The sequence below is a fragment of the Scyliorhinus canicula genome, chromosome 6, assembly GCF_902713615.1.
Source record: "Scyliorhinus canicula chromosome 6, sScyCan1.1, whole genome shotgun sequence".
Taxonomy (NCBI): domain Eukaryota; kingdom Metazoa; phylum Chordata; class Chondrichthyes; order Carcharhiniformes; family Scyliorhinidae; genus Scyliorhinus; species Scyliorhinus canicula.
Window position 1 is genome coordinate 139,382,083 of NC_052151.1, and position 62,455 is coordinate 139,444,537.

Genomic DNA, 62,455 nt, shown 5'->3' on the forward strand with positions numbered 1-62,455 from the left:
CGAGGAGGTCAGAGCCATGACCAGGGACTGCCAGATCTGTGCGGAGTGTAAACCGCACTTCTATCGACCAGATAAGGCCCACCTGGTAAAGGCATCCTGGCCCTTTGAGCGCCTCAGTATCGCCCTGGAGGCGGGGTTAACTCAGCCTCTCGACCAATCAGGGAGCCGTCACATGACTGGTCTCAACCAATCGGTCGAGAGGCACATGACCGACCAGGGCCAACGGTAAGCCGGTGTTCTACACCAATGGCAGGCAGCTATGTTAATCATACCACCACATTCACCCCTTGCGGAGAAAGAAGACAGGGGGGGTATCAACGAGAGCTGGGGGGCCACGGGTCTGCCCGCTTGGTTCAGGGTGGCCGCCAGAGCTACTTCTGATGCGTCGCTCCCAACCTGGAAGGGGAGGGACTCGTCGATGGCGCGCATCGTGGCCTTTGCGATGTCCGCTTTGATGCGGCTAAAGGCCTGGCAGGCCTCTGACCACGGCGGGAAGGTCGTGGTTTGAATGAGGGGACGGGCCTTGTCGGCGTAATTGGGAACCCATTGGGCGTAGTAAGCGAAGAAACCCAGGCAGCGTTTGAGGGATTTGAGGGTATTGGGGAGAGGGAGTTCCATCAGGGGGCGCATGCGTTCAGGGTCGGGGCCTATCACTCTGTTACGCACTACGTAGCCAAGGATGGCTAGACGGTCGGTGCTAAACACGCACTTATCCTTATTGTAAGTGAGGTTAAGGGGTTTTGCGGTTTGGATAAATTTTCGGAGGTTGGTGTCATGGTCCTGCTGGTCGTGGCCGCAGATGGTGACATTATCGAGGTACGGGAAGGTAGCCCGTAATCCGTACTTGTCGACCATTCGGTCCATCTCCCGTTGGAAGACCGAGACCCCATTTGTGACTCCGAATGGAACCCTGAAGAAGTGGTAGAGACGCCCATCAGCCTCGAACGTGGTGTACTTGCGGTCACTCGCGCGGATGGGGAGCTGGTGATAGGCGGACTTGAGGTCCACGGTGGAGAAGACTTTGTATTTCGCGATCTCGTTTACCATGGCGGAAATACGGGGGAGAGGATACGCGTCCAGTTGCGCAAACCGGTTGATGGTCTGGCTATAGTCGATGACCATCCGGTTTTTCTCCCCAGTCCGGACCACCAGCACTTGGGCTCGCCAGGGACTGTTGCTGGCCTCGATGACCCCTTCCTTCAGCAACCTCTGGACCTCGGACCTGATGAAGGTCCGGTCCTGGGCGCTGTACCGTCTGCTCCGTGTCGCGACGGGTTTGCAATCGGGGGTGAGAATAGCAAACAAGGAGGGGGTTCCACTTTGAGGGACGCGAGGCTGCAGACAGTGAGGGGGGTATAGGGCCGCCGAATTGGAAGGTCAAGCTCTGCAGGTTGCACTGGAAGTCCAGTCCTAGGAGTGCCGGTGCGCAAAGGTCAGGGAGGACAAGGAGTTTATAATTTTTAAAAACCTTCCCTTGGACCGTGAGGTCCGCGATGCATCAGCCGGTGATGCGGACGGAGTGCGAACCTGAGGCTAACCCGATTTTGTGTTTTACAGGATGGACAGGGAGCGCGCAGCGTCTTACCGTGGCAGGGTGAACGAAGCTTTCCGTGCTCCCGGAGTCCAGCAGGCTGCCCATCTCGTGGCAGTTGAGGTGGATCAGCGTTGTTGTTTTGGCAAGCGTGCGTGGCCGTGACTGGTCGAGTTGAATGGCCGCGAGCCGTGGAGAAGATCCATCGTCGTAGTAGTCGTCGGCCGAGTAGGTGCTGGCAGGACCTTGTGTGCCAGTCCAGGATGGTGGTGCCCAGGATCCGCACGTGGAGTCGGGGCCCCAAGATGGCGGGGCCCAGGACCCGCATGTGGCGTCCGGGGCCCAAGAAGGCGCCGCCCGAGGGGCCCTCGTGGTTGCTGGGGGTGGGGTTAGCAGTACCGGCGGGCCGATCGGAGCGGGGGCAGAGAGGCGCGCAGGCCGGGCGCAGGGTCCCGGGGGCGGGGGGGGGGGGGGGGGGGGGGGGGAGAGATTTGCGCGGTGCGCTGGAAGGTCCCGGAAAGGCCCGGAGGGGGAGATCCCCGGACGCTGCGCGGTACAGCAGCGACCGATTTGGCCTGGCAGACCGAAGAAAAGTGGCCCTCCTTCCCGCAGGTCTTACAGAGGGCGGAGCGGGCCGGGCAGCGCGGGCGAGGGTGTTTTGCGAACCCACAAAAATAGCAGCGGGGCCCCGCGGACTTGTCGGGGCATCCCGCGGCGCAGGCCTGAGGGGGGTCGGGAGCGGCGGATGGTGGTGGAGAAGCGTGCCAGGAGGCCCAGGGTGCTGCAGCGCAGCTGGGGACATAGGCGCGGGCGTTTAAATTGGAGAGAGTCCGTGCCTCAGTTAAGCTGAGGTCTTCTTTATCCAGCATCTGCTGGCGGATAGCGGCAGACTGCATTCCAGCCACGTAAGCATCTCTAATCAAACGTTCCATGTGCTCCGTGGCTGAAACTTGGAGGCAGGTGCAATTCCTCCCCAGGACAGCGAGGGCCTGGTAAAAATCGTCTAATGACTCACCAGGGAGCTGTTGTCTGGTGGCCAGCAGATGTCGGGCGAATACTCTGTTTACCGGTTTAAGAAACTGTCCTTTCAGCTTATCCATGGCCGCGTCGTAATCTTTTTCCTCCCCTATCATCGCGTAGGCCGCCATGCCCATGCTGGAGTGGATTATATGAAGCTTCTGTGCCATGATGGGGGGGGGCTGCTTGCGGACGCCAGGTATCCCTCGAGACATGCCAGCCAATGTTTGAAGATTTCTGGAGCGTTATGAGTTTGCGGGCTGATGCGGAGGCATTCGTGCTTGATCCGGAGCTCCACCTTCAAAATTCTAGCTTATTAAATTGATATACCATCAATTGATCGCGAGACGAGTTGCTGTACAAAAGAAAGGTTTTAATAAGCTAGATGTTAGCCCTGCGGTCGACTACAGTAAATGGATGACCGCCGGGCGTACTGGGTATTTATACCCCGCCCTGGAGGTGGGGTTAACTCAGCCTTTCGACCAATCGGGGAGCCGTCACATGACTGGTCTCAACCAATCGGTCGAGAGGCACATGACCGACCAGGGCCAATGGTAAGCCGGTGTTCTGCACCAATGGCAGGCAGCTATGTTAATCATACCACCACAGTGTCTTCACCCTGTTTGGTTTTCCCAATTATGTCCACAGTGACGGGGGCTCATCGTTCATGAGCGACGAACTGCATCAGTACCTGCTCAGTAAGGGCATTGCCTCGAGCAGGACTACCAGTTATATCCCCAGGGGTAACTGGCAGGTGGAGAGGGACAACGCGACGGTCTGGAAGACCGTCCTATTCACCCTGCGATCCAGGAATCTCCCAGTTTCCCACTGGCAGGAGGTCCTCCCCGATGCGCTCCACTCTATTAGGTCCCTACTTTGCACGGCCACAAACGAGACACCTCATGACCGCCTATTTGTTTTCCCTAGAAGATTCACCTCAGAGGCCTCACTTCCATCCTGGCTGAAGACACCGGGGCCAGTCCAACTCAGAAGGCACATCAGGAGCCATAAGTCCGATCCTTTAGTAGAGAGGGTCCAGCTCCTACACTCCAACCCCCAGTATGCTTGTATTGAACACCCCGATGGCCGACAGGATACGGTCTCCCACCGGGTCCTGCTGCCCGCCGGTTCCACCACCACCACCACCGCCCAACCTACCATGACCATCGCCCCAGCCCCATATGGCTCCCGCGCTCCCTCCTTCCCGCCATACCCCCTTCACCGATCCACAGGAATGAAGCTCCAAAAGAGACGCTCCCGGAGTCCATGTCTGTACCCGCACCGGCGCCCTCACTACCGATGCCAGCACGGACGAGTTCGACACCCGGGCCTGCAACAACGGCAGAGCTTCGGCGTTCACAGCGCACAATCCGTGCACCGGACCGGCTGAATGTATGAACCCGTCACCTCCGACGGACTTCATTTTTTAAACAGTGGGTGAATGTGGTGAATGTATTATACCAATAATCCACCAGTGTATTTGTATCTGTGCTGTTGCCCTTGTATTTGTATCTGTGCTATGCTGTTGCCCTTGTGGGCTTTTCCTATGGGCCATTGTATGGCATTATCCATAGGGGAACATGTTGGGGCATGTATGGGCTCCGCCCATGGCTCCTCCCCTTGAAGGGAGGTAGCAGTTGACCTGTAGGCGGTTCTCAGTAGTGGATCAGTTGCAGGCAGGCACTGTTCTAAGTTGATTAAAGCCATGATTTACTTCTACTCTTGCTCAAGTGAATTGATGGTTGCATCAGTAACTTTGTGAGATATATCCAGCAAATAATTACCACAACCAGGTTAAGGTGGCCTCATCTGGGAAATAGTCTTCAGGTCCAGCAGAGGCAGAAAATGGTATTTCGTTCACGAGACTATGGGCTGGATTCTCCCCTACCCGGCGTGACGGAGGGTGCCGGCGTAGGGGAGTGGCGCCAACCACTCAGGGGTCGCGCCTCCCCAAAAGTGTGGAATTCTCCCCACCTTTGGGGGCCAGCCCCGCGCCGGAGCAGTTTGCACCAGAAGACTGGCGCAAACACCCGGCGCAGTCGGAAGCGGGGCTGGCCGAAAGGCTTTCGGCGGTCGGCGCATGCGCCGGCAGTGACGTCAGCGGCAGCTGGCCGCTGACGTCACTGCCGGCGCATGCGCGATGCGGGGTTCTCCTCCGCGTCCGCCATGGCGGAGGCCGTGGCGGCGCGGAAGGAGAAAGAGTGCCCCCACGGCACTGCCCCGCGGAGTGAGCGGGGGGCCCTGATCGCGGGCCAGGCCTCCGTGGGGGCACCCCCCCGGGTCCGATCGCCCCCCGCCCCCCCAGGACCCCGGGGGCCTGCTCGCGCCGCTGAGCCCGCCGTTCCAGAGGTGGTTTAAACCTCGGCGGCGGGAGAAGGCCTCCCAGTGGCGGGACTTCGGCCCATCCGGGCCGGAGATTTGAGGTAAGTTTAAAAAAAATGAAATCCCGCCGGCGCCAGCTGTTTTCACAGGCTGCCGGCGGGATTTGCACAACGCCGGTTTATGACCGGCGGGAGAATTCGAAAACCTGCGGGAGCGGAAATAACGCCGCTTCCCGCCAATTCTCCGACCCTGCGTGGGGTCGGAGAATTTCGCCCTATATCTGCAACTCCTGCAGTTCTGATGTTAGTTCTCTCTCTTTCTTTCTCTCTCTCCCTCACACCCTTCTCCTTAGTTAATGCTTACAGTTATACCATTTCTTTCCCTTTGATGTTATTTACCCTGGTGGAGTCAGCTTTGTCCATTTCCTTATCTCTGAACTTTGAATTTACCACCAATATAGCCACATTTTCCGGCTTCACCTGCCTGATGACTGGATAATCCTGCCCGCGGTCAATGGACTTCTCCATTGCTCTGGGTTTCACCCGTGGCATTCTTGCGGCGGGGGTGGGGGGGGGGGGGGGGGCAGGGGGGCTGGAAGAATCCAACCCTCTGTTTTACTTTGTTTTTTAATTTTAGCAGTAACAGAAGAAGATTCAATAATTGGTCAAATCTTCTGGTCTCTGAATCGTCAGAGGTCAGACATACAACAAAAGATGTGCATCGAGAACCCAGGGAGGTCCTGACGTGCCTACCTATATGGGAATTGCCCAAGATGCTTACACTTCTGAAGTTCAATTTCCTTACTCCCCTGGACCTCCTGCAAATGCCTTTTTAAAAACAAAATCTTTATTGTCAAAAGTAGGCTTACATTAACACTGAAATGAAGTTACTGTGAAAAGCCCCTAGTCGCCACATTCCGTCACCTGTTCAGGTACACAGAGGGGGAATTCAGAATGTCCAACGTACCTAACAGCACGTCTTTCGGGACATGTGGGAAGAAATTGGAGCACCCGAAGGAAACCCACGCAGACACAGGGAGAATGTGCAGACTCCGCAGACAGTGACCCAAGCCGTGAATCGAACCTGGGACCTTGGCGCTATGAAGCAACAGTGCTACCCACTGTGCTAGTGTGCCACCCTATTGACTCTGAGCTAGAGTTGGAGACTTTGGACAGTTCCTGGAACTGACCTGCGTAGTTACCCAGGAAATACTAAACAACTTAAAACATGGTCTAATACCTGGGTAACTACACAACTGAGATTCCCCCCCCCCCCCCCCCCCCCCACCAACACAAATCCTGATCTTCCCCCACCTACCGGACAACCCCCCCTAATCAGGCCTGACTACCCTTACACTCGACAACCCCCACCCCCCCCCCCGACCAACTGACAACCACTCTGACCCGACTACTCCAACCCAACTACGTCCTCACCTGACCTGATTACCTCCCTGACCTGACTACTTCCGACAACCCTAACAGCTTCCCTACTTCCCCAACCAGACCTGACTACCTCCCTGACCTGACTACCCATATCGACCACCCGACTGCACCCTGACCACCGGACATCCCCCCTTCTGACCGAACCTGACTACACCTCCCCACCAACCAACTATCTCCACAAACAGTAGCCTATCCTCCCAACCATAGGGGCTGTTTAGCACAGGGCTAAATCGCTAGCTTTGAAAGCAGATCAAGCAGGCCAGCAGCACGGTTCGATTCCCATAACAGCCTCCCCGAACAGGCGCCGGAATGTGGCGACTAGGGGCTTTTCACAGTAACTTCATTTGAAGCCTACTTGTGACAATAAGCGATTTTCATTTCATTTCATTTTCATTTCAACCAGACCCAACTAACCTTTCAATCACCTGACTAACCCTTGACCCGATCTGACCTAACTATCCCTCTGACCCACCTCGACTCCCTCCCTGACCTGACCTGACTATCCACTCGCCAATCTTGCCGACTTACAACTGCATACACCTGAGACCTCATCTGCCTACTCACCCTACCCACCTTACCCACATACCTATGAACTCACCTTCTCCTAGGCCAGGAGTTTGCGCTGTAGTTGGCCGTGAATGGTGACGGGAGTTCAAAATCTTACACACCTACATACTTAACTATCTACCCACCCTACCCACCTACCCATTAATTCACCCATTTATGAACATTCAAATACTCAGATCTCAGTCTTAAATATGCCCAACAGTGGAGGATCCACAATTCTCTAGAATAGACAATTCCAAAGATTCACAATGCACTCAGTGAAAAAATTCATTTTTCTTACTTTTTTTGTCTTACGATGTGAATGTGTTTGTCTCAAAGTTTCATCATCGCCACATTTAAGTCTGCGGGCAGAATTTTCTGTTTGTAATGCAATGTGTGTAGTGGGTTGGGAAAGTTGAGGAGGTACTGGCGCAGCTCATCGCTCATGAATGAGGATCCCCGGTCGCTGTGGAGGTAGGCAGGGAAACTGAACAGAACGAAGATGGTGTTGAGGGCTTTTCGTCAGCTGCTGTAGGAGGCCACACATCTCAGTGTAATAAGTTGATGCACTCTTAATTACGCAAAGGCGAGAGTAGGATGTAATTGAGGCTTTATTACACTGAGATATGTGGCCTCCTACAGCAGTTGACGAAATGGCTGCTGTACGGGGAGCACACATATTTATACTCCGCCTACTGGGTGGAGCCAGCGGGCTGGGATCTGCCCCCGTACCTGTAGTACAGAGGCCTTACCGTAAAGCATCTATAACAACATCCTCTATATACAATATATACATCAGTGGTGACTACCACAATGTATATTTAGTCTTGTTAATTTAACCTACAGTTTAGTTATTGAAAAGAGAATAAACTCATGGTTAAATTGTTATTGTTACTCAATAAACAGTTTTATTTAAAGACTTTGAGTGTTACTGAACATCACGCAGATGACCATTCTGGCAGAAAGCAAATGAGTAACAAGATATTGCACAACGTAATATAACAGACTCCAGATTGGAAGTGGACCGGTGATACTCCGAGCCCCTGACCCTAGAGCTCCTGGAAGAGAGGAAAAAGCTACAGATGGCATTTGACCTGCTCTCCAAGAGAAAAGCAGTGCACCAACTCTGCCAGGAATAGGGGACCCTGTACGAACACGCAGACAAGCCCAGCCGCCTTCTGGCTCACCAGCTAAGAAAGCAGACAGCCAAGAGGGAAATCGCCCAGATTAGGGATAACAAAGACTAACAAACTAGTGGCTAAGCTGAAAAAGATCAACAAAGCATTCAAGACCTTTTACCCAGGGCTGTAAACCTCCGAGCCCTCAGCAGGGGACTTGAGGATGAAGCAGTTCCTCAATGGACTGGACATGCCAGTCATGGTGAAGGATAGGAGATGGGGTTTGGAAGCACCGCTAGAACTGGGAGAAGTCATGGAGAGTATTAGCTCCATGGAGGCGGGAAAGCACCGGGGCCAGCCAGTTTTCCAGCGGACTTCTACAAAACATTTGCGACGGCACTGATCCCGCACCTGTGGGAAATGTTCACAGTCCCGCTGGTGAGAAATGCAATGCCGTCTATGCCAGTACAAGCCACAATCTCGCTTACACCCAAGAAAGACAAAGATCCAACAGAATGCGGGTCTTACAGACCCATCTCGCTGCTAAACATAGATGCAAACATACTGGCCAAGATCTTAGCCAAGATGTTGGAGGACTGCATACCAGAGGTGGTAGCAGAAGGCCAAACGGTCTTTGTCAAAGGTAAATAGGTAACATTGAACATCAGGCGCCTGCTGAACACGATCAGGAACCAACTCGGGAAGAGAATTCCTGAGGTGATCCTCTCCCTGGATGCAGAAATGGCCTTTGACTGCACAGAGCACTGCATAGAGGTACTGGAGTGGTTCAGGCTTGGAGCAGGGTTCACCGCTTGGGTGAAACTCCTGTGCAATGCTCCCTCAGCGAGCATACGGACAAATACCACCAGTTCCAAATACTTCCAGCTGTACAAGGCAGGGATGCTCGTTGTCCCTGCTGCTGTTGGCCCTATGATCGAACCACTGGCGATCGCGCTTAGGGGGCAAAGAATTGGGATGTGGAGAGGAGATGGAGAGCATAGAATCTTGCTCTATGTGGATGACCTGCTTCTCTACATCTTGGATGCGTAAAGCAGCATGGAAGGAATCATGGCATCTTGATAGAGTTTGGAGCCTTCTTGGGCTACAAACTCAATCTGGGCAAAAGTAAAATCTTCTTGGTAAACCTGCAAGGTGGAGGAGCAGAGGTGAAGGGAATGCCATTTAAACTTGCCCGGCACAAATTCCGCTGCCTGGGGATCTAAATCGCTCATGACTGGACAGAGATCCACATGGATGGAGGAAGTAAAAAAGGACCTGCAGAGATGGAACACACTTCCACTCTCCCTGGCAGGGGGATTGCAGTTGATCAAAATGAACATGCTGCCCAGGTTCCTCTTTCTGTTCAGATCCATTCTGATCTACATGCCCAAGGCCTTTTTCAACTCACTGGGCAAACTGATTGTGGCGTTTGTGTATGGGGAGGGCAGGGTGGGGGTGAAAGAATGCAAGGATCCCAAAGAGAGTATTGCAGAGAGCGAGAACCATGGGGGGCCTCGCCCTCCCAAGCCTACAATATTACCACCATGCGGCAACCGTGGAGAGAGTAAAGGGGTGGATAAAAGAGTCAGAAGCCGAGTGGGTGTTTATGGAGGAGGGCTCCTGCAGAGGGACCTTCATCTGGTCCCTAGCCACGGCGGCACCAAATAAATACTCGATGAGCCCAATGGTGATAGCAACACTCCGGTCGTGGAACCAACTGCGACAGGATTTTGGGCTAACTGCAATGTCCGATAAGATCCACATCTGCAACAACCACAGGTCATGCCCGTGACAATGGATGCCACCTTCAAAAAGTGGAGACAGGACTGCGGGAAAGCTGACAGTTCGGGACTACTTCACTGACAACAGACTGACAACACTCAAGGAACTGACAGAAAGATTCCAACTGATGAGGGGGCAGGGTCGGTGGGGAACAAACTAACGTACATGCAGGTGAAACATTTCTTATGCAGGGAAACAAGAACACACCCATGACCGCCACAACAATTGCTGTTAGAGGAACTACTGGTCGCGGACATCCTAGGGAAGGGGAATTGTGGTGACATATATGGGTGATTACTAAGAAGGGGAAACACCCAACTGGATGAGACAATCAGTAAGGACAGGCAACAACACCTCCTCCACGATCATGCTCAACACCGGTGCCCCACAAGGCTGTGTCCTCAGCCCCATAATATACTCCTTATACACCTATGACTGTGTGGCCAAATTCCCCTCCAACTCGATTTTAAAATTTGCTGATGACAACACCGTAGTGGGTCGGATTTCAAACAATGATGAGACAGAGTACAGGAGTGAGACAGAGAATCTGCTGAACTGGTGCGACGACAATAATCTCTCCCTCAATGTCAACAAAACGAAGGAGATTGTCATCGACTTCAGGAAGTGTAGACAACATGCCACTGTCTACATCAATGGGAACGAAGTAGAAAGGGTTGTGAGCTTCAAGTTTTTAGGTGTCCAGATCACCAACAACCTGTCCTGGTCCCCCCATGCTGACATTATAGTTAAGAAAGCCCACCAATGACTCTACTTTCTCAGAAGACTAAGGAAATTTGGCATGTCAGCTACGACTCTCACCAACTTATATAGATGCACCATAGAAAGCATTCTTTCTGGTTGTATCACAGCTTGGTATGGATCCTGCTCTGCTCAAGACCTCAGGAAACTACAAAAGGTCGTGAATGTAGCCCAATCCATCACTAAACCAGTCTCCCATTCATTGATTCTGCCTACAATTCCCCCTGCCTCAGAAAGTTAGCCAGCATAATTAAGGACCCCACGCATGCCGGACACTCTCTTTCACCTTCTTCCATCAGGAAAAAGATACCAAGGTTTGAGGACACGTACCATTCGACTCAAGTACAGCTTCATCCCTGCTGCCATCAGACCTTTGAATGCACCTACCTCATATTAAGTTTATCTTTTCTCTACACCTTGCTATAACTGTAACATTATATTCTGCAGTCTCTCCTTCCTTCCCTATGTATGGTATGCATTGTCTGTACAGCATGCAAGAAACAATAGTTTTCACTGTATACTAATACATGTGACAAAATAAATCATATCAAATAAATCAAATCAAACAAGGGAGAAGTGGGAGGAGGACTTAGGGTTTTGAAATAGGGTTGGGATTCTGGAGTGAAGCACTGCACAGGGTCAACACCTCCACATGCGCAACGCTAAGCCTAATGCAGTTAAAAGTGGTACACAGAGGTGGAGGAAAAATGCAAATAGTGTCAAGGAGGCCTAGCCAACCATGCCTACACGTTTTGGTCTTGCCCCAGACTTGCTGGGTTTTGGACAGCCTTCTTTGAGGCTATGTCAAAGATGGCGGGGATGAGGGTGGAGCCATGCACAAGAGTGGCAGTCTTCGGGGTCTCAGAACAGCCAGATCGCTACATGGGAGGAGGGTCAACGCCTTGCCTTTGCCTCTCTAATCACCCACTGGCTAATCCTGCTTGGCTGGCGGTCAGCAGCGCCACCCAAAGCTGCAGACTTGCTGTGCGATCTATCTGAATTTCTTCAAATAGAGAAAATGAAATTTGCCATCCGGAGGTCGGAAAATGGCTTCCACAAAACATGGGAGCCATTCACCCAGTTGTTCCAAGACCTGTTTGTAGCCAACAGCCAATAAGCCTAAGTAAAGGAGGGGGTAGTCACGATACAGCAAGGAAGCGGTGGGGGGGAGGGGGGGAAACAAAGAGGTATGGAACTATGCCCAGCAAATAGTTGGCACCTCCTGAATGCAACTGGAGCAGGCCACAAGAGCAGACAAGAGAAGAAAGCGTGCTTGACAGTCTGTTGGGGGGGGGGGGGGAGGAGTGATCAAGAAGAAAAGGGGAACGGGGGGCAGGGGACCCAGCCAGAATCAAAAGCCTACTGGAAAATGAAACACAGGAAACTATAACTATTGTAAATAACGTAAGATGACTGATGTAAATAACAGAGGCAGACCGATGTGTAAATATTTCTGTTTATTGTTTCTTTTGTCTTCAAAAGAATGTCCACACTTATCCTTGCACTGTATATTACAAAAGCCTCATGCGCGGGGATGACGTCAGCAGCCGTTGATGCTCCCGCGCATGCGCGGTCCCGCGCCGGCCGGCAGAGTCCCTATGGCCCCGGTTGGCGCAGCGCCAAAGGCCTTCCACTCCGGCCGGCGGGGCGCAATCCACTCCAGCTCAGACCTAGCCCCTGAAGGTGCGGAGGATTCCGCACCTTTGGGGTGGTCCGATGCCGGAGTGGTTCCCGCCACTCCACTGCACTGTTTCTGCCCGTCCCGCCGATTCCCGGTGAATTCCGCCTATTGACTCTTTAAATCTCCAAGGTCCACCAGAACAGATAGAAAGAACTAAGCTCTGGAGAATGGAACACATGCTCAATACTGCACTGGGGCCTGGATTATGAGTTTTGACTTTGAAAGAAATTCCAAGGACCAAAGGCAAAAAGGCTACCAATCGAAAAAAATAACAACACGTCATTAACTTCTAATCATATCTGAAATATTTTCTGGATGATATACCAAACTTATGCCTGCACTCTTCATTGGAGGAAGAAAGATTTGTAAGCATGGTTCACTTTTTTAGGTAACATTTTAATTAGCCCTTCATATCATTTTAATAATCTAAAAAGCTAGGATCATTTGCAGAGTACAGTAAAACACTAAACGGCTATTTTAGTATTAGAAGCATGATTGTTTGACTCTTGCCCGCTTAACATACTGCCAGTACTGCATTTTTAGACCACAGAAACTTTTATTGGCATGGCACAAGAATGCTGTAAAGATAATTTTGCTGGACAAAGTCCAGTGAATTGGGAAACTGAATTTAAATGCATCTGCACAACACAGCACAGTTGAGCTATTTGGCTCTACTATTTCAACCATGAACTCCTCTGGATTGTTTTCCCTCTGCTTAACATTATTGATGACATACTGTAACACTTTGGTGGTAAGATATACATATTATTTGCAAATTAAAGATATATTTGTTATTCTTTCACCATTTCATCAAATGTCTTCCTTCCTTTTCTAGATCAGAGAGACCCCTTCAGGAAATGGTATATGTTCAGATTGTTTGCTTTTTATTTTATCCTGCCGTACACTTCAAATCTCTTCCACTACTTTTCATTTGCAATAGTTAAACTGTTAATGTCTTGGTTTTTTTTTTTCTCTCAACTAGTTTATGATGTAGATCCTGGGGATTTTCGTGATGACATTCCAAAAATAAATTTAGGTAGGTTTAAAATTTAAGCCAAAAAGCACATTTGCATCATCTTTCAAACTTAATAAATATATCCTGTTAAAAACCTTTATCATATTGCAACTTTTATCTTGCTACTTCGTGTAACCTCTTTGACCAGTAAGGAGAGTAATTTATGTTTCTGTACGTTTCTCATTACCCTTTTGTTAGAATCCCAAAGGTTTCTGTTTCAAGGCGACATTGCAGAAAATGTAAGTGTGACATACATTAAGTTGATTTATAAGAAAGAAAGCCATTTTTAACACCATTCTTCCACCTATGAAATGTATTATTGATTTCCTTGTTTGTTACAGAGGGAACGGAATGCTCTTAAAGACCCAACATCGAGATGGAAATTCCCTATTCCGTACATCCTGACTGACTCCCTTGGTAACTCTTTATATATAACCCTGTCAATAATTAGAAGATATTCAAGCACTATTGATTCACATCCTGGTTTGTGTATCGACTGTTGAAATTGTAACATAATTACCTTGATATTACTTATATCTGAGGTATAATATACTTCTACATATTTAATCATTCCTGTAATATCCCACAGAGTACTTATGGGATGGGAACGATTCTCTCCCCCATGGTTCTCGTGGAGTACTAGCTCCCCCGTTGAGGGGTGGGGGTACTCAATTTAGCATTGTATAAAAGGTCGGCCAGTGATGCACCGACCAAAAAGAGACCCTGTAGGGATCTACCAGGAAGTGTATATATTGTATTGTAAATAAATCAGAGTTCATTTTAGTCGGTGTGGACTCCCTGTGTCCTTATTAAAATGAATATCTATTTATATACTGACTATATTAGTGATTTATTTATCATAAGCTACCAGAATTCAATGGTAAAATCATGTTAATTAAAATAAGAATCAACCATTTTATTTTAGATGCCATTGATACGATTATATATTGCTATGTTTCAATTTAAACACAAAAATATTAGCAGTAGAATAATTCTCTGCACAGCAGTCTGAAGTTGTTCTGAGATGTGTTGGAGCACAGATCTAAGTCTAATCGGCAATAATTTAGGACGCTCCCATTACCTGATCGTGTGCAATGTTTTCCTGAGGAATTGGTATTAGAACCACTATTGATTCAGTTGAAGTATCTTGGCTCCAAATAATTAAAAAAATAACAGGCCTGTTACAATATGCCTATTTGTAACACAAAATCCCACAGTGTATACTCTGGAGATTATTAGGAGTCATTTTTGATTAGTGTATATTTCTCGGTGCATATTTACACAGGCTTTAATCTTTTTAAAATAACCAAAACTTCATTAATTGGATAACAAGACTCATGGAGGTTTATTTTATAGCATTAATCAAACAAATAGTTCAATTGTTAATGCTTCGATTTTCAGATTTAAATGCCAAAGGTGTTATCTTGAATTCATTTGAACAGTATCGCTTGAAATCATGCATTGATTTCAAACCATACGAAGGAGAGGAAACATTCTTAAGTTTTCAAAAATTAGATGGGTATGTACAAAATCACACAACTGTATTAAGATATAAAGGCAGAAATCTTGCACAAAATCTTGATGTCCTCTGATTAAATTGATCTGTGTGCTATTTTATGGCAATAGGAATTTTGTAGACCATGCACAAGCATTGACAGAGTAATTCATTATTTCACCCCTACAGTAACTGTGCAAAGCTATAAATAATGTGACAGAACAAAACTGTATCATGTTTTGTACTAAGTCCCCGCAATCTATTAAATCTGTTCTCGCTGGCCTCCTTTGCTCCCCATTCTCCAGCACATTTGTTTTAAACTCCAAACATTATTTGCAAGTTTCCACATGTCTGCATTCCAGCCTGCCTCTGCAATGTTCTCTAACTGGATTTTGTAACCTTCTGAGTTTAAACTACTGTGTGTTTGATTGCCTCTTGATGATCAAACTTTCACTACTATAGCCAGTCAGTCTGGAATTCTCTTCTCAACCCCTCTGCCTTGCTCCAGTGCAACCCAGCTTCTGAAACTTCCTAAAAATCTACATATTTAAATTTACCTCTATACCCCCTTCTCTGACTCTTCTGTTAATTCTTGGTCAGTGACGTCTGGTGGCAGCATGTAAGTGAAGGTCACACGTCAGGTGGCTCCTGCTAGAGTCTCAAGTTGTTGGACTTTTATGCTCCGTTTCAGGGGTAGTTTGTGGATGAGTTGGTGTGGGATGTCATAAGGAGGATGGGAAATGTTGAAGCCCGAGAAGAAAGGTGCTGGAAGGGGGTGAGCGAAAGTCCAAGGCGAATGCGGCTGCAAGTCTGCGGGAAGAAAAATGTCGGGGTTTGGGTCATCGGGTGGGGCTGCTCCCCTCATGGTGGGAACTCTGACCGAGGTGATATCAGTGGAGTTTGAAAAGCTGTTTGCCAACCATATTGAGGTGCTTTGGAGGGAGATAATGGCTTCACTAAATGTATGGGTGGAGGAGGCAATTGCCGCAGTAAAGGTGGCAGTGATGAAGATGGGAGTGAGGAGAGAAGTTAAAGGGGGGTGAAGGAGGCATTGTTGCAGCACAGCGAACTTGATGAGTGAGGAACTGTGGAGGATGGCGGAGGTCAACAAAGGGCTTAGAGCAAAGGTGGGGGATGTTAGTGGCCGTGTTTGAGGAGCTGTTCATTGCAAGGGGGGTGAGGGGAGGGGAGAGGGGGAGGTGAAAATGGGGAAAACTGTACAGACTGTATAGTTGATTGTTGGGAAGCATGTTTTCTGTGGCGTTTATTCACTGTAATCTGTTTTGATACATGTTTGTAATAAAATATATTTTTTAAAAAACAACAAAAGGGCTCAGAGCTAAGGTGGAGGACCTGGAGAACAGGTTGAGGAAGCAAAACGAGAATCATGGGGCTGCCCGAGGGTGTTGAGGGCCCGAGGCCGACCAAGTAATTTTCAAAGATGTTTGCTGAGTTGATGGGAGAGGGGAAAGAACCCTCCTGCTACGGGTTGGACAGGGCACATCGGTCACTCAGGCCAAAGCAAGTTAATGAGCTACCAAGGATGGTTATAGTGTGCTTTCACAGCTACCACGTGAAGGAGAAGGTTTCAAACTGGGCAAAGCAGAGACAAGATGAATAGTGGGAAAACGTTGGTATACGAATATACCAAGGCCTAATGGCGAAGCTGCGAGAAGGTCTTTGAACAGGCGAAGGTGGCATTGTACAGCAGCGGAATGAAAGCAGTGTCTATATCATATAAGTAGAGAGTTTTGACCCAAAAGGTGAAGGAAACTTTAATCCAAATGAGAATGAAACAGAAGTACAGATAAAACATTGATTAGACAACAACTAGAATATTGTGTACAGTTCTGGAATCCACATTATCGGAGGATATGATAGCACTGAAAAGTGTGCAGAGGAGAATTACCAGAATGTTGACTGGGCTGGAGAGTTTTAGCTATGAAGAGAGATTGGATAGACTGGGTTGTTTTCCTTGGAGCAGAGGAGACTGAGGGAGGACGTGATTGTGATGTACAAAATTATGAGGGAGATAGATAGTATAGACAGGAAGAAGCTTTTCCCCTTGGTGGAGGGATCAATGACCAGGGTGCATAGATTTAAGTTAAAGGCAGGATGTTTAGAGGGAATGTGAGGAAACCTTTTTCGCCCAGAGTGTGGTGGGAGTCTGGAACTCACTGCCTGAAAGTATAGTGGAGACAGAGACCCTCATAACATTGAAGAAGTATTTAGGTGGGCACTAGCTATGCCAAGGCATGCAAGGCTATGGTCCAAGTGCTGGAAAATGGGATTAGGATACTTAGATGGGGGCAGCACGGTGGCACAATGGTTAGCACTGATGCCTCACAGCGCCAAGGTTCCAGGTTCGATCCCGGCTCTGAGTCACTGTCCATGTGGAGTTTGCACATTCTCCCCGTGTTTGCGTGGGTTTCCCCCCACAACCCAAAGATGTGCAGGATAGGGGGATTGGCCACGCTAAATTGCCCCTTAATTGGAAAACAAATTAATTGGGTACTCTAAATTAATATAAAAAACAGAATACAGATGGTTGTTTTTGACTGACGCAGATGTGATGGACCGAAGGCCTTTTCTCTGCTGTAGATTTCTATGACAATTGCCATTAAGAACAGGTGGAATAAAGAAGGATAACTGTAATCAGAACAAAAAAAATATGAACAGAGATGTAAACAAGTAAATAAATAATCAAACTTAATTGACAATTTTTAGCAAATATGAGTACGGCGCTAACATTCAATATACATTTCTAAACCTGACCAGGTTATGCTATTACTTAAGGAAAATTTAGTCTTCCACAATAGCTATCACAATTCAGAAATATTTGATTGGCTGTAAAGTACTTTAGAACATCTTCAGGTTAAAGTTGTCGTGTAAACGGAAGTCTCTGTTATTTTCCTTATGTATAAATACTATGCGTCATCTTCATTGAACAGGTGCTGGTCTTTTGTTGGTGACGGTCATACTGGCCAGAATGTGTCCATTGGTGAACGATGTGACTCAAAAGCTATTGTTGAGCATGAACTCCTACATGCTTTAGGATTCTATCATGAACAATCGAGGACCGACCGGGATGACTATGTTAACATCTGGTGGGATGAAATTATTCCTGGTATGATTTCAAAATGTCATTATTTTCATTTATTTCATAGCTAAATTACATGGTTGCACAATGTCTTATGCCAACATTTTAAAAGATGCAACAACCTAGAAATTGCTTGACCCTCCCTTAGTCTGAGTATGACGCAATTGGTCGCCTCAAGCTACCCCATTGAAACTGCTGGACAAAGCTCCAAGCAAGTGGACCAAAGTGTTGATTAGCAGGGACTGGTTGAAGGACTGAGGACAAATCCCACCATGGCAGTTTGAGAACTGCAAGTCAATTAAATAAAAAGTAAAATAAAATAAAACAAAATAATAGAAAATAAAACCAGGTATCAGTGAACATAACAGTGAAGTTTTTAGTTTGTCAAACTATTAATCTGGTTGACTCAAAGGAAAATTTGGCCATACACAGTCTTACCAAAAATGAATTTAGTCCAACACTGACTCTCAGCTACCTTCTGAAATAGCCTAACAGGTAACTTAGCTGTATCAAGCCAGTAACAGTATGAAGAAGGCGATTACTGTCACCTTTTCAAGGAAACTAAGGGCGGGATATATATATTTCAGTATTATCCACAACCCAAGAATGAATTTTTAAAAACCTTTCTAATTCTGAGCTGATATGATTGAAATTGCTCACTACATGTTACTAAACTCCAGAAATTCAGAAGTTGCTGTTGGCGATTTCCTGCTTTCCCATGAGTTACATAGTTAATATACACCCCCCTCCCCCATATTGCAATTAATTAGAATCACTGGTCTGCTGAGAATTTACTGTTTTATGCTAATAATAGCTCAGTGGGCTAGACAGCTGGTTTGTGATGCAGAAGGCCAGCAGTGTTTCCGAACAGCTGCTGGAATGTAGCGCCTAGGGGCTTTTCACAGTAACTTCATTGCAGTGTTGATGTAAGTCGACTTGTGACAATAAAGATTATTTATGTTTATGTTATCTCACTTTAAGAACATCTGAAAAAGGTGTTGAATGAGGATTGCTAAACTCATGGGCCGGGATTCTCCAGTCCCGCGGCCAAGTTCTGATGCCGGTGTCAAAACCGGTGCGAGCAAATCCAGCGTCAACGGGCCTCCAGGCCAGCCATTCACACCTTCATAGGGGACTAGTACGGTGCCGGAGTGCTGTCCACTGCTCTGGTGCTCGAAAGCTGACACGCCACGGCCGACACGGGTCTGCGCATGCACGCCACGGCCGGTGCGGGTCCGTGCATGCGTGTGGATTGGCGTCTCCGCGCCGGCCCCTGGGCAATATGGCGGAGCCCTAAGGGGTCCAGCGCAGAGGAACATAGGACCCCCGCCGGAAGTAGCCCGCCCGCATATCGGTAGGCCCCGATCGTGGGCCTGGCCGCCGTGGAGGCCCCCCCGGAGTCAGATCCCCCCGCCTCCCCACCAGGACAGCCCCCGCAGCCAGAACTCTGAGGTCCCGCCAGATAGAACCAGGTGTAACCCACGCCGGCAGGATTCGGCTGAACTCAGCGGGCACTCAGCCCCTCGAGGCGCGGAGAATCGCCGGGTGTGGGGGCGCTTTCAATGGGCCTCGACCGGCGTGGCGGTGACTCCGGGGTTGCGATTGGTGCCGATTCTCCGGTTACCAGAGGATCGGCATCCAGGTGTCGGAGCAGCGTGGCGTGATTTTCGCGCCCCCTCCGGCGATTCTCCGACCCAGCGCAGGATCGGAGAATCCCGGCCATGATTTTGCTGAAAAGCATTCCTGGCCCTGAAAAACAAATTTTATACTTCCACTTATTTAAAAATTCAAATTTTTTGTGCTACTTCAGCTTCTATTCCCATTTGTACATTCTAATAATGTATTTCCCTCTTGGGAACATTGAATTTAAAGTGAAGGAAAATTGGTCTGTGAGAATCCTTTGAACTAATTGGCTGCTTACCCTGCTTGATGATACCAGTGCTGCTGACATCCGAAGGTCCCTTTGAGATCCCTCGTCATGTCTGATAAAGCAGAAATCCACACCAAATAAATTTCTAGATCTTTGTTGGCAGCTTTGTTTGAGGTCAGTAGAATATTTTTTTAAATTTTTATAATCTTTACTGTCACAAGTAGGCATACATTAACTCTGCAATGAAATTACTGTGAAAATCCCCTAGTCGCCACACTCCAGCACCTGTTCAGGTACACAGAGGGAGAATTCAGAATGTCCAATTCACCTAACAGCACGCCTTTCGGGACTTGTGGGAGGAAACCAGAGCACCCGGAGGAAACCCACGCAGACACGGGGAGAATGTGCAGACTCCACACAGACAGTGAATCAACCCGGGAATTGAACCTGGGACCCTGGAGCTGTGAAGCAACAGTGCTACCCACTGTGCTACTGTGCTGCCCCCTTTTCACCACTGACTGTGAAATATCAGCATTTTAACTATCTGGTGCACGCAAGAAATAGCTAAATAACTTCTGAAACATGTTTGTGTTTTAAATTTTAAAAAAATATATTGTTCACATATCTTCACATCTGTAAAGAAGATAATTCCCTATTTTACATTGCCAGGACCCATCACAATACTTTACAGTCAATGAATCACTGTTGGTCACTGTTATTTTTTTTGCAAATCCATGGCTGTGAATTTGCATCCAACAAGATACCAAACAAGGAATATGAAGGACAACTAATAAATCTACTTTGGTGGTATTGGCTGAGAAATGGTGGGAGAGCTACTCTACTCTCTGAATGGTGCAATGGAATATTTTTCCATCCATTCAAAGTGTTTAATATCTAATCTGAGAGATAGCAGCATCTTTAGCAATGCAGCAATGACTCAATTCTGAACTGGAATTGTAGACTAAATTATAAACTCAAAGGCCTGCGTTCATAGGTCGGCGCAACATCGAGGGCCGAAGGGCCTGTACTGCGCCGTAATATTCTATGTTCTGTGTTCTGTGTTTTGAACACTATCACCTTCAGGTTGAAAGGTGAGAGTCCACACTTCTCGGCAAAGAACTTTGATTTTGTTCTAAATATTTGCCTAGCAATGTTCATTGAATTAGTGATACTGCTCTGATTGAAGGCACATTCGCAATTCATCGGAAGCTGGAGTAGCCATGAGTTGTGAACGTGGATGGGAATGGATAATTATTTCTGTAATATATCAGATATTGTTGAGAAAAATGTGTAATCGGATCAAGTCTATCTAAATTTTAATCAATAAATTTGAACATATCCTTCACTGTAGATGAATGTCAATTGTTGCACTTTTATTTAGGTATGGAGCATAACTTTGTGGTATATGATGACAATTTTATTATTGATCTAAATACTCCATATGATTATGAATCTCTGATGCATTATGCACCATTCTCCTTCAACAAAAATGGGAGTTTTCCTACTATCACTGCAAAGATACCAGCGTTTGATGACATAATTGGACAGCGCTTGGACTTCAGTGCTATTGATTTGCTAAGACTGAATCGCATGTATAACTGCAGTAAGTTCAACTTTCGGTCATTACATTTAATTAAAGGAGGACTCTTCAAAGAGTTCAGCACCTATAGACCAGTTAACTAAATCCATTTTTACAAAAATATTTTTCTCAGCTTCCTCTCTCACACTGCTGGACCAGTGTGCGTTTGAGTTCATTAATATTTGTGGCATGATTCAGAGTGAAAATGAAGATGCTGATTGGGTTCATGTGAAGAGCAATCCTGGAAATGAGGATCACACTGTAAATGGCAGATGCAGAGGTGGGTGCACATTCTCCAACCCCATTTCCTTACAAGTGATGCTGCCAGTCGACTATCATATCAACAACAGCAACATGTATTTATATAATGCCGTTAACATCCAAAAGTATCATGAGGTATTTCACAGGAAAAAAAACAATTTGATACCAAGCTGAGGAAAATTTAGGGCAGAAAAGAGGTAGTTTCCAAGAACTGTCATGAAGGAGAAAAGACAGGTAGATAGACGGAAAGGTTTTGGGAGGTAATGCGCAGTTGAAGACAGGCTCACAAATGATGAAGCCATTAAAATCAGGGAAGAGATTGTGTTGGAAGAATGCAGATATAGCAAAGGATTGAACATCTGGAAGAAATGATTGAAATAGAGGGGCAAGGATATGGAGGATTTGAAAATAAGAATGAGAATATTAAAATTAGGGTATCGCTTAACTGGAAATCTGTGCAGGTCAACAAGTACAGGAGTAATGGATGAACAAGACTTGATGCAAATTGGACATGAGCATCAAAGATTAGTATGATCTCGGGTTTAGGGAGGATAGGAAATGGGAGACCAGTCGGGAGTGCATTGAAACTGTCAAATCGAGAGGACGCAGTTAGGAGGACATTGGAATTATGGGCAGCACGGTAGCACAGTGATTAGCATTGTTGCTTCACAGCGCCAGGGTCTCAGGTTCGATTCCCAGCTTGGGTCACTGTCTGTGCAGAGTCTGCACGTTCTCCCTGTGTCTGCGTGGGTTTCCTCCGGGTGCTCCAGTTTCCTCCCACATGTTCCGAAAGACGTGCTGTTAGGTGGATTGGACATTCTGAATTCTCCCTCTGTGTACCCGAACAGGTACCGAAATTGGCGACTAGGGGATTTTCACTGTAACTTCACTGCAGTGTTAATAGAAGCCTACTTGTGACAATAAAGATTATTATAATAAAAAGTAGTCAAATTGAGAGGGCGGCACAGTAGCACAGTAGTTAGCATTGTTGTTTCACTGCGCCAGGGTCCCAGGTTAGATTCCCGGTTATGGTCACTGTCTGTGCTGTGTCTGCATGTTCTCACTGTGTCTGCATGGGTTTCCTCTGGTGCTCCGGTTTCCTCCCACAGTCCAAAGATGTGCGGGTTCGGTGAATTGGCCATCCTAAATTGCCCTTAAGTGTACAAAAAGGTTAAGTGGGTTACTGGGTTATGGGGATAGGGTAGAGATGTGGGCTTGAGTAGGGTGATCTTTGTAAGGGCTGGTGCAGTCTCGATGGGCCAAATGGCCACCTTCTGCACTGTAAATTCTATGATACCCGAACATGCGCCGGAATATGGTGACTAGGGACTTTTCACAGTAACCTCATTGCAATGTTAATGTAAGTCCACTTGTGACAATAAAGATTATTATTATTGTACAAAGGGTTAGCAGATGAGCTGGAGCAGAGCTGGAGACGGATGAGAGATGGAACCAGGCAGTCTTAGTGCCTTCACCAATGGGAGCATTTCTAGCTTTCTCTGCCTTAGGTTCATGCGAAGATGAAAAGACCATTCAATCTCTCGAACCTGCCACTCAATAACATCATCGCTAACCCAAATCTTAACATCAGCAGTAGTTCACCACTGCTTCCTTCTCTAGTCGGTACCACACTGGCCAGCTCTATTTGTACAGCTGCAAATACTAGTGATTGCCCCGCCCCCCCTCATTGGGGGAGCCCATACTCCCCAAGAGTCATGGAATAACTAATTGTACCCAACCAATAGAATTCAGGCAGGTTATAACTGTAGGCAAAAGTACTAAGAGTTGTGAAGATGTTTAAGATGTACTTTCTCCTGTATTATTTACTTTTCATTGTACTTTTCACTGTATACTCATACTTTTCACTGTATACTAATTCATGTGACAATAATAAATCAGATGGTATGTACAGGAAGTGGAGAGAAGTGGGCCTCGTGAGTGGGAGGGATTTGTACCTGGAAGACAGGTTTGCTAATATAGAGGAACTGGAGGAGAGGGTAGAGCTCCCCAGAGGAAGTGAGTTTAGATATTTACAGGTAAGGGTCTTTGCCGAATTCCCTAAGCTGCCGAAGTATGTCTTACTGGAGCAGTTACTGCTTCTGGACATGGAAGGGGAGGGCAGGGTCGGAGACATATATGGATGGCTGGGAGAACATGGTGGTGAGCAGGTGGTGAAGAATAAGGAGAGTGGGAGGACGAGCTGAGAGGGGAGATAAATTGGGGAGTGTGGAGAGAGGCGCATGCAGGGTAAACACAGCCTCTTCATCTCTGAGGATGAGCCTGATACAATTCAAGGTGGTACACAGGGTGCATAAGACTCGGGTGAAAAAGAGTGGGTTCTTTGCAGGCAAGTGGGAGAAGTCTGACCAAGGACTAGCAAACCATTCGCATATGTTTTGGGGTTGCGAGAAGTTGGAGAGATTTTGGGCGGGAGTGTTTATGGCACTAAATGGGGAGGAGGTTGGGACAGACCCTTTGGTGGTGGTATTTGGGATATCGGAGAAGCCGGAGCTGATGGAGGGGAGGAAGGCTGATGTAGTGGCCTTCGCCTCTCCGTTTGCCCGGTGAAGGTCTTATTGGAATGGCGGGGGTGGTAGCCTGAACTAGAAGACTTATATGATTTTCTCCATTTTGAAAATATTAACTGAGAGGTTCAGTGGAGTGTTTCAAGGCAAGGTGGGGGCTGTTCGTGGCCATGTTTGAGGAGCTATCCGTCGCGGAGGAGGGAGGGGGTGTGAGGTGAAAGTGGGTAAAAACCTGTACGAACTGTGGAACAGTGAGATGGGGAGCACATTCCCCGGGTTGTTCATGTCTGTAACTGAATAAGTTTGAAATAAAATACGTTAAAAAAAATGAAATAGAACAGAGGACACAGAGAAGGGAAGGTTTGTGAAGGAGGAGGAGGAGAAGGAATTACAAGGAGCAGGGAGGAGCAGATTATCAGGCTCTGTGTTCTCAGATATAACTTACCTTGATCAGCATGGATCACTATTCCCAAGCTTTACATTTGCCTGGATTTCTCCAGTTCATCCCTGGGGTTTCTCATCCTCTTCTTTGGTCCAGATGTGCTCCCAGGAAGTGCCACTATTTTTGCCATGGCAGAGAGGATCTCCATTGTGGTTAAAATCCCGACATTGCATATATAGAGTTTCCTTTATATTCCCAATACATCCTGAAGTGCTAAACAATTGATGAATTACTCTTAAACCGCTATGTTTTAGAGAAATACAGAAATCAATGCGTGCACAGCAAGGTCGCAGAGCAGAAATAAGACAAATAGGCAGCTAATCCGGTGTTATCTTTGATTGTTGAGAGCCATTTATTAATCATGATACTAGGAGAACTCCATTGCTCTTTTATGAAGCACACCTTGGGATGTTGTATGTACACATGTTGGAGCCTTGAGTTGAACGTTCCATCTGAAAGAAAGCAGCTTTGAAAAAAAGCATTTGTTCAATATTCAATACTGAAATGTGAACCGATGTTTTGTGCTCAAGGCCTGGATTATAATCGTCCCCCCTCACAGTGGGTTTTACCTCAGCAGATGGGGCCCGCCATTGGCAAAGTCTATGGCACTTTGAGGGGGAACTCGCGGCAGGATTTGACGTTGGTGGGACTGGAAGATCCCGCCAGCAAAAAGGGCCACAAAATCCCAACCCTGGAGTAGAATCTGAACCCCAAACCTTTGGATTTATAGATGAAAATGTGAATACTGAAGCATTATTGCATTAGATGTCATCCATTTTGAGAAAATAAGTAAGAACTGGATTTACATTTCAATTATTATTTTACACAGTACCCTTACAAGTTTTCACAAGGGTGAGATTTGAATGTTGTTAAATGTCATGTTGATTCAAGGTGAATGTTGTTTAAAAATAATAGAACAACATCAGTTTTCTTGGATGACATCTAATGATATCTGATCTTTGGATATGGATGCCAGGTACAGATAACTCATTTATTGTTGTCTTATCTTGTTGTCCAAGTTCAAATTACAAAGTGCTAGTAAAAAGGACTGGAGAATTGCTTCGTGGAACAATATCTATTATAAAAACTTAAAATATTATCACATGCTATCTCAGTGCATCCAATGAGCAGTGGAATTAAAATGCTTAGTTTGCACATTGAAAGACTTTGCTCGACGATGATAATCCAAAACATTTGAAGAATCCTTGCACATATTGTTCATTTGTCAGTATTTTATCTTGTTCCCTCCCCCTCCCGCCCAAACATTGTGATTGCTCTGTGAAATAATTTTTTTTTGTAAAGTGTATAAAAGTTTCATGGACTCAAAGACATTACTTTGCACTCACTTTTGTTCAGGTTTGGGAAGTGCTCTCGGTCTCAGCTCACACTGTTGTCCATCTACCTCTGTCCTTTTACTTCTGATATTCATTATGACCACTTCAAACTGCAGCAGTTCTCAAATCTATGGCACCTTGTGTTTCTTAATAATAAGCCTTATTGTCACAAGTAGGCTTACACTAACATTGCAATGAAGTTACTGTGAAAAACCCCTAGTCGCCACATTCCGTACACCTGTTCTGGTACACAGAAGGAGAATTCAGACTATCCAAATTACATAACATCGCATCTTTCAAGACTTGTGGTAGGACACTGGAGCACCCAGAGGAAACCCACACAGACACAGGGAGACCGTGCAGAGTCGACACAAATAGTGACCCAAGCCGGAATCGAACCAGGGACCCTGGCACCATGAAGCAACAGTGATAACCACTGTGCTACAGTGCTGCACAACTTTTTATCGCTGGACACTGTAAAAACAAGGCAAGAGTAAGTTGCTTTAGTCCACAGTACTGTGAACATACAGACCATAGTTACAATCAAATTGGTACAACTTGCAGAAATGGACAAAATGGATCCAACAAGCACAATGTTCCATGTCACATTTTGGATTATCGCAGAAGGTCATCAGGGCGTTAAGTAAAAAGGAAATTAAGACACTAATAATAATAATCTTTATTGTCACTAGTAGCCTTACATTAACACTGCAATGAAGCTACTGTGAAAAGCCCCTAGTCGCTACATTCCGGCACCTGTTCGGGTACATGGAGGGAGAATTCAGAATGTCCAAATTACCAAATAGCACATCTTTTGGGACATGTGGGAGGAATCCGGAGCACCCAGAGGAAACTCACGCACTCACGGGGAGAAAATGCAGACTCCACACAGACAGTGACCCAAGCCAGGAATTGAACCTGGGATCTGGCGCTGTGAAGCCATAGTGCTAACCATTATGCTTAAACATGTACATGAAAGAATTACTTACATGCACTAGTCACACTGTTCACCGTTTTTTACTTTCCCATCTTTTATAACGCGGTATAACACTCAAACCCTGAAAGAAAGTACAGCATTCTTCTGCCCAAATTTTGACGTCATCCCAGAGTAACAACAGCAATTTTTACCATCCCATTCTTTCTTGCACATATTCCCTACCTTTATTCTCCTAGAGTAGATATCCGCAAACTCTTACCCAGCACTCTTTAAACTCCCACATCACCTGAGCCTTCGATAATGCCTATTCTATTTTATATACACCTGCAAATGTTTGTTCCCTTTATCTAATGGAGGATCCTAAGTCTTGATGAAACACTTGGCAGAATTTAACAGTCCCTCCCATCAGCAGGATCTTCCGTTCCCACCAAAATTAATGGGGTTTTGAATGGCTTGCCGCATTGTACAGCACTGTCCCGCCATGAAGGGGCCATAAAATTTCACACATGGTTTACTGAATATATATCTTTCCCTTTAAATGAAGCACTTTTGTACAGCTACATCTTTCCTGGAGCCCCATCTTTCAATCCCTCCAATCAGGCTTCCAGCCCTGCCACAGTACTAAAACAGCCCTTATTAAAATCAAAAATGAGATCCTATGTCATGATTTGGAGCTGCTGACGTTGAACCGGGGTGGGCACGGTAAAAAGTATTACAACACCAGGTTAAAGTCCAACAGGGTTCTTTTGAATCACTAGTTTTTGGGGCACAGCTCCTTCCTCAGGTGAGTCACTGATGAAGGAGCTGTGCTCCAAAAGCTAATGATTCGAAACAAACCTGTTGGACTTTAACCTGGTGTTTCGACATCCTAGGTGACTGTGACAAAGGTAAGCTTTCCTTCTTTATCCTTCCTGACCTATCTGCAGCCATTGACAGGATTGACCACACCATCTTCCTCCAACCTATTGGCCTGATGGGTGGGAATGCTCTTGGCCTGGATCTATTATTATCTATCTAATAGTAATCAGGGTATCACTTGCAAAGTTTTCTCTTCTACCTCCCCACAATTAGCTCTGGTGTTCCCAGAGATCTACCCTTGGCCCCTTCTATTTCTCATTCACATGCTGCCCTTGGTGACGTCATTTGAAAGCACAGTGTTAGTTTCCACATATAGGCTGAAGATGTCCATTAGTGGTCAAAATATCAGACTGTTTATCCAAAATCCAGCACTGATAATGCAGAAATTTCTGCTACTCAATATTGGAATGATTGAAGCCATTAGCCGGGATTCTCCTTTCTGGGGACTAAGTCTCCACACTGGTGGGAAACCGGCGCCAACTTCTCTGGCGTCAATGGCCCCCTAAGGTGAAGAATTCTCACCTTTTTAGGGGGCTAGGTGAATGCGGGAGGGGTTGGCACCAATCCAGCCAATGCCGTAGGGCCGGTGCGAATTCACGCATGCGCGGAATGGCCAGTGTGATTTTGCGCATGTGCAGACCGGCCGGCGTATTTTTGTGCATGCGCGGGGTTTCTCTTCTCTGTGCCGGCCCCCGGGCAATATGGTGGAGCCCTACATATTCATGCCATCAATAAAGCCACCCACTTCTACCTCCATAAAACCACCCTATTTTTCTCCTGCCTCAGCCCATCTGCTGCTCATTCGTGCTCTTGTTACCTCTAGACCTAGCTACTCCAACACACTTTTGGCTGGTCACGCACATTTTACCCAATGTAAACCTGCGGTCATCCATAATTTGTCTCCCCAACTCATGTTTATCATCACTTTTATACTGGCTAACCAACATTGGTGTCCTGTTAAGCAGTGTCTTGTATGATTAATTTGGAAAATATTATATATTAGACTTTATATCTGTTGCAGTAATGTTTTTAAAAGCCTAGATTAAGGTATATGCTTGTTGCAGTAATATTATTAAAGAACCTAAGTTAAGGTACCCAGATTTTGTGTCTGCTAAATCTGTAATTAAGGAGTCATAAAAGAATGAGGTACATTTTTAAACTACTTGGTTACAGATGAAGGGTGAATGGAATCTTCTTTTGATTGCTGGAGATTCCCTGGTGTGTAGATAATTTACGGGGGTAGTGGTGTTTAATCCGAGCTAAGCAGGTAATGGAAATTAGTGGAATACCGATGATGTAATTAATTGGAAGAGACAGGTCTGTCTGTAGCTTTGTAGTTTTTCCAAATGCTGTTAGGTTGAGCAGAGGTTTTCTGGATCTGAATTTGAAAGGAAGTCTCTTCAAAAGCATCCACACAGCTAAGCAAGTACCCTGTATTGTTAACTTTATAAGTGGCATTTGAATATTATTGGTTCACTTAATTGGAGTTGGTAGCAGGTATAGGTCGTAAGTTTAAATTTTCCTTTTGTTTAAGTACTGTTCAGCTATTAATTATAAAGCTGTTTTTTATGTTAATTTGGTTAATTCTGTGTTTAAATTAAAAGATAGCTATTGGTCAGATTCATCGCTGCTGGGGTGAAGTATGCCTTCCTCACAATTTTACAAAGTAAAAAAAAATTGTTTGGAGTTCTTGTTTGCTGTCTTAACAACTGTTGGGGCCTGGTCAGGTATCCTAAGAATTGATTTTAAAATTCTCATCCTTGCTTTCAAATTCCTCCTTGGCTTCACCTGTCCGTATCCCTGCAATATCCTCCAGGCAACAAACCTTCGCGATATCAGTGCTCAAATTATTCTGGTCTCTTGAACATCCCTGATTTGAAACCCTCCACCGTCAGTGGCTGCGCCCTCTGTTGCTTGGGCCCTCAGCTCTGGAATATACTCCCTACAGCTCTCCGCTTTTGTACCTCACTTTCCTCATTTTAGGCATTCCTTAATCCTACCTCAGACTACTCTTGATCATCTATCCTAATATTTCCTGATGTGGTCATGTAACTTTTTGAACTAAATTCTGTGAAGGACCTTAGAATATTTTCTTATGTTAACGATATAAATATAAGTTGTTGTTGGTGTGGTACATGTTCCCCAGTCAACTCAAATATTTGGAGTGTGGGTCCCAGTTTCAAGTTTCATTTTCCATGTGATTGTTTACTCATCTGGTATTTTTTATTTAAGTGAGCACCTGACAATCTGCCATTTCACTTACATACCCTTCAAGGATCTCATTGTCTATTTCATGTAGTTAAACAACCTTCCCCATAACTACTTTGAAAAATGTCTTCTCACTTAAGTTTCAATTCAAACCACTCTTTATGTTTTGTGTCTTCAACCTCGGTTAGATTTTCTCTGCTCTCTCTCATGGTGGCACAGTGGTTAGCACTGTTGCCTCACAACACAAGGGACACGGGTTCAATTCCAGCCTCGGGTGACTGTCTTTGTGGAGTCTGCACATTCTCCCTGTGTCTGTGTGGGTTTCCTCCGGTTGCTCCGGTTTCCTCCCACAGTCCAAAGATGTGCAGGTTAGGTGGATTGGCCATGCTAAATTGCCCTTAGTGTCCAAAAAGGTTAAGAGGGGTTGCTGGGTTGCTGGGATAGGGTGGAGGTGTGGGCTTGGGTAGGGTGCTCTTTCCATGGGCTTGTGCAGATTTGATTGGCCAAATGGCTTCCTTCAGCACTGTAAACTCTATGATTCTATGATTCCAAATTGATTGAAGGAATAAAAGAATGGCACTAGCCAGACATGTGCAGCAATAGTGTTGGCAACCACATACCAACAGAAGCAGAATGCTCATATTACCAGCTAAATTATTGTGTTACACATGGCTGGATTGGCTGGGGACATTGACCTGGATTCTCATGAAATCATGGAGCCTCCGCAGAGACTCCAAAATGCTGGGTAGATCCTGGATTGAGAAGTATTACCCCGATTTCCACCAGATCCTATTTTCACTTCTGGAAAAAAGAGAGACAAGAGGAAAACCAAACTGGACAGAGTCATATGAATCCAAACAGACCCCATATTTGCTGGAGCAAGGCCCTTAGACAACAGTGTAGGGTTTGACTTTTTAGGGTCATCATAAATGCCCACGAAGGATGGATAAAGTCTGGCGAATTCTCAAGCTGTTAAGACATTTAAATCCACAATCCTTTAAAAAATAGCCAACCTGCACCAATGAGTGTTTAAAAATGTTCTCGTAGTTAGATTATCTGTTTGTTTACATAATCCCAAGGGCTATCACTGCATTGTTATAAATGTTTGGTTTATTTCCACAACCTATCATTATCTCAGTGAGGGGTCCACAGTTCATCGGGGATTGTCAGCTCATAATGGTTATTAAAGAATTAGATATTTTGCAAAGGGGGTTAAGAATACAACTGTTAAATACTTGAGAGGACTAACATGTTTTGAATGGGCTTTCACAAATTGGAGTGTTTATTTTACTTGTGAAGTTTGAAATACATATTTAGAACTTTATTTGAATTCAGAGAAAAGCAAATTACTGCAGATGCTGAAATCTGAAACGAAAGGGAAAATGCTGGAAAGTCTCAGCAAATCTGGCAGCAGGGAGAGAAAAGAGCTAATGTTTTGTGTCCGATGACTCTTTGTCAAAGCTAACAGACAGAGAAAGTGGGAAATATTTATACTGTGGAGTGAGAATGAAAGATGAGTCATAGCCACAGAAACCCAGGGAAACCGGGTACTAATGGCCACAGATACCAAGGGGAAAGAGTGTTAATGGCAGTCCCCACAGAGGACAAAAGATGTGAAAGGTCAAACAGCAGGAAAACTAACATCAGAGGATAAACTGTAGGTGTGGGGGGAGGGGAAGGGGGAAGCAAAGAGGAGAAAGGTGCAGGAAAGGTGGATAAGATTGGGGGTGGGGGGAGAACTTAAATGTATATTAAGAAAGAAAGAAATGGTAAAAGACAGTTAAAATGAAATGAAAACAAATGGGTCAAGGTGGGGCTGATCATCTGAAGTTGTTGAATTCGATGTTCAGGCCGGAAGGCTGTAGTGTGCCTAACCGGAAGATGAGATGTTGTTTCTCCAGTTTGCGTTGCGCTTCACTGGAACATTGCAGTAGGCCAAGAACAGACATGTGGGCATGGGAGCAGGGTCTTTTGTTAAAATGGCAAGCAACAGGAAGGTCAGGATCCTGAATGCGCACAGATCGAAGATGCTCAGCAAAGCGATCACCCAGTCTGCGTTTGGTCTCTCCGATATAGAGGAGACCACATTGGGAGCAGCGAATGTAATAGACCAGATTGGAAGAGATGCAAGTGAAACACTGCTTAACCTGGAATGAGTGTTTTGGGCCTGGAATGTTAAGCATGGAAGAGGTAAAGGGACAGGTGTTACACCTTCTGCGATTGCATGGGAAGGTGCCATGGGTGATGGGAGAGGTACTGGGTATGGTGGAGGAGTGAACTAGATTTTCTCAGAGGGAACGGTCTCTGCGGAATTCTGACAGAGGGAGTGAAGGGAAGATGTGTTTGGTGGTGGCATCACGCTGGAGTTGGCGAAAATGGCGGAGGATTATGCTTTGCATACGGAGGCTGAAAGGATGAAATGTGAGAATGAGGTGGTCTCTATCCTTGTTCTGGGAGGGAGCGGAGGGGGTGAGGATAGTGGCACGGGAGATAGACCGCACACTGTTGAGGGCCCTGTCCGCAACTGTAGGTGGGAAATCACGGTCGAGGAAGAAGTTTGAGTTATTTGAATTCATCTTAGCATGGTTCCTGAGGTCTGGCTATGGTGGTTTGTGGGTTACATAGGTTGGTACGAGTTGGCATGGATCTGGCATGGGAAAGTGGTGAGGAGGTGTGATGGGTGAGGGTTAAGGGTCCGAATATTTAACAAATCACCTGGACAAAGTCTCAGAGAAACGAGCTGTATCTTTTAAACACACTGATGTGGGACGCAGCAGCTCCTGTCGCCATCACCTACCTGAACCCAGAGGCAGAAGGCCTGATTCAATTCTGCCATCCCCCACCCTCAACCCTCTGGGACAAAGATCCCACCATAAGTAGCCAAGCCACAAGTGTCAAGTAGTTGCTGCCATATCATATTCTACATTTAGCTAAAGAAATTCGGCATGTCTGCATCGACTCTCGCAAACTTCTACAGATGTGCCATAGAGAGCATCCTATCCAGCTGCATCACGGCTTGGTCTGGCAACTGCTCGGACCAAGATCGCAAGAAACTGCATGGTGTGGTGAACTCAGCCCAACGCATAACGCATGCTTGCCATCCTCCCATTGATTCTGTATACATCTCCAGCTGCCTCAAAAAGGCAGGCAGACAGCACTGTCAGAGACCCCTCACACCCAGCCTTTGCCCTCTTCCAGATCCTTCCATCAGGCAGAAGATACATAAATCTGAAGACCCACACATCCAGACATAGGAACAGCTTCTTCCCCAGAGCTGCCAGACTCCTCAACGACTCTCCTTTGGACTGATCTGTTCCCTGTTAGAACACGATTCACAACGCACTATGCTGCTCTTATTTGGCCCTTGTTTCACACTGTAACCAAACACTATTTGTTGATGTACCATTGTCAATGTACTCTGTCAATTATTCTTTTGTCTACTATGTATGTACTGTGTACGTTCCCTTGGCTGCAGAAAAATATTTTTCACTGTACTTTGGTACATGTGACAATGAATATCAATCAATCAATTTAAATGCCATCTTTTAGTATCTTTTGCTGGTCTCCTATTATATTGGAACCAATGACAATCTTCAAATGATATGCAGGGCAGTTACCTTCTTTGTCAGATGCTATGTGTTGACAGCTTGATTTGTTTGTGTGTTTCTTTTTGATGGCTGTGCTAAGGTGTAGGTGTGACCCAGTCCTATCAATGGCTGTTGTTACATTTTAATTTGTCACATATCTGTAAAGCACTAAATTAGATTTTGGCATATAATGTTCAAGAAAATTTCAAATTTCTTCTGTTGCTAACAGATCCTCCATGTTTCAGATGCTGGATACTTCATGTATTTTGAAACTATGGGTGGAAAGACTGGTCAGAGTGCCATTCTGGAATCCCGCATCCTTTATCCGAAAAGGACAGAGCAGTGTCTTCAATTCTTCTATAAAATGACAGGAAGCCAAATGGACAAGCTTGTTCTTTGGATGAAAATGGATGACGGAACTGGAACCATTCGAAAGCTAGTTAAAGTTGAGACTTTTCAAGGTATGACTTCTGAAACTTGTGAAAAACCACTTTAAGGGTTTGACATCAGTTAATTATGACCTATAAACCATGAAGCTGTTGGTCGCATGTATTGCTGTGTAAAGAATAATGACTCTTTTGATAATTGCAGTGTGTGGAATAATGCCTTAGTCCAAATGTTATTGCTCCTTCATAATATATCAGTCAACCAAGTAAAGGGAACTTAGGAGAGATAATGGAGGAGGTCCAGCAGATATGGACCATGTCCAACAGATACATTGTACTCAACACCTGTGATGATAAGGAGAATTTTATAGGCCTCTGCCAGCATGCTTGTTGCTGGGAGGCCCATAAAATGCTCTCCGGTGGCCTTGCCACTGCCCTTATGACGCCTCCAACCTGTCTTCAATGTTACCAGATGCAGGTGATGTCAAAAGTGGAACAACCACTCCCCCTCTAATTGAGACCTTTGGCTGATCAATCAACACTTAAAGGCCGCTTCCCTCCTGGATTTAATTTTTAAGTTGGCAGGGGGAGTTCAGGAAAATGGGAAGATGTAGAAGGTTACCCTGCTTGGGCTTTGTGTAGGAGAGGTGGGATGTGCACCTTGCTCACTGGTCCTCTTCCCCAAGATCCATCCCCCTGTGCCTCACCAGGACCTGCCTCCCCACCTGGCCTCGCCATCAGCAACCCCACCTGACAGGCCTCCCCTCCTGGTTGCGAATCCCTGGACTTACCTGGTCCTCTTGAGTCCGACACCAGTCTGTTGGGACTGCTTGGTGTGCTAGCAGTGGCCACCATTCCAGGCCAGTAGGATTAGCTGGCTGCTTTCTGAGGTGGAACCTCTCCCTGATTGAGGGGTGGGAGAATCATCTCCAGCCAATTAATGCTTCCTCAGAGAATTGAAAGGCTGCTTGGCAGCCAACATTCCCGTCGACTTTTCAGGTGGCATGATATGAAACTGTACCAACCTGTTAAATTTTGAGCTATAGAATATGAGCAAGGCACCATGAAGCAGGAGGTTCAAGAGGAGATGTACAGTAGAAAGGCTGTGGTTACAAAGACTTCTAAAAACAATAAATTAGTATCCTTAGTAATCAAAATTGAAAGTCCCACTGGGTGTGTTACCTACCTGCTGCCCTAATAAAGACATTTCAAAACAACTGGTACAGAATCTGGAAAAGGGTGGGAGTATGCTGTTGATCTTTCATAGGCCACAACCTTTCAACAAAACTTGGCCACAACCTTTCAACAAAACCAATTGTATGATTCAAACATACTGATTGGAACATTGGGTTTAATATTGCAGGGTGCGGGGGAGGGATTAGTAGAGGGAAGGTGTGGACAGATCGCCACCGTCCCAGAAGCATGGAGTCTGTCTATCTCACACAATAATGTGCTGCAGGTGGGCTGAACAAGGGTCAAATGGAACTCCAACACCTCTCTGAGAAGGAGATCCTGCCCTCAGGAACTACCAGACAATCTGACTGGCCAGAGCTCCATCAATCCTGACATCACTAAGAGTGTATAGTGGGCGATGCTGGAACTACAAGAGGATTAGAAAGAAGGCACCTGGATTTTGGAGATAGCTAAGTCTTGGTCTTAGACAGGAAGGGGTTGGGTAGACCAAGGAAGTGGACAGAAGGTAGTGGACTGGGTATACCGTTGCTGGCAGTGTGTATGTGTGTGTGTGTGGGGTTGGGGGGGGGGGGGGGGGTGCTTTCTTGGGTGTGTTGCTCCTGATCCGGAAAGGGCAGTCTCTGAATAGTGACCTCCCCTCCCTTCCCATTCTTTGAAGACATTATTTCATAATTTGTGGTGCCCACTCCCACCCAACTGCCCATACCAATGGTTTTGTGGCGTGGGCAGCCTAATTGTCCCTTAATTACCTATTTAAATACGGCAGACGGGCTGCTGATTCACCTCCCGCCTATTATAGTGGTGAGCTCGGAGGTGGATGGGAAAGTGATGAAGTTTGCACCCATCCTATTTGAAATGCCGACACTCATCACCAGAAACACACCAATCTGCGGGGGTGCATCTGGCAGGCATGTAAATTACTGCCTATTATTTTTCTATTTATTATTCAAGAACCACAAAGCCATCTGAATGAAAATTGATTTACTCTGTTCAAATTCATTCACATGTTGCCCTCTATGAATGATTTCCTTATTCAAAGTAACAAACAACATGGAAGTCTGTAGTGAGTTTAGTTATACTTTAAATCTGTAGGTAGGACAGTCCACAGAAGCCTGTTAAACTTGCAGCAAAACGTAAATGTCTAAATGTTTTCATAAAGCAGCACTTTCTCCTTTTCTGTAGCTGATGACACCCATTCATGGAACATTGCACATGTGACTTTTCATGGAAAGGTCAAGTTTCGTTACCTCTTCCAAGGTATAGTTGGGGATCCCACAAATTCTACCGGTGGTATTTTCCTGGATGATATTGCTTTTACTGAAACTCGCTGCCCAAATGGTGTCTGGCAAATAAAGAACTTCACTGATATTCTTCAAAAGACGGGACGTAACGATACTTTAACAAGTCCACGGTTTTATAGCCCAGAAGGTTATGGTTATGGCCTCCTTTTATATCCTCATTCTCGTTCTGAAAACTACACAGGGATCTTTTTCCATCTGTGCAGTGGTGAAAATGATGGTGTCCTCGAATGGCCAGCTGGGAACAGGCAAGCCCTTGTCACAGTAATGGACCAAGATCCTGATGTAAAACTTAGAATGTCATCCAGTAGAAGCTTCACTACAAATGGGAGTAAAGTAATAGAAGGTGAGAAAATGATATATATTTCCAAAGGAACTCCTGTATAATGCTGTAGAGTGGGAATGTTACTCCATTAGAAACGTACGGGATCACTGAGCGTAATAACCTCTCAATTCTTGTTCTCGGTTAATATGATTAATGTCTGGCAAAGAGCCCAATTAATTTTGTGTTACATATGTTCTTTTCAGTCATTTACTAATAGGGTGGAAATTGGTCATGTATTGCCCAACCGCAATGCCCTTCTGATTCAACCACATTTCAGTGGACCTGTAGTCACATGGAGGCCAGAACAGATGAGGATGGCAGGTTTCCTTCCTTAAAGGGCATTAGTGAACCAGATGTATTTTTATGACAACCGACAATGATTTCAAGATCATCATTAGACTTTTTAATTCCAGCTTTTATTGATTCAAACTTCACCATCTTCCATGGTGGGATTTGAGCCCGGGTTCTCAGAGTATTACCTTGGGTCTCTGGATTATTAGTCCAGTGTCAAAATCACTATGCCACCCCCAACCTCCATTCATCTCTAAAGTTCCTAAATGTATTGTCACCTGTGTTGGGCAGTACGGTAGCACAGTGGTTAGCACAGTTGTGTCACAGTGCCAGGATCCCAGGTTTGATTCCCGGCTTGGGTCACTGTCTGTGCGGAGTCTGCACGTTCTCCCCGTGTGTGCGTGGGTTTCCTCCGCGTGCTCCGGTTTCCTCCCACAGTCCAAAGATGTGCAGGTTAGGTGGATTGGCCATGATAAATTGCCCTTAGGTTAGGTGGGGTTACTGGGTTACGGGGATGGGGTGGAGATCTGGGCTGAAGTGGATGCTCTTTCCAAGAGCCGGTGCAGACTCGATGGGCCGAATGGCCTCCTTCTGCATTGTAATTCTATGACTCTATGGCCTCTCAAATCAGTGTACATCTTTCCTGCAACTCGATTGCCAAACCTTTGTCATCAGTTTATACACTTGGACATCAGTGACATGGCCCTTACCAAGATCACAAATGGCAGCCTATGAGATCCTAACAAGGATAAACTATTCCTACATGTCCTTCCCAGCCTATCTGTAGCATTTGACACAGTTGCCCATATGATTCTCCTCCACCACATCACCTCTGTTGTCCAAGTTGGGTGCAACTGCTGTCACCTAGTTACATTCTTATATGTGCAGCACTAATGATGAGGCTAAATTATAAAGTATTGGGAGGAATGGGATGAGAAGCTGCACCATTGACACCATCAAGCATGCTAGAAGTGGAGCAACAGTTATCATTTCATTATTTGGAGAGTCTCAGGCAATAACAACAGTGATAAAGTACTCTTTTATGAGAGGAATTCTATTTTCTTTTCGTTATTTTTGTCATGGGTTGCAGGCATCGCTGGCAAGGCCAATATGTGTAACCCATTCGTAATAGCCCTTGTCTTACCAGACCATAAGGCAATTAAGAATCAACTGCATTGCAGCCCATGCATGAGAGCAGTCTGATCACACAATTTCTTATTACAATCCTGGGCAGACCCCAATATTTGCAAGGATACTGGACAAGAACTCCAACACCTTTTTTAATTTGTAAAACTGTGAAGAAGAGATACTTAGCTCCAGGAGTGATTCCATGCACAAACATTTTGGATAGGTGCAAAAGTAACAGGGTTGTTGTGATAGTAGATTTTAACTTCCCTATATTGACTGGACTCACTTAGTGCTAGGGGCTTGGATGGGGCAGAGTTTGTTAGGTGTATCCAGGAAGGATTCTTGATGCAATATGTAGATAGTCCAACTAGGGAAGGGGCAGTACTGGGTCTGGTATGGGGAATGAACCTGGACAGGTGGTTAAGGTTTCAGTAGGAGAATATTTTGTAGTGACCACAATTCTGTAAGTTTTAGGGTACTTTTAGATCGGGATGAGGGTAAACCTCGCGTTAAGGTGCTAAACTGGAAAAAGACAAATTACAATAACATGAGACAAGAATTGAAGAATTTGGATTGGGTGTGATTGTTGGAGGATAAATCAAACATCAGACATGTGGGAGTCTTTCAAGTGACAGTTGATTAGGATTCAGGAAAGTCACATTTCCGAGAGAACGAAGGATAAGATATGGGAAGTCTAGGGAGCCTTGGATAACGAGGGATATTGTGAACCTCATCAAAAAGAAAAAGGAGGCTTTTGTATGGTCTAGAAGGGTGGGGACAGTCAAAGCCCTTGAGGAGGGTAAAGAAAGTAGGAAGGTACTGAAGTGGAAAATTATGAGGGCTAGGAGGGGTCATGAAAAGTCCTTGGCAAGTAGGATTAAGGTGAATCCCAAAGCTTTTTATTCATATGTAAAAAGCAAGTGGGTGGCCAGGGAAAGGATTGGACCACTTAAGGACAGTGGGAGGCATCCATGTGTTGAGCCAAAGGAAATGGATGAGGTACTAAATGAGTACTTTGCATCAGTGTTCATCAAAGAAAGGACTTTGTGGAGGATAATTCTTGGGTAGGGTGTGTAGACAGTCTGGGTCATGTTGACATCGAAAGGAGGGGGTATTGGGTGTTTTAAAAGACATTAAGGTAGATAAGTCTCCTGGGCTGGATGGGATTTACCCCAGAATACTGAGGGAAGCAAGGAAGAAATTGTTGGGACCTTGACTGACGTCTTTGTATCCTCATCGGCGATAGGTGAGATCCCAGATGACTGGAGAATAGGCAATGTGGTACAGCTGTTTAAGAAAAGTGGCAGGGATAATCCTGGAAACTACAGGCCGGTGAGCCTCATATCGGTAGTAGGTACATTATTGGAAATAATTCTAAGGGACAGGATTTGGACACATTTGGAAACAAATTGACGCATTAGCGATAGACAGCATGGTTTTGTGACGGGGAGGTTGTGCCACATTAACGTGATCGAGTTTTTTGAGGAGGTGACAAGGATGATTGATGAGGGGAGGGCAGTGGATGTTGTTTGCATGGACTTCAATAAAGCCTTTGACAAGGCAGACTGGTACAAAAGGTGAAGTCACACGGCATCAAAGGTAAGGTGGCAAGATGGATACAGAACGGGCTCGGTCACAGAAGGCAAAGGGTAGCAGTACAAAGGTGTTTTTCTGAATGGAAGGTTGTGACTAGTAGTGCTCCACAGGGATCGGTTCTGGGGCCTCTGTTGTTTGTAGTATACATAAATGATTTGGAGGAAAATGTAACTGGTCTGATTAGTAAGTTTGTGGATGACATCAAGGTTGGTGGAGTGGCAGATAGTGTTGAAGATTGTCAGAGGATACAGCAGGACATAGATAGGTTGGAGACTTGGGCAGAGAAATGGCAAATGGAATTTAGTCCAGACAAATGAGAGGTAGTTCACTTTGGTAAGTCTAGCATAGCGGAAAAATATACCGTAAATGGCAAAACACTTAGGAATATAGGAAGTCTGAGAGATGTGGGCATGCAGGACCACAGATCTTTGAAAGTGGCAACACAAGTGCACAAGGTATTCAAGAAAGCATATGGAATGCTTGCCTTCATTGGACTGGACATCGCGTATACAAGTCATTCTACAGTTGTATAGAATCTTGGCAAGCCCACAATTGGAATATTGCGCACAATTCTGGTCGCCGCACTACCAGAAGGATGTGGAGACTTTGGAGAGGGTACAGAGGATGTTTACCAGGATGTTGTCTGGTCTGGAGGATGTTAGCTATGTGGAGAGGCTGAATAGACTTGGTCTGTTTTGATTGGAATGACACAGGATGCAGTCAACAAGACTATGATGAGCATGGATAGAGTGGATGGACAGGCACTCTTTTTCAGGATGAAGGAGTCAGTCACCAGGAGGCATAGGTTTAAATACTGTAGGACAAAGTTTAGATGAAATGTGCGAGGCAGATATTTTACACAGAGGGTGTTGAGTGCCAGGAACTCTTTGCCAGGGCAAGTTGTGGAAGCAGATACATTAACAGTGTTCAAAAGGCATCTTGACAAATAAATGGATAAGATGGGTATAGAGGGATATGGCACTAGGGAGTGCTGAGGGTTTTGGCCAAGGGTGGTATCATGACCGGTACAAGCCTGGAGTGCCAAAGGGCCTGTTCCTATGCTGTATTGTTCTTTGTTCTTTGTCCTTTGTTCTAGCTGACACCTTTTCAATCTCCAATAAAGCAAAACTCATCACAGGTTAAAAAGCACTTCTAAATAAAGTTAGCAAACAGAGGATTACTTGACGGCCTCTGGATAAATTGCTTGAGGAGAGAGAGATCCTTTCAGAAAACAACGAGCAGTTCCCTGTCGGTCAGATTAATGCTGAATCTGAGTCTTCTGCAAAAGCTGCTGTTTAGTTCACAGGCTCCAGAAACTAAATTAAAACTGCCTGCTACAGACCTGGTTCCTCCCATTAATTACATCACCTTTATCATACTCAAATCCCATGATCTACTTCCTTAAGCTTAAATACAATGGGCACCATTTTTCCACTGCATTGCACCCGGTGCTGATCATGGCATGCCGGGTGCATCACAGGAGAGGCCCAAATTGGGCTTCATGCTGGGCGCAAAACCACGCATGAGTCACCCAATGTAATCTAGATCAGGCCCTGTGCTGATCTAGATAAACATATTAAATGACTCATTTAAATATGCATAGCCAATTTGAGGCCACTTTCTCCCAGGAGTCACAGCCGCACCGATGAGGTCTCAACTGGACACCGATTGGAACTGATCTCTAGGTATGATAGCCACTCCAGGGGTCTCAGAGGCCATTGGAGCCTCCCGTGTGGTTGGGGACCTGCCTGGCTGTCACTTCCAGGGTGCCAGGGCCACTGCCCGGGTGCCAGGCTAGCAGTGCCATGGTGCCCCGATACCAAGTTGGCACTGCCAATGGCAGAGCCTGAGGGGGACCATGCCCATGCAAAGACAGGGTGAAGGATGGATGAGGGGGGATAAAGGGGTGCATGAGGGGGGTCATAATGGTTGGGGGATGGTGGCGTTCTGAAAGGGGGGCTGAAAGAAAATGGGGGCATTAAATGAGGGCCTTTAGCGACTCCATAGCAGGGTGCGTTCACTTGGAGGGGAGGATACCCATTTCTGCGGGGGTGACATTGTCCATGGGTGAGGATGTGAAGGGGACCCTCGATCTCACTTAGAGATCAGGGCACCCTTTCAAAATGGCGCGTCAATCTTTGAGGAGCCATCTCACCTGCATGTTCAGCTCCAGCAGGCTAAATCGCTGGCTGTGAAAGCAGACCAAGCAGGCCAGCAACACGGTTCGATTCCTGTAACAGCCTCCCCGAACAGGCGCCGGAATGTGGCGACTAGGGGCTTTTCACAGTAACTTCATTGAAGTCTACTCGTGACAATAAGCGATTTTCATTTTCATATACACACCCTAACCTGGACTTTAAAAACCATTACTGCACCAGACACATATAATACAATAAACATACATACCAATTTCTTACATTCATCACATTCTGAAACAAGAACAATCTTGCCAATTGTGTGTAATGTTACAAAAAACAGTCATCAAACATTAGACTTTTTAAAGGTGTGTTTCAAGGGTGTGCTCTGAAGAAGCTCTTCTGCCAGACACAGGTATTCAAAATATTACAGGTGAACTGACCACAATTCTTCATGCAGACTCTTCAAACGCAGTGCAAACACAGAAAAGTGTCCCATTGTTGCCTATTTGATCATCAGAATTGTCTAATGTGTACTCCCAAGTTGATCAGATAGTTACCCTTTTGGAGCATAATGGTCTTTTCGTGTTCCCTAAAATTCTTCTGATCATAGAGCCATATGACACTAAATTAATGTTTATTGGCTGTTTGATAAGGAAAAAAACATGCGCGAGATTCTCCGTCGGCCCATGCCGAATGTGATTGGGCAGAGAATAGGTTTTGACACCAAAATCGTGGCAAATCAATGGCAGATGCAGTATCATTTGGATAAGTGTGAGGTCATTCACTTTGGAAGCAAAAACAGGAAGGCAGATTACTACCTGAATGGCTGTAAATTGGGAGAGGGGAGTGTGCATCGGGACCTGGGTGTCCTTGTGCACCAGTCGCTGAAGGTAAGCATGCAGATGCAGCAGGCAGTAAAGAAGGCTAATGGTATTTGTCCTTCGTTGCAAGAGGTTTCGAGTACAGGAGCAGAGCTGTGTTGTTGCTGTGTTGTTGTGTTGTTCAATGTTGTTGCACCCTGGTGAGGCCACACCTAGGATATTGTGTGCAGTTTTGGTCTCCTTTTCTGAGGAAGGATGTTCTTGCCCTTGAGGGAGTTCAGCAAAGGTTTATCAGACTGATTCCAGGGATGGCGGGACTGTCATATGAGGAGATTGGCTAGGTTAGGATTGTTTTCGCTGGAGTTCAAAAGAATGAGGGAGGATCTGATAGAGACTTATAAAATTCTAACAGGACCAGACAGGGTGGATGCAGGGAAGATCGGTGGTTGTGTCCAGAACCAGAGGATTCAGGGTAAATCATTTCAGACAGAGATGAGGAGACATTTCTTCACACAAAGAGTGGTGAGCCTGTGGAATTCATTACCACAGGAAGTAGTTGATGTTAAAACATTGAATATATTCAAGAGGCGGCTAGATATAGCACATGGGGTGAATGGGATCAAAGGTTATGGGGAAAAAGCAGGATTAGGCTATTGAGTTGGATGATCAGTCATGATCATGATAAATGGCGGAGCAGGCTCGAAGGGCCAAAAGGCCTCTTATCTTCTATGTATCTGTGTGTCTATGCGGCTGCAGCTTGTCAGCCTCTCAAGTGCCAGTCCTGACCCTGGCGAATCTGATGTCGTTTTCCATTGGAATCGATCGTGTTCCACATGGAGCTGGTGCTAGCCCCTCAATGGTCGTGAATTGGTCCAGGTGCGGCACCAGGTTTACTGTCATAGAAGTTCACAAATCCTGCCACAACGTCAACACAGTCTCAGGAATGTAAAATCCGGCCATATGTCTTGTCTATCACCCATCAAACAACCAAACAACAAACTCTTCTTAATTTGCTGAGGGAAACTCTGGTTTACCCTGAATCCTCAGACCGTGACCCCTGATTATTTTGTTGATTAGGTAACAATAACATCTCACAGGGCTGGTTTCTTACGCCACATCCACCTCAAGAACTCCACGTGGACAATGGAGAAACCCATTGACCTGGGGAGGGATTTTCCGGTTGTCGGGTGGAGGCGGCCAGAGAATCACACCCACAGTGACAATGCAATATGTTATTGTGCTCTGTTGAATTGAATAAAATATTATCTGCATGATAGTTCCATGCTGTCATCTATTTTATAGGAAAAGCCTCGTTAGTGCGGCTTACAATTTTCTCTTCAATGGGTTGTGAAGAAAAGATCACTAAAAGTGCAAGACCATCTCTAGGTCACTGGATACATTTTCTTCTCCACTATTAAATGAGCAACAATTGAATAAGGCTCCAACATACCAGCATTTCCTCAATCTAATGCGTTATTTAATTTCCACATTTTTTTGAATAGTGTTTAACTATTGTCACACCAATATTTTGCCTGCTACTTTGCATTTTAGATTTCCAGAACCAAGATTTTGTTTTTATTTTTTGGACGGGATTCTCTGGTCACCGACAGCGAAATCGCGTTTCGGTGATCAGCCAGAAAATCTACGTTTGCCCCAAAATCGGGGCCACCGCCGCTTTTGCAATGCTCCACCTCCCTCAACAACGGTGTACCCAGCCCCAGGACGTCACCTGAGGCCCTCCCCTGATGCTCCGCCCCCAATGGTCCAAATTCCCGACGGCGTGAAATCCTTTCCTTTTTATTTTCGTGAACCTGGCATGGCGGCTGCGGACTGAGTCCAGCGCTACTATAGTCGGGGGTGGTGGGGGGGGGGGGTGCCGTTCCATGGGTGTGGGGGGGGGGGCGCTGGCGAGGGATGGGGGCACTGGTGGGGGTTGTTCTGGCGATAGCGAGACTGATTACAGGGGGGTAGTTTTTGTCAGGCTGGGTCCGCGCCCGGCCCGCGCCATGTTGCGTGGTGCAGCTGCTACAGGCCGCCGCCGTGCACATTCACAGCCACAGACCTGACAATTCTTCGTCCGTATCTGCGGGTAAAACCGGGGGCTTTACGCTGTGTGCCTGCTAGGCCCCCCCCATCAGACGGAGGATCGGTGCAGCTTTTGCGCCGTTTTTTCGGGCGTAAAACACCGGTGTCAGCACTTAGTCTTCAGACTAGAGAATGTTTAAGGTGGTATGAAAGTGATTGATGTGACTACATCTGTGTGAATTTAATTACAGACAGAAATGATACCTTCATATGGGACAAGCCTACGCTTACCGGAACATATGATTCCACTTGTGACTGCTACCGGAGCAATTCCTTTGGTTGGTCAGTGTTCATATCACACCAGCAGCTTCAACGCAGAAGCTTCTTAAAAAATGGCGACCTCATTATTTTCACAGAGTTTGACGGTAAAGTAAAATTTCTTCCCTTATTTTCTTTTGATGCTGATTGTTAGTTTTTCTTCAGAGTTCATAACCTCCTTTAGAAATGCTGTGTTTTCTGCCTGTCACTTCACAGCTCCAGGGTCCCAGATTCGATTACCGACTTGGGTGACTGTGCGGAGTTCTCCACGTGTCTGCATGGGTTTCCTCCGGGTACTCCGGATTCCTCCCACAGTCCAAAGATGTGTGGGTTAGGTGGATTGGCCAAGCTAAATTGCCTCTTATTGTCCAGCAAAAAAAAAAAGTTTAGGTGGGGTTACTGGGTTACGGGATAGGGTGGAGGTGTGGGCTTAGGTAGGGTGCTTAGGTTAGGTCCGGTGCAGACGCGATGGGCCAAATGGCCTCCTTCTGTACTGTAAATGCAATGATTCTGCCTGTGTCTTCTTCAGTGTTAACACTGAGTGACAATTATTCTGCTATCAAACTCTTGCAGTGAAATCAGACAAATATGAAACCAGTAAAATGCTTTCAAACAATGTGATGATCCGAGAGATAGCTAAAAAGAGAACAAATGCAGGAGCTCTATTTTTGGATGTACCCACCTAACAGGGATGGAGGGATGGACTGGCGAATTGCTTCATTCAAAACAATGAGTGCAAAATCTGAAACAATGCAAATTGGGAGTGCTGCAATCTACATTCAGTCCGCTGATCTGGCTGTCCTGATGAACTAGCCATCACAAAATTTACTCACTATTTGTAGCATTAAAATGAAATGTACAATAATGTGACATAGTTCTGTTGAATATCAGCAGCCCCTTTCATGATCCAGTGAAGCAAATATATGGATTAAAAGTTGACCTCCAAAAATGGCATGTTATGGTAATGTGCTGCTTTATCAAACACACCTGCCAAGTGCTATAGGTACTGTTATGTTTACAATCTCTGACCAAGGAATATAGAGCTTTGTGCATTGCCCTTTAAATTTTAAGAGATGTTAAGAGAGAAATAGCTATCTCATTTCAGGATGAGGTTTTGTTCGGGACTGCTTAGGAAAAGTTTGTTTTTGTTTAGTGCTGTCAATAACTCTGATGCAGCTACAAAGTTGCTGAAGTGGCAAGAGGTGAACTCATGGAGAGAGCCCTATACCTCTTTCCGAAGATCACTTCAGAATTCTTCATACCTAATTCACTGCGTAAATTTCAGGGAGATCAAAGAGCAAAGAAAATTACAGCACAGGAACAGGTCCTTCGGCCCTCCAAGCCTGTGCCGACCATGCTGCCCGTCTAAACTAAAATCTTCTATACTTCCGGGGTCCGTATCCCTCTATTGCCATCCTATTCATGTATTTGTCAAGATGTCCCTTAAACGTCACTATCGTCTCTGCTTCCACCACCTCCTCCGGCAGCGAGTTCCAGGCACCCACTACCCTCTGTGTACAAAAACTTGCCTCCTACATCTCCTCTAAACCTTTCCCCTCGCACCTTAAACCCATGCCGCCTAGTAATTGACCCCTCTACCCTGGGAAAAAGCCTCTGACTATCCACTATGTCTATGCCCCTCATAATTTTATAGACCTCTATCAGGTCGCCCCTCAACCTCCGTCGTTCCAGTGAGAATAAACCGAGTTTATTCAATCTCTCCTCATAGCTATTGCCCTCCATACCAGGCAACATCCTGGTAAATCTCTTCTGCACCCTCTAGAAAGCTTCCACATCCTTCTGGTAGTGTGGCGACCAGAATTGAACACTATGGGCGCGATTCTCCGAAATGGAGACTAAGTGTTTGCGCCGTTGTGAACGCCGTCGCATTACACGGCGCTGAGCAGTTCACGCTGCTCCCGCCTCCCTTCCCGGTGCCAAATGGGTGCCGTGCCAACCCGCGCATGCGCAGTTGGGCCGCGCAAACCCACACATGCGCGGGGGACTTCGTCAGCGCACCGGCCCCTACGCAACATGGCGTGGGGGTTCAGGGGCTGGCCATGCAACAAAGTAGGCCCGGGGGTGGGGGGGGGGGGGGGGGGGGGGGGGGGTGGGGGGAGAGAGAGAGAGAGAGGCCGACCCGCCGATTGGTGGGTCCCGATTGCAGGCCAGACCCCATCGGACGTCTCCCCGGTGAAGGAGCGCTTTTCCCCACCCCACAGGCCGTTCCCCCGACCCTTCGCGCAGAGTTCCCGCCAGCAGCGACCAGGGGTGAACAGCGCCAGTGGGACTCTGCTTTTTCCGCGTGGCCGCTTGGCCCATCCGGGCCAGAGAATCGGAGATTCCCCTGCCGATTCCAGCGGCCGGCGCCGCGTCAATTGCACCAGCGCAAATGGCGCCAATTCTCCGTACCCCAGAGAATCGCGTGCCGGCGTCGTGGTGCGGTTGCGGAGATTCTCCGGCCCGGCGCGGGGCTCGGAGAATTGCGCCTAAAACTCCATCTGCTATCTCTCCACCCAAGTCTCCAAACAATCTAAATCTTGCTGTATCCTCTGACAGTCCTCATCGCTGTCCGCAATTCCACCAACCTTTGTGTCATCTGCAAACGTACTAATCAGACCAGTTACATTTTCCTCCAAATAATTTATATATATTACGAATAACAAAGATCCCATCACTGATCCCTGCGGGACACCACTATTCACAGCCCTCCAATCAGAAAAGCACCCTTCCATTGCTACTCTCTGCCTTCTATGACCTAGCCAGTTCTGTATTCACCTTGCCAGCTCGCTCCTGATCCCATGTGACTTCACCTTTTGTACCAGTCTGCCATGAACTCCTGCTGCAGGACCTCATGTCCCCTCCTGCCTATGCCATTTCGTACCAATATGTACAACGACCTAGCCTGTTTGCCCTCCCCCTTCAGGATGGTCGCTACCCGTTTGGAGACATCCTGGACCCTGGCACCAGGGAGGCAACATACCATCCTGGAGTCTTTTTCAAGTCCACAGAAGCGCCAATCTGTGCCCCTGACTAGAGTCCCCTATGACTATTTATCTGCGCTTTGACCCACCCTGCTGAACATCAGAGCTAGCCGTGGTGCCGCTGCTCTGGCTGCTGCTGTTTTCGCCTGATAGACTATTCCCCCCAACAGTATCCAAAGCGGTGTATCTGTTTGAGAGGGGAACAACCACAGGGGATTCCTGCACTGACTGCCTGCCCCTTCTGGTGGTCACCCATCTCTCTGCCTGCACCTTGGGTGTGACCACAATCCTTGGGAGGATTCTGTTACTTTGGTTGGCATCAGAGGGAGACATGCCCAGGAGAGCATGTGATTTTCTTTTTTTTCTCCCTTAATTTTAATGGACAAAATAATTATGGGCGCTATTACCTGTATCCAAATTTCCTTTATTTCAGTGTGGATCTAAAATTGCATGACAATGATCCAACACGCAGAATAACGATGTGACTATTGTCAGAGTTTGACAAGCCTTGCTACATTTTCCTTGTTACTTTGTGAAAAGCCAGGATACCCATAAGCAGATAAGGACCATAGCAAATGTAATTTGTGAATTAGGAGAAGACTTGCAGTCATATAGGGTCTTTTAAACCTCAGCAACCCGACACCCAATGATGTACTTTTACATGTAGTCACTCTTATAATGCACTGCCGGAGCCGCCTCTAAGCAGGGTTCTAGAGCATTTCCAACATATAATTGATGTATAATCACTCCTTTCTCTGTGATGGAAGCTTCCTAAATTCTCTTTGAAGTAACTTATTCCACAGAATCCTTTGCCTAATTGTTGAGGAATGGTTTGCTTCGGATAAAATCTACTCTGTGCTGAACTTTCTTTAGTTACTAACAGGATGACTGGCAAAAAGTCCAATCTGTTAGTTTATTAACGTCATTATCCTCAGTTCAGACAATCTTCAACTACGAAATTGTAAAGTGCACAAAAGCAATCTGTGAAGGATACAGAGTCCAATCATTGCCCGTGGAATTGTCACTGCAAGAATCAGCACTTCCAAGGAAGAAAACTGGGAGAAAAAATAGGAGCTAAATTAGACAGTCCCTAAAACTTTATTTCAGGATCATAAAACGCAAATAAACAGAGCTAATTATATTGAAATGCAGGCAGCATGTCAACCTCTTGCTGTCTGCTCATTTAATGATTTCTGTGTATTCACCAAACCAAATTAGCTGCACACATCAGGTTAAAATTCAATTACAAAAATAAAATGAAATGAGAAAGCTTGAACCAGAGATGCAGGAAAAGCAAAACAAAAAGAAAAGAGAGGAAAGAGACAAAGAGAAAACTTTTCATTAGAGACGTTAGCAATGGCAGAAAAAGAATAGGAAAAATAAGGAATATTTCAGCTTAAAATCCTGGCAGTTGGAAAAGGAGAAATTGGGGCGGGATTCTCCGATCCCCCGCCGGGTCGTAGAATCGCCAGGGGGCGGCGTGAATCCTGTCCCGTCGCTCCGACACTGGCTGCCGAATTCTCCGGCGCCGGTTTTCAGTGCAGGTGAGAATTGCGTCGCGCCAGTCGGGAGCTGTTGGCAGTGCAACCTCCCCCTGGCGATTCTCTGCCCCGCGATGGGCCGAGCGGCTGCCCGTTTTCAGATGGTCCCGCCAGCGTAAATCAAACCATGTCTGTCCCGGCAGGACCTGGCTCTGCGGGCGGGCCTGTGCTGTGGGGGCACTCTTTCCCTCTGCGCCAGCTACTGTCAACCTCCGCATGGCTGGTGTGGAGAAGAACCCCTTTGCGCATGCGCTGGGATGACGCCAGCACACACTGGCGCTCCCGCGCATGCGGCAATTCATGCCGGCCAGCAGGCCCTTCGGTGCTGGTTGATGCAGCGCCAAGTTCTTCCACGCCGGCTGGTACGGCGCCAACCCCACCCGCACTGGCCTAGCCCCTGACAGTGCGGAGGATCCGCACCTTCCAGTCGGCCCGACCACGGAGTGGTTCATGCCACTCCTCGGCGCCGGTACGGCCCGCCTCGCCAGGTCGAGGAGAATCCCGCAGAGCAGGTTGAGGACGGAGATAGTTCTAGTCAAGAACAAGTGGAAACATGTTTAATTTATACAAGCTCTTCCAAAATTTAAGGAAAAGGATGTGGATATTTCTTTTGAAAAGGGAGCTAAACCGACGAAATGGCCAAAATAAATTTGGACATCACTTTTTCAAAGTAGATTGGCAGGTAGAGCTACTGAAGTTAATGCACCATTGTCAGAAGTATTGTATTACAATCCAATTTTTCCAGGGGCAGCACGGTGGTGCAGTGGTTAGCACTGCTGCCTCATGGCTCTGAGGACCTGGGTTCAATCCTGGCCCTGGGGTCACTGTCTGTGTGGAGTTTGCACTTCCTCCCCGTGTCTGCGTGGGTCTCACCCCCACAACCCCAAGAGATGTGCAGGGTAGGCGGCTTGGCCACGCTAAATTGCCCCCTTAATTGGAAAAAGAAAGAATTGGGTACTCTAAATTAGAAAAGAAAATTCACTATTTCCATGCTTAACAAATGTTCTTATTTTTTGTTGTTGAAATGAATTAGCATTCCTCTGACTTTGGTGCTCCATGTTTTATAATAAAAAGTAAAAGTTATGATCATTTGATCCAGGGTTTCATTTTTCCCGTCCAGTTAGAACAGCAACTGGGATTATAACACTTAACTACCTTAAATCTTATTCAGTTATGATCACTATCACACAAATATTCTCCCACTGACACTTCTTATACTTGTACTGTTAATTTCCTAAAATTAAATCCAGTACCAACCCCTCTCTTATAGGACTTCCTATGTGCTGGCTCATAGGGGCCTGGTTTAGCACAGGGCTAAATTGGTGGCTTTTAAAGCAGACCAAGGCAGGCCAGCAGCACGGTTCAATTCCCGTACCATCCTCCCCGAACAGGTGCTGGAATGTAGCGACTAAGGGCTTTTCACAGTAACTTCATTTGAAGCCTACTTGTGACAATAAGTGATTTTCATTTTTCATTTCAGAAAGTTCACCTGGATGCACCTAAAGATTTCCACACCCTTTCAGCCTTTCACACTTTGACTATCTTAATTAATATTGTGGAAGTTGAAATCCACTACTATTATTTTTACACTGGCCTAAGATTTGCCTACAAAACTGCTCTTCTATTTAGGGACTTTAGTATATTCCTTTTTGTTTTTATGTTCTGCCCATATGGCCTCAGTGTCTGCTAAGATATCACTGCAGTAATTGACTCCTTGATCAATATTGCAACACCATCGCATCTTTTACACCCCCAGCCACCACATCCCACATCATGCCTGAAAATTCTATATGCCGGAATATTAAGCTGCCAATCCTGCCCTTTCCTTAACCATACCTCTGTAATAGCACTAATATCACACTCCCACGCCTTAGTCAACATCCTCAATTCATCAGCCTTACATGCATCAAAATAAATTCCACCCAGCCTTGCCACGTTTCCCTTGTGTTAACATGTCTATCTTCACTCTGCCTTCCAGACTGACATGGGTTTTCTTCTATTCTTGGCTGTGTATCATCCCCTATTGTACTTTCACTCCATAACCCATCCCCCTGCCAAATTAGCTTAACCCCCTTCCCCTCAACAGCACTAGCAAGGATGTTGGTCTACTTTAGGTTCACCTGTAGCCAGTCTGACTTATACAGGTCCCACCTTCCCAAAAATGGACTCCATGATGTGGAGATGCCGGCGTTGGACTGGGGTGAGCACAGTAAGAAGTCTTACAACAGCAGGTTAAAGTCCGACAGGTTTGTTTCAAACACTAGCTTTCGGAGCACTGCTCCTGCCTCAGGTGAATGAAGAGGTATGTTCCAGAAACATATATATAGACAAAGTTAAAGATGCAAGTCAATGCTTTGAATGCGAGCATTTGCAGGTAATTAAGTCTTTACAGATTCAGAGATAGGGTAACTCCAGGTTAAAGAGGTGTTAGGGTTAGGGTTGTCTCAAGCCAGGACAGTTGGTAGGATTTTGCAAGCCCAGGCCAGCTGGTGGGGGATGAATGTAATGCAGCATGAATCCAAGGTCCCGGCTGAGGCCGTACTCATGTGTGCGGAACTTGGTTATAAGTTTCTGCTCGGCGATTCTGAAGGCCGTCTTGGAGAAAGCTTACCCGGGGATCAGAGACTGAATGCCCTTGACTGCTGAAGTCTTCCCCGACTGGAAGGGAACATTCCTGCCTGGCAATTGTTGCGCGATGTCTGTTCATCCATTGTCGCAGCGTCTGCATGGTCTTGCCAATGTACCACGCTTCGGGGCATTCTTTCCTGCAACGTATGAGGTAGACAACGTTGGCCGAGTCGAACGAGTATGTACCGCGTACCTGGTGGATGGTGTTCTCACGTGTAATGGTGGTACCCACGTCTATGATCTGGCACGTCTTGCAGAGATTGCCATGGCAGGGTTGTGTGGTGTCGTGGTCGCTGTTCTGAAGGCTGGGTAGTTTGCTGCAAACAATGATTTGTTTGAGGTTGCGTAATTGTTTAAAGGCAAGTAGTGGGGGTGTAGGGATGACCTTGGCAAGATGTTCACCTTCATCGATGACATGTTGAAGGCTCGAAGAAGATGTCATAGTTTCTCCGCTCCGGGGAAGTACTGGACGACGAAGGGTACTCTGTCGGTTGTGTCCTGTGTTTGTCTTCTGAAGAGGTCGGTGCGGTTTTTTGCTGTGGCGCGTTGGAACTGTTGATCGATGAGTCAAGCGCCATATCCCGTTCATATGAGGGCATCTTTCAGCGTCTGTCGATGTCTATTACGCTCCTCCTCATCTGAGCAGATGAGCCCAGATACGGAGGGCTTATCCATAGGGGATGGCTTCTTTAATGTGTTCAGAGTGGAAGCTGGAGAAGTGGAGCATTGTGAGGTTATCCGTGGGCTTGCTGTAAAGTGAAGTGCTAAGGTGACCGTCCTTGATGGAGATGAGTGTGTCCAAGAATGCAAACGATTTTGGAGAGTGGTCCATGGTGAGTCTGATGGTGGGATGGAACTTATTGATGTCATCGTATAGTCGATTCAGTGATTCTTTCGTCGTGGATCCAAAGGAAAAAAATTTCATTGATGTATCTGGTGTATAACATCAGTTGAAGGTCCTGTGCAGTGAGGAGGTCTTGTTCAAACTTGTGCATGAAGATGTTCGCATATTGAGGTGTGAATTTGGTCCCCATGGCTGTTCCGTGCGTCTGGATGAAGAACATGTTGTTGAAGGTGAAGACGTTGTGATCCAGAATGAAGCAGATGAGTTGCAGAATTGCGTCTGGTGATTGACAGTTGTCAATGTTAAGTACTGAGGCAGTTGCAGCAATGCCATCATCATGGGGGATGCTGGTGTAGAGTGCCGAGACGTCAATTGTGACGAGGAATGTTCCTGGTTCAACTGGTCCATGGGTGCTGAGTTTCTGTAGGAAGTCCATCGTGTTGCGACAGAAGCTGGGATGTACCTTGTACGATGGGTTTCAAGATGCCCCTGATGTAGTCCAGAGAGGTTCTCACACAGGGTCCCATTGCCTGATACAATAGGACAGCCTGGTGTGTTGGCCTTGTGTATTTTCGGAAGGCAGTAGAGATCTCCAACGCGGAGAGTACGTGGGATGAGAGCGCGTAGGGTGCTCTGAAGGTCTGGATCCAAGGTCTTGATCAGTCTGTTGAGTTGGCGGGTGTGTTCCTTGGTCGGATCTGGGGGTAACTGTCTGTAGTGTTCCTGGATGTTGAGTTGTTGGTACACTTCTTTGCAGTAGTCCGTTCTGTTCAGTATGACGATGGCCCCTCCTTTGTCTGCTGGTTTGATGATGATGTTGCGGTTGCTCTCAGAAATGGACTCAGTGATCCATGAAACTAGAGCTCTCCCTCCTGCACCATCTCTTCAGCCACACATTCATCTATTCTATCCTCCTATTCCTATACTCGCTAGCACATGGCACCAGGACCAATCCAGAGATTACAAACTTTGAAGTCCACCTTTTCAATCTGCTATCTAGCTCACTAAATTTTTGTTGCAGGACTTATGTCGTTGCTACAATGAGAACCATGACATCTGGCTGTTCACCCTCCCCCTTATTAGGAAAAAGTTTTTTTTTAAATTTAGAGTACCCAATTCATTTTTTTCAATTAAGGGGCAATTTAGCGTGGTCAATCCACCTACCCTGCACATCGTTGGGTTGTGGGGGCGAAACCCACGAAAACACGGGGAGAATGTGCAAACTCCACACAGACAGTGACCCAGAGCCGGGATCGAACCTGGGACCTCAGTGTCGTGAGGCAGCAGTGCTAATGACTGTGCCACCATGCTGCCCATTATTAGGAAATAATTAATGTTCCCCAGTGCTTAAGTTAAACTTGGAGCTTTAATTGTTTAATAGACCACATTTATTGTTTGATAGCCTGCAGATAAATATAAATGGGGATACAGGTGGCATTGTGGAGTTGGAGAAGTGATTGGAGAACACAATAAAATTGGAGTTGAAGAAGTCAGGATTTGCTTTCCAGTTGTTATTACAAAATTACCATTGGATTTTAATACCCTGCCCTGTTTCATCGCAGTAATGACTACACTTCAAAACAATGTCATTGGCTTTGGGATACCCGGAGATCATGAAAGGCACAATATAAATGCAAATATAGATGCAATATAGATGGGCGGAACAGTAGCACAGTGGTTAACACAGTCGCTTCACAGCTCCAGGTTCCCAGGTTCGATTCCCGGCTTGGGTCACTGTGCGGAGTCTGCACGTTCTCCCCGTGTCTGCATGGGTTTCCCCCGGGAGCTCCAGTTTCCTCCCACAGTCCAAAGACGTACAGGTTAGTTGGATTTGCCATGCTAAATCGCCCTTAGTGTCCAAAGGGGTTGGGTGGGGTTGCTGGGTTACCGGTATGGGGCGGAGGTGTGAGTTTAAGTGAGTGCTCTTTCCATGGGCCGTTGCAGACTCAATGGCCCGAATGGCCTCCTTCTGCACTGTAAATTCTATGTCTAAATTCTTTCTTTCTTTCAAAAATAGTAAACAGTGGAACAAGCACGTAAGGTATCCATGTGCTAATATTGCAAATAGTAATTTTTAGGTTGTGCAATTAAAAGTAAATGTAATAAAATACAATATATGATAGCTTCAACATCTGAGCAGTTGAACGTTTGGCACTGGTTTACGTGCACTGTGCTACTATTCTCAATGCTGTGGAATGGAGAAAAAACAATTCTGGCCTTGACCTGGGTTGTTGAGGGAGAAATTAGGTTCACTTCATGGTTCTCATTATTATCGAGAGACTCTTGATGGCTAGTATATATGTTGATTGTTTTTAGTCTTAACATGGCATGTGAACAGCACTGGCAAAGCCAACATTTATTACCCATTTTTTAATAATAGTTTGCACTCTTATCAAATTGTGCAACCCAATAATTAGATATAAATTATTTTTTTTTAAAGATCTGACTCCATTGATTAAAAGTGAAGTTCCAATTCGTCCTCCAAAATCTCACGAAAGGTATCGGCGAGCAGTGGAACATACTGGATATGTACACGAATATCAGCCTCAGAACCCCCTCAGAGATTGGTGTGGCCCTGGATATTGCCTGAATGGTGGAGTGTGTGTTATGACAAAAGGGATATCAAGTTGCAGGTAGGTGTAGTTTGTTGACCTTGTGTGGAGTTATTCTGAAGGATTTCATTGCTATCCCACTCCAGGTATAGCATGACATCTATTATACATTCGGCCGTAAATTCTGAGCTCCCCAGTATTGGATTTGGGGAATAGCTCAATGAAGTACTGGGGAATCCCTCTCTGAACTTCCCAGGTAAGCATTTGTACAGCAATTGTTCGCAAGAGCACATTTCTCCTGGACAAATGTACTGCACTGGGAACTATCCGACAAAGTGGTTTAAGTCACTAACTTTGGATGGTTCTGCCAGAATTACACTAATCGATATACAAAAAAAGGTCAGAAGAAATAAAACCTCTTCTAATTTATGCCTAAGTATTTTAAATATCCAGAACGTTCCCTGCATGGGGCACCCCATACACCCTTGAATCCCCAGGTGACAACCCCACATCCCCTGACTAATCAGCCACCCGCCATGTTGTTCCCCACCCGCTGGCCTCCATTGGATTTCCCCATCCCCACCCCTAGATTTCCCCACCCACATAGGAATCCCCAGTCCACAGGCTTGACGCTCATCGCTGACCATGGGGTCAGATCGCCCCACGCCCCCCCCCCCCCCCAGGATCCTGGCACCCGCCCGCGCCGCCAATCCCGCCGGTCAGGTAGGTGGTTTAATCCACACTGGCGGGAAAGGCCTGTCAGCGGCGGGTCTTCGGCCCATCGTGGGCTGGAGAATCGTCGCGGGAGACCCGCTGACCGGCGCGGCAAGATTCCCGCCCCCGCCGAATCTCGGGGGACGGAGAATTCGGGACACGGCGGGGGCGGGATTGACGCCAGCCCCAGGCGATAATCCGACCCATCGGGGGATCGGAGAATCCTGTCCCAGGATTCAAATATTTTCCTATTCCTGATCTACCACTATCCAGCACCTGTACAGGTTTTGCATTGATAGTAGCTGCCAATGTAAATTTTAAAATGTTGTCCTTTAGCATTAAATAATTGCATGTGAGATTACACATGGAATTGGACATACCTAGGGGCAGTATTTAATGAAGGTTTCACTCACTGGCCAGAGAGCCAGCAAGAGCTGTAATGGCTGTACAGTGCTATTGAATAGTGTGACATCCAGCTGTACTCATTTGGAAAATGTATTAATTTAAACAGCTAAAAAAATAGTTCAGAAACATTAAGAATTTCCGTATTCCTATGTGCAAAGGGAGAAATTTGCAATAATGTGCCAAAGATGAGGCCCATCTTTTTAACTTGTGTAACCTTCACTGCAACCTTCATTGTCAACTGCAAATGGGATTCAGGACATAAAAGTAAATTGAAGAAAAAATAATTTATCAGAGCCTCAGAAACGTAGGTTGCTATTTCGATTGGGGCCACTGGATGGAATTATGCTGCCCAACGCAGGCATGCTGGGCCGAATGGCCTCTTTCTGTGCTTCATCATCCTATCATTCTATAAGCTCTGAAATACATCATGCTAGGTATAATCTGAATGCAGGTTCTCAGACTTGTTTATTATGGCCCCAAATAATATGTGCTTTGGTAATGGACTGTGATATTGTTCACTATTTTTTTCAGATGTGCCTCGACTAAAACACACCTGTACTTCGGTGAGCGCTGTGAAACAGCTCAAATTCATGGGTCTCTCTTTGGGGCAATGATTGGAGCAACTGCAGGGGTGATAGCACTGGCCATTGCTATTATTAGCATGATTACAAAGACACATAATTGATACTAAATAAAGCATAAAGATGCCTGGTTGGAAACCTTTGTTGCTTTCAGATTCCAATAAATGATAAACATTTTCGTGATTTTTATATTTTGTTTGAGTTACCGAGGGAATCGTATGAGTATATAATAATGTCATGAAGTTTGAACTGCCTTTATGGATAGTCACATTAAACATTTAACTGAAATGATTACCATACATACTCATGCACAGGATGACCACACATAAGTTGACACTTATTTTCCAGCCAGACGTACTCCCAGAAATAATCTATCACCCTTGTAGAAATGATTGGAGACACAGCCCTTTATCGCAAAATGGTAGAGTTTCAAATACTGATTTAACTAAGAGATTTCAAGAATCCATTCAAAAATTGTCTTTGATGCATAGAATGATTTACTTGATTCAAACTTTGGTACAATTCATATTAGAACCTCGATCTACTGCTATTCTTGTTTTACAAGTGCACCAAAGGAAGATTTGTGGAAAGGTAGACTGAAAGTCTTTTACGCCCTAAAAACTGTTAACAGTCTTACTAATCTCTGGGAAGGTGAAGTATTAGTCACTAATGTGTGCAGACTATTGAAGATGCTGCTGTGTCCAGTGGACCTGGATCAATAGATTTGAAGAGAGGTCAACAGCAAAGTAAGAGTCCATAATGGACGGATAGAACTGGGCTAGTGTGTTGGCTGCATGCAGTGCCATCCCTTTTCAACAACTCATGATTCCACTCACTTGACCTTCAACAATGACAGCATTGAATACAGTTTTCAACCTATGTACAAGTTTATACCAAATAAAATGCTTTTTGTTGCAGATGTCGCTGTCGAATGAATTGTTGTTTAAACTCTTGATCTTAATGTATGTAAATAATCAGTAGTTTAAAATATATTAAAATAAATTAGATTGGATTGGATTGGATTTGTTTATTGTCACGTGTACCGAGGTACAGTGAAAAGTATTTTTCTGCAAGCAGCTCAACAGATCATTCAGTACATGGGGAGAAAAGGGAATTAAACAGAATTCAAGAAAATACATGAGAATACATAATAGGGCAACACAATATATACAATGTAACTACATAAGCATTGGCATCGGATGAAGCATACAGGGTATAGTGTTAATGAGGTCAGTCCATAAGAGGGTCATTTAGGAGTCTGGTGACAGTGGGGAAGAAGCTGTTTTTGAACAGACAAAAATAAAGCCTTTTTGTTTCAAGGCAAGTTGGTAAATGTCTCACCCAGACGAGAGAGATCCATTGCTTGACGTGTGGTCTATGCTGAGTTGGCTGATTTTATCCTAGGTGGCTGCAGAGATTGCTACAACTGTATCCAACATCCTTTAGCTAGGAATAGGAATAAACAAAGCATAAACTAGGATTCTGCACCGTCGGAGTTAGTCTGGAGATTCAACAGATTTGCTCTGCTGTCAAAGTAAATAAGGTCAAGGAAATGCCCAAAGACATAATGTATAATCTTCTGATACTTTTTCATTAAGTATTAATTTTTAAGTATTAAGCTTTAATAAGAAAAACTGGTGAGTAGCTCTCCAGCTGCACAGTCGAGATTTCTCTCCAGATTCTCTGGCACCTTGTGCACAGAGAATCCGGGGTGTGGTTTCCACCATCACTCTGGTCGGGCGAGGCCTGACAAGGCCTCTATGTTTCAAACCCAGGCACAGATTTAGATCCTCTCCCCTCAAAATCGCTGGCTAACTAGATGAGGCAGGAGATGGAGATCTAATTGGAGGGTTAGGCCTCATGGCCCAAAATAATATAATGCCTACTGCCCAAGAGTTATCAGGGGCTCATTGGTTTCAAAAATGATGTGAAGCAATAATTGCCGAGATGAGGACAGTTCTACACATCCCTCCCATTCCCATCATGTTGAGGTTCACTGTCTGGACTTCCATGTAGAGGTGTCCTATTAGCCATAAATCAGTAAATGGTGAAGTTATGAAAACCACTCTTTACCATGTGCTATTTCCCCAGCACTGATGTTGAATTTCCAGAGGAAATGAGGAAGTACTAAATAGAACAGAACTTTTGGATGAGGCCTTCGCTGATAAATTGAAGAGGTTAAAGGAAGAAAAAAACAGCTGGCCCAGATGGACTTAATATCAGAGTAATCGAGGAAATAGCTAGTGAGATTGATCACGTTCTTATCACTATCTTTACCAACCCTCCAGTATTGTCTTGGGGTTTTGAGGACATCAAAATTAATCAATCATCCAAACACTTGCAAGCAACCAGTGAGAAAAACCATAGGACCATGGAAAATACTTCTGTGTTTTTTCCCCGAATTTTCTTTGAATATTGGAAAAAGAGAATGGATGGCAAGATTCATGCAATCGTGAAATGAGGGGACTGTCCTAAATGATGTGGAAATATCGACCGGGATTCTCTGAAACAGTGGCTAAATGTTGACGCCGGCGTCAACGGGTTCCTTGGGCCAGCGATTCACTTACCTGAAGGGGGCCAGCAGGGCGCCGGCCCTGCGCAATATGGTGGACTCACACAGCAAGCCGACCCCCACAAAATAGGTCCCCGCCCCCCCAGATCGTGCGCGCCCGCTGATCGGGGGCCCCCGATTGGAAGCCTGGCCGTTCTGGAGGACCCGCCCCCCCCCCCACCCCCCCCACCCCCCCCCCCCCACCCCCGGCGATGGATCCCTCCGACCCCCACCAGGGCGGCCACGGCAGCTACCACTCTGAGTGCCTGCCGGGTGGAACCATGTTAGAACAACGCCGGTGGGAACTCGGCCAGCTGCCGGCGGAGAATCGCCGCGGGAGCCACTTTCAATGTAACACCTGTCCCTTTACCTCTTCCATGCTTAACATTTCGCTTGCATCTCTTCCAATTTGGTCTACTGCATTCGCTGCTCCCAATGTGGTCTCCTCTATATCGGAGAGATCAAACGCAGACTGGGTGATCCCTTTAGAACATAGAACATAGAACAGTACAGCACAGAACAGGCCCTTCGGCCCTCGATGTTGTGCCGAGCAATGATCACCCTACTTAAACCTACGTAACCTGTATACCCGTAACCCAGCAATCCCCCCATTAACCTTACACTACGGGCAATTTAGCATGGCCAATCCACCTAACCCGCACATCTTTGGACTGTGGGAGGAAACCGGAGCACCCGGAGGAAACCCACGCACACACGGGGAGGACGTGCAGACTCCACACAGACAGTGACCCAGCCGGGAATCGAACCTGGGACCCTGGAGCTGTGAAGCATTGATGCTAACCACCATGCTACCGTGAGGCCCTTTGCTGACCATCTTCAGTCTGTGCCGCATTCAGGACCCTGACCTTCCCGTTGCTTGCCATTTTAACAAAAGACCCTGCTCCCATGCCCACATGCCTGTCTTTGGCCTGCTGCAATGTTCCAGTGAAGCTCAACACAAACTGGAAGAACAGCATCTCATCTAACAGCAACCCCCCCCCCCCCCCCATCACCACCCTGCTCCCCACCACCTCAGAATCCACCTTGTGGGGAGGGTAAAGTCTGCCCATAGGACAGAGAGCAGTGAAGTTATGTTTGAACAAATCAGGACACAGCTGGAGAACTGCATGCAGTCCTGACATTGTAAGTAAGATGTGATTGCAACACGGTGGCGCAGTGGTTAGCACTGCTGCTTTATGGCGCTGAGGACCCGGGTTCGATCCTGGCCTTGGGTTACTGTCCGTGCGGAGTTTGCACATTCTCCCCGTGTCTGCATGGGTCTCACCTCCAAAACTGAAAGATGTGAGGGTAGGTGGATTGGCCACGCTAAACTGCCCCTTAATAGTTAGGTACTCTAAATGTATATTAAAAAAGGGATATGCAACTACAAGGCTATGGGACAAGAGTTTGAAAGTAAGGCTGAATGGCTACTTGTCAACCAGTGCAGACATGATGGGCTAAATGGTCTCCTTCAGTGCTGTCAATTTTTATGACTATGATTTTTAAACACTACAGTATTTCAGTGCTGTACAGTGCAATTTCTTCTGTTGTACAGCAATTATCCATAGGAAATATTATATTATAGAATCATAAAATCATAGAATGTACAGTACAGAAGGAGGCCAGTCAGCCCAACGAGTCTGCACTGGCCCTTGGAAAGAGCACCCGACTTGAGCCCCACGTCTCCACCCAATACCCTTTTATTTCTGGGACCCAACCTAACCTTTTTGGTCACTAAGGGCAATTTATCATAGCCAATCCATCTAACCTGCACACATGGGGAGAACGTGCAGACCCCATACAAACAGTGTCCCAAGCCGCAAATCGAACCTGGGACCCTGGAGCTATGAAGCAACTGTGCTAACCGCCATGCTACCGTGCTGCCCATATATATTATGTTAATATTCTGCTCCCAGCAGAGCCAACTGTGCTACCTTCACATAGTACCTCATACAATCCAATTCCACCCACTCCTCGGGCACAGATAAATTGGAGGTGAAATTGACAGAAGCCAATAGTGTAAAAAAAGCAAATAGGTGGATGGCCATTCAAGCTGTGGGTGGGGTTGGGGGGTGGGGGTTCAGGGCTGGAATAAAGCAGTTTCATGAGTCCTGATATAAACTCTGCCCAATGGAGGGAATACATCTTCATTTGGCATTTAGAATGAGGAGATTTGGAGAATGCTGTGATGTATTTATGGGAAAATGTTTACACTGGTGTTGCATCTGATGATTTCAACAGTCTGAACTGTTCCACTAGCTGGTAATTCTGCTTCAAAATTCTAAATCTTCATCTTCTACCTCTTTTCAAATATCTGCTTCATCAATGGGTGCTTTCTGGACCTCACAGGATTTGTCTTTCCGTCGAGGCCACACTTTAGCAGAACTCCTACACTGGGGAGTGAACTCGCCAGCAGGACTGACACCTCGTATATCGGGGTGCCATTTTGACTGGCTGCCCTGATCTCTACACACCCCTTTCAGGCCCCCTTTCAGGCCCCCTCTCCACTTTCAGGATCCCCCTTCACCCACCTCCTACTCTTTTTGTAGCCATTGGAACCCCCCCTCCCTCTAATGGACAAGGTGCTCGCCTGAGTTTGAACACTGGAAGTGCCAACCTGGCACTCAGGTATCTTGGTACTGCCACTCTGGCACTGCCAGGACACCCAGGTGGCGCTGCCAAAGTACAAAGCTGGCTGTGCCAAGGTTTCCAGGTGCAGGGAGGGT

The 62,455-nt window shown here is 46.2% G+C and overlaps 1 protein-coding gene across 1 annotated transcript; it reads left to right on the forward strand.

The window, feature by feature from the left end:
• The first annotated feature begins 12,859 nt into the window (after positions 1 to 12,859).
• Positions 12,860 to 58,195, forward strand: LOC119967534 (meprin A subunit alpha-like). Its single transcript, XM_038800215.1, has 14 exons — positions 12,860 to 12,949; positions 13,034 to 13,058; positions 13,181 to 13,234; positions 13,412 to 13,452; positions 13,555 to 13,630; positions 14,615 to 14,732; positions 17,660 to 17,835; positions 21,060 to 21,281; positions 21,391 to 21,537; positions 33,655 to 33,870; positions 36,172 to 36,633; positions 44,863 to 45,036; positions 55,367 to 55,559; positions 57,129 to 58,195. Exons 1-14 carry the CDS (start codon positions 12,884 to 12,886, stop codon positions 57,280 to 57,282), a joined length of 2,124 nt encoding a protein of 707 aa, XP_038656143.1. The 5' UTR covers positions 12,860 to 12,883; the 3' UTR covers positions 57,283 to 58,195.
• Positions 58,196 to 62,455: the final 4,260 nt, after the last annotated feature.

What these genes read in the sequence shown, in the direction of transcription:
- LOC119967534 (XM_038800215.1), top strand. Translation starts at nt 12,884, where the DNA reads ATGAACTCCTCTGGATTGTTTTCCCTCTGCTTAACATTATTGATGACA. An exon ending in TGTAAATGGCAGATGCAGAG is followed by an intron (nt 21,538 to 33,654) that starts GTGGGTGCACAT and finishes TCCATGTTTCAG; the next exon opens with ATGCTGGATACTTCATGTAT. An exon ending in TGGGAGTAAAGTAATAGAAG is followed by an intron (nt 36,634 to 44,862) that starts GTGAGAAAATGA and finishes ATTTAATTACAG; the next exon opens with ACAGAAATGATACCTTCATA.